The sequence below is a fragment of the Squalius cephalus genome (assembly GCF_949319135.1).
Source record: "Squalius cephalus genome assembly, chromosome: 4".
Classification (NCBI taxonomy): domain Eukaryota; kingdom Metazoa; phylum Chordata; class Actinopteri; order Cypriniformes; family Leuciscidae; genus Squalius; species Squalius cephalus.
Genome location: NC_137125.1, coordinates 24830758 through 24902846, shown reverse-complemented (window position 1 = coordinate 24902846; position 72089 = coordinate 24830758). Strand labels below are relative to the sequence as shown.

General features: G+C 37.7%; 3 protein-coding genes across 4 annotated transcripts; all 3 read left to right on the top strand.

The window, feature by feature from the left end:
* Window positions 1-8583: 8583 nt before the first annotated feature.
* LOC307156845 (uncharacterized protein) lies at window positions 8584-11165 on the top strand. Its single transcript, XM_079868526.1, has 2 exons — window positions 8584-8705; window positions 9521-11165. Exons 1-2 carry the CDS (start codon window positions 8685-8687, stop codon window positions 11129-11131), a joined length of 1632 nt encoding a protein of 543 aa, XP_079724652.1. The 5' UTR covers window positions 8584-8684; the 3' UTR covers window positions 11132-11165.
* A 12948-nt stretch (window positions 11166-24113) lies between these two features.
* LOC307157662 (uncharacterized protein) lies at window positions 24114-25571 on the top strand (the record flags this gene model as incomplete). Its single annotated transcript, XM_079869590.1, has 6 exons — window positions 24114-24165; window positions 24488-24650; window positions 24725-24906; window positions 25012-25171; window positions 25274-25383; window positions 25524-25571. Exons 2-6 carry the CDS (start codon window positions 24491-24493, stop codon window positions 25569-25571), a joined length of 660 nt encoding a protein of 219 aa, XP_079725716.1. The 5' UTR covers window positions 24114-24165; window positions 24488-24490.
* Window positions 25572-28177: 2606 nt separating this feature from the next.
* Window positions 28178-66744, top strand: LOC307157368 (uncharacterized protein). 2 transcript variants are annotated; one of them, XM_079869263.1, is made up of 3 exons: window positions 28178-28245; window positions 28879-29031; window positions 64389-66744. In XM_079869263.1, exons 2-3 carry the CDS (start codon window positions 28947-28949, stop codon window positions 65543-65545), a joined length of 1242 nt encoding a protein of 413 aa, XP_079725389.1. In that variant the 5' UTR covers window positions 28178-28245; window positions 28879-28946; the 3' UTR covers window positions 65546-66744. The 2 variants fall into 2 exon arrangements, with proteins under 2 accessions (XP_079725389.1, XP_079725390.1); XM_079869264.1 differs by lacking the exons at window positions 28178-28245; window positions 28879-29031 and adding an exon at window positions 58467-58782.
* The last annotated feature ends 5345 nt before the right edge of the window (window positions 66745-72089 follow it).

Below are 72089 nucleotides of genomic sequence, written 5' to 3'. Positions count from 1 at the left end.
TATGGATGTGGAAGCATTATATACAAATATCGACCATCAACAGGGCCTTGCAGCACTGAGACATTTCTTGAGTGGCCGTCCTGAACATGAAATGCCACCCACTGATTTTTTGCTGTCACTAACAGAATGGACTTTGACTAATAACATTTTTGTCTTCCAGGATAAGATCTTTAAACAGACAAAAGGTTGTGCTATGGGGGCATACTACAGCCCTTCCTATGCAGGTTTGTACCTGGGCAAATGGGAGGAGGACTTTGTTTTGAACCAAGAAAATAATGTGTTTCACAAGTTTATTATCTGGTGGGGGCGCTATATTGATGATATATGTCTTTTTTGGTCTGGCTCGGAAACAGAGTTGATTGAATTTCATGGTTATCTGAATAGCATTAATCCAAACATCAAGTTGTCTTTAGAATATAGAAAAGTGTGTATTAATTTTCTTGATTTGACAATTTCAAAAGATAACCAAGGAACCTTGCATACATCAGTGTATAGAAAACCGACAGACAGAAACACAATTTTACATGCCAAGAGTTTCCATCCAAATTGGCTTAAAGAGAATGTCCCATATGTGCAGTTTCAGAGAGTGAAGAGGATCTGTGACCAAGATCATGTTTTTGAAAGTAAATCACTAGAGATGATGTCACGATTTAAGGAAAGGGGATATAGAAGCTCTACTCTCCAAAAAGCTTACACCAGAGCCAAACATGTAGATAGGGCATCATTACTACAAAGGAATACACCAAAACTAACAAAAGAGAGGTCTGTTTTTGTCACTACATACAGTACAGAGGCTGAACAGATAAGGCAAATCATACAAAAAAATTGGGGAATTATTGAAAGTGATGAGGTATTAAGTCAGGTCTTTCCTGAACCACCTCTCATTAGTTTTAGAAGATGTCCCACCCTACAAGATAGACTGGTTCACAGTTATCTTAAACCAGAAGTTAAACAAACATGGTTAGGCCCTAGGCCCATAGGTTCTTACAAATGCCATCACTGCAACCATTGTGCTAATGTAAGACAAACCAAAATTTTTCATGATGTTGGTTCTCAAAAGGAATTCACTATTAACCATTTTATAAACTGCCAAACTACTTTTGTCATTTATAGATTGGAATGTCCTATGTGTGAAGTCTTTTATGTAGGAAGAACTAAGCGGCATTTATTGGACAGACTGACTGAACACAAATACGCAATTCGCACAGGTAACACCAACTATCCCATGGCAAGACACTATATGGAACATCACAATAGTGACCAATCCACCTTACAGGTCTGTGGGATTGACCACATCCCTTTGTCCTTAAGAAAAGGCAATAGGCAAAGGCAGCTGAATCAACGGGAAGCTTTCTGGATATATCGTCTGCAGGCTACTAAATATCCAGGCTTGAATGAGGAACTTGACCTTAGTGTATATCTTTGATGTTCTGTTGTCCTATGGTGGTTTGAAATTTGTATACTATGCTTGTATTTTAACTTGTATGGGTCACCGTATTGGGTACTGGTATGTTCCTTTCATGAAGTCAGTTTTTGTGTGTACTTAATTGATTTGGTAAGAAGTGGAAATGATGACATCTGGGGCCTGTACCATGAAGCCGGTTTAGGTGGCTAGCCAGCTATGTTTCAGTTTAGTTTGCGCCAACCCTGGGTTTTAGGTACTATGAAAGTAGCTCGGCTTTAATCGGTGTTCGTTGCCATGGTATCTTACGCTGCACGGCTAACCTGCTCCGGGGCAGGTTATGTTCTGGATTCAAGATCTCAGACTGAAGTTTGACCAATCAGCTGTGAGCAAAGAAACATATAGGTGACGTAACTAATTCCCAGTGTCTGTTGCAATGTCTTCACCTTTTAAATGTTTTCTTTATTTGTTATTTGATTGTTCATAAGCAAAAAAAAAAAAAAAAAAAAAAAAAAATGTCTTCACCTTTTAAATGTTTTCTTTATTTGTTATTTGATTGTTCATAAGCAACAAAAAAAAAAAAAAAAAAAAATCACCTTTTCTACCAAACCCTGTGGACATCTCAGCGCAAATTGTTAGACTAGCACTTTGTAGAGAAAGAGTTTCAAGAGTTTTGTTTGAAAGATACAGATTTTCCGCGGAAGGAATATCTTGTTTTTGCAAACTTCTTGGGCCGCACATAAATAATTTGACACGTCGAACTGCACGAACGACACGTCATGCACTTACTGTACCGCAAATGGTATTGCGTTGCGTTTTTTCACAAGGTGGTCCTCGCGCTGCAGGAGTGCATTAATAGTTTCATGTTCCCCGGACATTTATCGATCATGTCCATAAAAGAGGGCTTTTATAAAATTGCCGGTAAGATATATTGATAGGGCAACATCACATGAACACATTTTTTTTTCTTTCAAAAAGCAAATTTCAAAAATGTAGGCTATACTATACAATACAGTACATGTTAAGAATTATTTAAATCTTTTTTATTATTATTCTGTTAATCTTATGATAGGATTCCCTAGAGTTATTGGAGCAATAGACTGCACACATGTTGCAATCTCCACTGCTCTAGGAGAACATAAGGCACATTATGTTAATAGTAGGCCTAAGTCCTTTCACAGCCTTAATGTTCAAGTAGTCCTACATGTGAGATGATTCTTTTCTGTGAGATGAATCTTTAAATTAATAGTAACATTAACATATATAACAATGATCTACTAAACATTTCATCTGCATGACTTGTGGTCATGAACGTATGATCACAAGTTTGGATGCCAAATGGCCTGGCTCCAGTGCATGACCAGGAATTTTCTGTGAGTGTTGTGTCAGCGCTTTGAGGAAAGAAAGTTAAATTTGGTACAGTACAAAACATGACCCTCTATCATGACCCTCAGACAGGGCCACAGCACCGCTTCAATGTGGCCCTCAGTAAAACCAGAGTGAAGATCGAGATGACCTTTGGTATCCTAAAGGCACATTTCAACTGTGTTCGGCGCTTAAGAATCACTAGAGCGGGCATCACAGATAGTGGCTGCATGTGCCATTCTGCACAATATAGCCACCATTAGAAAGGAGCAAGAAGAACCACCACAAAACCAGCTTCTCCCCGATGAAACTGACCCGATCACACTTGACCACCCAGCTGATGCAGATGTAGATGCAATCACCACAATATTACACTTAATAAAAGCACATTGAAACTGCAGATAGGCCTCAAATTGTTTTATTGGTTTTGTGGGATGGGAGGAAGAAAGAGAGAAAGAGAAAGTTGCATTAATAAATATTCATACTAAAGTGTTACTTGGTTAAATAAGTTCACATACTGAGGTCAGATTTATCCAGCTGTTTGATCTCCATTTTTTTATTTTTTTATTTGGAGCCTCCTCAGCTCACAGTCCAGCTCCTTTAGTGAACAGTCTAGTTCAAGACTCCTTTAGTGTGCAGTCTAGTTTGAGACTACTTTAGTGTGCAGTCTAGTTTAAAACTCATTTAGTGTGCAGTCTAGTTCAAGACTCCTATTGTACAGGGCCCTCCTGAAACATAATTCCACCACAAACATGATCTTTACAAGTTTTCTGGAGGCTAATCAAATCACAAAAAGTTCCTTGACTTCCTACGTACAAACACAGGACTGACTGTAATTTATGTCAAGGTTTTTAAATCCTTGTTCACATTTCTTCTGAAGCCCATTGAGGTAGAGGCTTCAGTTTCTGTAGCAGGTTGTGAAAAATCCTACAATAAAAGAGATGTGTAAGGGCCAGTCCCTTTTTTAGCCACACATTCAAATGTTTGCCATAGTAAAAAGCCTATGCATTCACCTCAGCAACTCTCTGAGAACACACAGACAGTGTCTTCATCATTTCCTCCACCCCAATAAATAAAAGTAGGCCAATATAAAGCATAACTGTTGTAAAGCAGGTTATGTTTCTGGTGTTCTGTCTGTTGCATACTGACCTCTGTGTGGGAGACTGTGTGCATGTGTGTTGGCTTCAACAGGGACACTGTAACTCTACTGCAGAACATACAGTCAGCCATATTTAAAACTTAAAAAAGTAGTAATATTGCACACGTAGGCTACCCAGTGTTACTTGCTAAGAGGAGCCAGCACCAGGGTCAGATTGTACCTGTATCGGTCGTCCCTTATAGCCAACTCCTCCACCAGTGTATTCTTGAGGAGTGGCCCTCCACCGGTTTTCTGAATTTAACTCTTTATTTCTGTTTGCTGCAAACAAGTGTTTGTGATAAAATGTTCACAGAAATAATAAAAGGTTGTGGTAAATACCTTTTTGAATTATATTTTTATATGTTGTCTTTATCTGCTGTCAAGAACGTTTGGAGTTGGGGTTGCATCTAAAAATCAATGAATATTAATCTTTCTTAGTATATACATGCACATTTTTTATATATTATAAAAATAGGCTAAAATATAACATCATTTTACATGAATAGCCTATACAACGTATTTGTTTAACTTACACATTAACGCAATCAGCAATCTTTCTCCAACAGTCTTATCTTCTCTTTGGCAGCAGACCGTATTGTTTCGAGCTTGAAATACATATTTAAATTCATGGTAATTCTGAATGATTATCTCTTGCCCCTCCGCGGAAAAATATATCGCTCTCGCGCTATACGTATCGAACGCGATTGGTTGTTCGGTGCCAACGTGACTTTGGTATGTGCACGCGCGCGTGGAGTAATCATAGCTTAAAGCTCAAAGCCTGAGTTGACAGAGAAAGTTGATGAGCTGCATCATGGTACCAATAAAGCCTGATCGCATCGGTTTGGTTTTGTCGACTCAAAACTAATCCTGTAACCCCGAGTTTGTTCAACTACCATCATGGTACAGGCCCCTGCTGTCTCTTGTGTGTACTAACAATTGTAACCTTAGCACCACAGTTGACAGATGGAGACTTCTGATTGGTGGACTGTTAGTTCATAAGAAACTTTGTTTGTTTGCGATCTGTTTAACTCCCAGAAGAAGGCATGTAGCCGAAACGCGAGTTTTTTAGTGGGTTAATGTGACCAAGCCATAATAATAAAGGCTTTTTAACTTTTGCAATTGAGAGTGCCTTGGAGTTCCTTTTTCCTTTTTGATTTTTGGCATTTAGTTTCCCATCCAAAGAGCACCTCGATTTTAACCAAACTTTGGAGTCCAGGAAGCGCTCCTCTACCATTCCTTTTTTCATTCTTTTAAGTATATCTGGATCAAAAGATTGAGTTCAAGTACAGGCCAAATATACCTGGGCCCGTATTCATAAATAATCTTAATGCAAAGAGTAGCTCCTAGTGACAAAATTCTAAGAAAATTCTTAGAAATGTGGGCGTTTACTCTTAAAATTAAAGAAAAAAGTAATTCAGAAAGCATCTTAACCCTTAAAAGAGGTCTTAAGGTCAAAATTGTAAGGAGTACGGACGAGGACTTTTCAGAGGCTGAAGAGTTTCTTTAGCAGAGGAGAACATGGCAGAAAGACGAAGAGGGAGAAGAAATGTGTTGCAGACAATGGATGACAGTGAGTTAATAAGATGCTATAGATTAGATCGTGCAGGGATCATGTTTGTGACTGATCTTATTAGAGACGCGCTAACATCTCCGACACAGCGCAGAAATGCCATAGCGCCAGAAATTAAAGTAATCACTACATTACGATATTTGGCAACTGGGAAAATGCAACAATGCACACAGTCACATGTAATTTCAAAGTGAAGGCTTAGAATAGACCCTATACTTAAAATCACTCTTTTTTTCCTTCTTGGACAACCAGCCAATCACAGTCTTCAAAAGATTGTGTCATACAAAGCAACGGGGTCAGCCACGCCTCCTCACTAAGATGAAAGTTTTTGTCTTTTCCTTGCTCAGAGTTGCTCTCAGATCGGCCCCGAATCGCTCTTAAGCTAAGACTTTAAAAGTGTACAAGTTTTTAAGCTAAATTAAGAGTTTTCTGAGAGGATTCTTAGAATCTTTATGAATACAGGCCCTGGACTTTTCTCTCAGTATAAATCAAGTACACTGAAGTGTAATTTTAAGTATATTTCTGAGAAGTACATAAAATGTAGACTGAAAGTATTTTTTTTATTTTAAGTTTAAAAGAAGTATACTAAGTGTGAAAAACACCAAGCTTACATTAGCTACTGCTACTATTCCCCACCAATTCACAAGCACAAGAGAAAAAGTATTTTGTACTTACATTTAATACCCCTGGAACTCAATGGAAGTTGATTGAAGATGTCATAGTTGGTAGTGTTGTTATAACCAGTCAACTGAACCAACAACCTTTTCACAAAACTGACAAAACCTTGTCAAACTGTCAAAATCCATCAACAAAATCCATCGTGCTACTTTCTGACATTCTAACTGAAAGTGGGTGAATATCAAAATACATGATAGAAACATTTTGTTAAACCAATTACAAGTGTTATGTGGACAACACCATTGAAACAATTACTTTTTATTACAACTGTACATGAATAAATAGGCCATTTGGCCCTGGACTAGGATATTCTATTTGTCCATTCTATTGGCTCTATTCTATTTTGAAGACTTGTGCTGGCTGCACAAGTCTAATTTAAGGCTCTCACAAATAAATAGTATGGGTATATTATACATTTTCTGAGTCATCAGAGTGCCTTGAGTATTGAAGTTGTTGAGTTTTGTGTCCGTGGTGTTCTTTCATGCCACAGGGATAAAAGAAAGCATACAGTTTAGGCGGAAATTGTGAAAAAATGTGTGTTATTTCTGGTTTAAAGAAGTCATGTGACCTCTGTGTTTGACAGACAGATTCAGTACTGGGCTTAAATGAAAGCATAAAAGGTCCCCTTTCCAACGATACCAAGCACCATATTATAGAATATTGACATTATCCCTAGCATGAGCCTAAACCAGATATACACCAGGGCCCGTATCCCTAAAGATTTTTTGTGCAAAAAGTGGCTCCTAGCGGCCAAATTCTAAGAAAATTCTCAGAGTCATGACGTTTTCTTAGAATTTCCCCTAAAAGTGACACGAAAATCCCAGTTAATATAAAAGCTATTCCTCAAGATTCCTAGCGCTTAAAAGGGCTCCTAAGGCGAGATCTGCTAAGAGCAGGGAAGAGGACTTTTAGTGGCTTAGGAGTTCCCCTAAGCAGCTGCACAAAATGGCCAACAGAGGAGGCAGGAGAGATGTCCTGCAAACAATGGATGACAGGGAATTATTGAGACGCTACAGATTGGATCGTGCAGGAATCATGTTTGTTATTTTATTTTTTAACAAGCCTTCATAAATAGACCAGCCAGCAATCACAGACATTGATAAAAGCTGAGCCGTGTTACCCTCGTCAAGACCACACTGAGTTGTAACGTTGCAATTTCTACTTCATTAAGGACAGCCCCTTGAGATAGGCCATCTTGTTTTCAATGGGGTCCATATGGGAGTGAAAGTACAAAATATGCCAGCTAGGATATTAATATGAGCAAATAAGACACGAATCATTATTTGAAAAGGGTGTAATTAGCTTAAGTTTTCACATATTTTAGATTCTAATGTTAGGCTATAACCCCTACAGCTTACTATTCATTTTCCAGATATTTTCTTGAATGTGAAATATTATTTACAATTACAGTCTGCATAAGATTAGAGTGTATAATTATGTTTATTGATTTGAGGGTACATCCTTTGCTCATTATCACCAAAAGTTCATTTTCATCAAACTTGTAGGATCAACCAATCACGGCTTTTGAAATGATGACTCATACCTAGCAACGGGGTCAACCACACCTCCTCACTAAGATAGGATTTTCCATCCATTCCTTGCTCAGAGTTCACTGAAAATGTTCTGGAATCACTTCTAAGCTAAAACTCCTGGCAAGGAATTTTTAGGTTAAGTTAGGAGCTCTCTGAGAGGATTCTCAGAATCTTTAGGGATACGGGCCCAGATTTCAAAAACGGAATTTATGTTAGGAGGTTAGTAACTTCATGAGCTGAAAAAAGTGATTTCGCTACCACCCCTGCACTGCTATCGTGATTTTTCTAATAATCAAGCGTAGCGTTAGTTCTGGCAGGTCACGTTAGTCAAGCTCGCATCAGCTGACCCTCAGCTGATCCACATCTACCTATAGGAATACAACACCTATCACCGTATACATATATAAGCTCCTTCAGTATTATCAGCAGCTATCGCGTTTCTCAGGAGCAAATTACCCTCCTCCATCCCCAGCTCCTCCTCTCGCCCAGTCAGGATTTGACATTCTGATTCCCCTTGAATCAGAATAATTATCGAATAATGTTGTACTTTAAAATCTTGAATTAAATATATTTGCACATTTTCATGTTGGTTCTGTTCTGTTTACCCCAAGGGGGATTATTGCTGCTCTCCCTGCTCTTATCCATGCTAGGCTGCATGGATGCACAGGGAGTTCTCGCCCAGAACGGAACCATTCCGCCAATCCAAACTGTATGCTAATTGTCAATCATATTTGACGGTAGTGGTCCTGACAGAACTAGGGATGTATACCTTGCCAAAAAACAATGATAGCATTTTTCCCCCCGATGATACCGATCAACCCCCCTGGCTCATGGACTATACAGTGTAGGGGAGAGTGGGGACAGTTGCAACATGTGGCAGTTGCAACATTGCTGATTTATCCAATCAGGAATGAGCTGGAGTCATGACACTCCTACTGCACATGCTCAGTATGCCCCTCCTTCTTTCTGGAAGTTAACAGCCACATGTGAAACTACCTTATGGGAGAACTGAAATTCAAGGTAAAAAAGTAACTTTTTTTTTGTCATACTGTCTAAACTGTTTTAGTATTGATCTTTATAGTTTTATAGTTTGAATGTGCAGTTTCTTAGCTCTTAACAGACCTAGGTACAATGTGTTCAAGCTAATGTGTTAGGCTAGCATCACTAGTTTTAAGATGGCTGCCAGGGGGTGAACTGTCCCCACATGGTGTTGCAACTGTTCCTCATGACAATAATAATGACAATTAGATAATAAAAAAAAAAAAAGGCAAATCAGTGGTTTGATAAAGAACATATTTCAATAGCCAGGTGTCTCCTCTTTGTATTTCAGCAAATTGCTTTTTTAAAAGTCAAACTAGGCTGCAGTGTATCCTACATTTTCTGTTCTGTTTTTTCAGTATGCCACGAGACAGGAAAAGGACAACAGATAGGGGTGTCCCTCTACCTATTCTGTCCTTAGCTGCTGCTGTAGTGAGCAATGACGGCAGGACAGTGAGGTCTGTGGCAAAAGAGTATTCAATTTGCCACACAACCCTCTACCGCTTTATTAAAAAGAGAGAGAGGTTAAGTCCAGGAGAGGAGATGAGGACAGGTTATTGGACCCCGAGGAGGGTCTTCTCAGTCCAACAGGAAGATAGCCTGGCAGAATACCTGCAGCTGATCTTTTCTATGGTCTCAGCACTAAAGAGGTAAGGATGAGGAAGGTATTAAAGCAGAGTGTAGGCTTAAAGGGAGGGCTGGTAGGGAGAATTATATAAGAATATTGAGACTGTGAAATAATAAGATAAGAGAAATTACCATTCCACCTCCATTTTCATTTACCATCCAATTCGCAGGTTCGTAGATTAGCCTTCCAACTGGCTGTCTATTACAAGTGCTCCTACCCTGAAACCTGGAATGAGTGCTCCCTGGCTGGCCGGGATTGGTTTATGGGGTTCATGAAAAGACAGCCCAGTCTGTCTATACGGTGCCCTCAAGCTACCAGTCTCACACGGAACACAAGCTTCAACCGTCACAATGTATCCTTGTTTTACGACAATCTTGCAAATATGCTTGCCAAAAACAAATTCGAAGGGAAGGACATCTGGAATATGGACGAGACCGGGGTCACAACTGTCCAAGAACCAGAAAATGTTGTTGCCGGGCGCGGCGTCAGACAGGTGGGGGCAGTAACCTCCGGAGAGAGAGGAACGCTGGTAACAGTTGCATGTGCAGGCAATGCATTAGGGAACATGATTCCACCCATGTTCATATTCCCGCGGGTTAACTTCAAGGACCATTTCATCCGCGATGGCCCGCCTGGATGCATTGGAGCCGCCAATAAATCAGGGTGGATGATGGAGGACCATTTCCTTCAGTTCCTTAAACATTTCCACCACCACACGAGGGCCTCATTGGATGCCAAAGTCCTCTTGATCCTTGATAATCATTCCTCCCATCTTTCTGTAAGAGGAATAGATTTCTGCAGAGAAAATGGCATTGTCATGCTATTGTTTCCACCCCATTGCTCCCACAAATTACAGCCACTCGATCGTACCGTTTATGGCCCCCTAAAACGTCATGTCAACACATTTTGCGATACCTGGATGAGAAGTCACCCAGGCCTGACGATGTCCATCTACGACATTCCTGGAATCGTTAGGTTGGCCCTCCCATTGGCTGGAACACCAAGCAATGTGCAGAATGGCTTTAGCAGCACTGGAATTTGGCCTTATAACCGAGATAAATTCAAAGACAGTGACTTTGCACCATCTTTGGTGACAGACCGGCCGCCACCACCAGTTCTTCCAGAGCAAGCTGGGACATCTGCTCCTTTGGAAGTTTCTCCAGTGCACGCTGGGACTTCTGCCTCTTCTGCAGTTCCTCCAGTGAAAGCTGGGAGTTCTGCTTCTTCTGCAGTTCCTCCAGTGCAAGCTGGGAGTTCTGCTTCTTCTGCAGTTCCTCCAGTGCAAGCTGGGAGTTCTCCTTCTTCTGCAGTTCCTCCAGTGCATGCTGGGACTTCTGCTTCTACTACAGTTCCTCCAGTGCAAGCTGAGTTCTCACCTGAGACTGTTAGACCTCACCCCAGAGCAGGACCACGGAAGATAACGAAAGCAAACAGTAGGAAAAAATGCAAATCGGCCATCTTGACAGACACTCCCGAAAAGGAGGCTTTGGAGAGGGAGAAAGCAAAAGTTAAGAGAAAGCCAACAAATGTTAAGAGAAAACTGACAAAAAACACACTGGAAACAAGCCAACAAACCAAAACCGCAAAGAAAAAGCATACAGAGAAGGACAGTGACTCTGAGAAAGAAGAAGATTTTTGCATTGTCTGTTTGGAGAGCTACTCCAGACCGAGCGAGGTGTGGCTTCAATGTTGGCAGTGCAAGGCATGGGCTCATGAAGCCTGCACTGATGGTGGTTCCATTTACGTTTGCCACAATTGTGAGTCAGATGGGGAATTGTGAATACTTGATGCTATGAAATAATTAGTTTGTGTTCTTTTGGTGGTTATGAAATGTTAGGGCCTACATAAATCAGTTTGTGGGATTGACAAAGGTGTTACATGGTTGTGTACTTGTTTTTGTACTTTAATAAGTTAACTCAGTGAACTCTGTTCTCAAATAAACTAAAAAAGAATGTGAAAAATGATGCCGAAGTATGAGTTTTATTACATCTAAATGACTGTTGCAACTACCCCTCGGTACTGTTGCAACTGTCCCCATATATGGGGACAGTTGCAACATTTTTCAGGGTCCATTTAAGTACAAATTACTTTCATATTATCACATGTACACATGTTGCAACAGTATGGGCAGGTAGGTGACACATATGGGTTTAATATATATATTTTTTGTCTTTCTAATACAAACAGTCGCTGAGAAATGTGAGAAAATGTAAAAAGTGTTGCAACCGCCCCCACTCTCCCCTATGTCTTTCGGAATTTTGAGAGTAGCCTACAATTCTATTGCGGTTCTGAGCCTGCTGATCAACTATTAGTGAAATCATCACAGATCCATTGATTTTGGTTGGATTTTTATGATTTTTTCTGTGGAATGAGTATACTGTTTGGTGAAAAGAATGACATATTGACTGATGTCATAACTTGGGGGAATAGTTGATTGCCAATGAAGTAAAGATGAAAATATTGGAAAAAAGTGAGAAAACGCCTAATTTTTTTGCATTAAATTGATACAAAATCATGTAGAAATGTGTTTTAAGAGTTTAACTAAATTGATACAAAATCATGTAGAAATGTGTTTTAAGAGTTATTTTTTCAGTGGATGTTGTCAGCACATGTGTTCTGTGTATCTGGAATGCATTTATTGACAGCCTACCAAACCCACTGAGGATTTGAGGAAAAAAAAACATTTTTCACATTTTTCTGATAAAAAAATAAAGGGTGCATACACTAAAATGGCCACATTTTTTTTCCGCGATATTTCCGGCAGAGCAGACCCTCCAATTATTGGTTCTTAGGGTCAAAGTTAACAGAAAAAACACAAATAAAAAGTATGGCAGACCATGTCAGGTTCAACCCATTTTTTAGACTTTGGCTCCCCGACTATAGGTCCGCATTTGGTCCGCTTTGTAACGTCCGCTGACGGACATTCTGATGACGTCCGCAATTGGTCCACTTTGTAACGTTCGCTGACGGACGTTCTGAGGACATTTGTCCGGGCCAGTTTGCGAACGTCCCTATTTCGTCCCTCACCTGCCATTTCCATGACAACACTTGCAAAATCCAGTCGCACATGCCTTTTCTTTTATCATCAGACCTGACACCTTGCAACTCAGACAAAATAATAATTAAACAAAAATATAAATGCAAATAAACTATAGTAAAAAATATTTGAATTAATTGTAAAATTAAGTTTGTTAAAAATGTTATTGTTTTAATGTTATGTTAAGATAATAAACTTAGTAACTTCTGTCACTAATTAAAGATGTAATCAAATCACGAGACTGTTTTCAGCGTTATAATTTAAACATCAAAATATGATAATTGATTCAAATATCATATTTTAATATGTGACCCTGGACCACAAAACCAAAAAACAGTCTTATGAAAGATCAAAAGGATAAACAATGCAGATTTATTTTTTACAGCCATTTTTTATCATATTTATCAGGGGTGCCATCAATTTTGACCAATTATTTAAGGTGGGAAATGTACAAAATATCTTCATGGAACATGATCTTTACTTTATATCCTAATGATTTTTGGCATAAAAATTTATAATTTTGACCCATACAATGTTTTGTTGGCTATTGCCACAAATATACCCGTGCAACATAAGACTGGTTTTGTGATCCAGGGTCACATATAAGCTACAATTTATAGGCTATTCATGCATGAAGAAAATAAGGTTGAATGCAGGAGCTCTAAAAGAATGCATCGACTTCAAATGATGAATGCAGCCAAGGAAGACGTGAAGAATGGAAAATTGCTAGGAAGAAAGTCGAGAATAACACAGGTAAGACAAATAAAATTATCCTAACTGCCCTTACAAAAATAACCTACAGGAATCCTGCAGGATTTTCATTTTTTCTGCAGGTATCCTGCAGGAATTATAAAATCCTGCAGGATTTTTCACTTGTACTGCACATCAGTCCTGCAGGAATTATAAAATCCTGCAGGATTTTTTTAAAAATCTGCAGGAATTATAAAGTCCTGCAGGATTTTTCACTTGTACTGCACATCAGTCCTGCAGGAATTATAAAATCCTGCAGGATTTTTTTTAAAAATCTGCAGGAAGTATAAAGTCCTGCAGGATTTTTCACTTGTACTGCACATCAGTCCTGCAGGAATTAAAAAATCCAGCAGGATTTTTTTAAAAATCTGCAGGAATTATAAAATCCTGCAGGATTTTTCACTTGTACTGCACATCAGTCCTGCAGGAATTATAAAATCCTGCAGGATTTTTCACTTGTACTGCACAGCAGTCCTGTAGGAATTATACAGTCCTGCAGGATTTTTCACTTGTGTTGGATGTTCCTGCATGTTTCTGTTGTACTGAAGGGTTCATTCTAGAACATGTTGGAATGTCCTGCACATACTGCGTTGTACAGCACAAGTGAAAAATCATACAGGAATTAAAAAAAAAATTCCTGCAGGACTGCCGTGCACCTCACGCAGAAACAAAATGTTTGCTTACAGGAGTTTTCCCTGTAAATGAAAAATAAATAAGTCAAAAAATAAATATAAAAAAAACCTACAGGTTTTGGATTCAGGATAGGCTATGTCTAGCCCTTAATCACTCCTAAAAAAGGACAACACTTAAGGTCTTTGGGGTCATTTTGACCCCAAACTTTTAAAGAGCGATTGCATAAGGAAATATACATTTTTTATATGGAAACTATATATCATTTTTTTTATTCACTTCTCAACTATACATTTATGCTGTGTTTTTGTGGAAATTTTGATTTTTTTTACCTATTTACTGCACAATTACATAACTAGGCCATAAATTGTCTCATGAAAAATGATTTTTTAAAGAAAAAATCACTTAAATGATGATCTTAATTAAATCTAAATAGTTGTTGGACATTGCTCTATGTGTTAGGGATAGAATACTGACATCTGCTGGTTTGTGGAAAAACTTTAGAAATTATAATTAAAGAAAGAAAGTGCAATGACCACATATATCCAATAGAGGGCCATAGAGACTCATTCATTTTCACTTCATTGTTCTTGATGCTTCAACTTCTCCTCACAACTTTATGATATATATTTTGTGAATATTTATTTAAACATTTTGAAATACATAAAAAATCTGTATTTTTGTCAGAGTTAGAATTTGTTGTTGTTTTCTGATATATTTTGAATTATCTGCTTTTGCAAATTATTATACATACATTTGCAGAACCATTACAAGTCACCACTATGACATGACTGTGGTGTGTGTGTGTGTGTGTGTGTGTGTGTGTGTGTGTGTGTGTGTGTGTGTGTGTGTGTACAAGCTTGTTCCATGTTGCATATGTGACATTTTTCAGATTTATGCCAGTTTAGTTGATTTTATTTGCCAATTTCTATAAAAATGCTCTCTGTTGCAGTGACATACATGTGTGTGTTTGTGTGTGTGTGTGTATGAGATAGAAAGTTCGTTCCACTTTGGGTTTATGCTCTAGGACCAGACCTTGATTTAAATGTAATTTTTTTTAGATTTATGCCAGTTTTGTTTATTTTATTTGCCAATTTCTATAAAAATGCTCTCTGTTGCAGGGACATACACGTGTGTGTTTGTGTGTGTGTGTGTATGAGATAGAAAGTTTGTTCCACTTTGGGTTTATGCTCTAGGACCAGACCTTGATTTAAATGTAATTTTTTTTTAGATTTATGCCAGTTTTATTTATTTTATTTGCCAATTTCTATAAAAATGCTCTCTGTTGCAGTGACATACATGTGTGTGTTTGTGTGTGTTTGTGTGTGTGTGTGTATGAGATAGAAAGTTCGTTCCACTTTGGGTTTATGCTCTAGGACCAGACCTTGATTTAAATGTACATTTTTTTAGATTTATGCTAGTTTTGTTTATTTTATTTGCCATTTTCTGTAAAAATGCTCTGTTGCAAACACATACATTTGTGTGTTTGTTTATGTGTTTGTGTGTGTGTGTGTGTGTGTGTGAGATAGAAAGTTCGTTCTACTTTTTATTTATGCTCTAGGACCAGACCTTGGTTTATATGTAGAAATTTTCAGATTTATAATGGATTTAATTTTATTTTTTTGACAAACAAAATAAAAAAAAGTCATTTTTTTCATTTTCCCATTCATTTTCAATGTGGGGTCATTTTGACCCCAAAGACCTTAAAAGGTAAAAAAAAATGTACACACCTTTAGAACAACCAAATCAAGCCCAGTTTTTTTGTGCATGTTTAGATAGATTATTTAGGAAAAGTCACAGAGTTTCATGCCCCTGAGATGAAGGTAACATTTTTAAAAAATGAAGGAAATGTCCATTGGGGTCATATTGACCCCAAAGAGTGATTAAGGGCTAGACTAGAGAATAAAACTCGATAGTTGCTGTAGTTTTATTCATACAATTTTTATTTAATTAGATTCAAGTACATTTCATGGAACTATTTTTGATATATTATGCTCTGGCTGTTGGCAGCAATGAGACAAAACAATGAGTCCCCTAAAACGATTAAAAATAAAAAGTAAATTAAAAAAATTAAGAGTGAGAATAAATAGGCAATTATAAAAAAAAAAAAAAAAATTTCTCTAAATCATTTCAAAATTATACATTTATGCAAACATCCACGACATGTCAACATTCAAGAGATATGAGTCTGTATACTGTACATTTGTACCTTTTATAACATGAAGATGCAGCTATTTTGTTTTTAATCCAACTCCCATCTATTTGGTTGGATGCAAAAAAAAATATTTGCAAGACCTGGGCCCGGTTTCCCGATAACGCTCACTCTTAGCGCGCTAAGAAAGCTCGAAAGATATATCTTACCAAAGTTGTTTATGTTCCTAAGTGTGTTCCCCGAACCATACCTTAGAAAGCTGCTTAAGATATACCTTCTTACGTGCGACGTTACCTGGCGCTGTCCGTGGCGATGGTGCTGAATTGTTTGATATCGATGGCTCGAGAATCAATTATTCTCTCGTGCAGGGGCTTGTTTATGTGAGAAAGCGGTGATCTTTATAAATGAAGCACTTCAGAAATAGTTGAAATTGCAATTTATTATGATTATTGGATATTATAAAAAATAATCCAAACTATAATAGCCTATAATAGCCTAGCCTACATATTTTAAAATTGTAACATATATTGCTGCCACAATAACCTTTTCAAAAATTTACGTGCCTTCTTCTCTTTCCCATTTTTGTTCGCTGAGGTGGAGCTGCGATGAAATATTGTTCTTGTAAATACTTCCCAGCATTTCAGTAATAAAAGTTTACATCTTGCGTACGGTGCGTAGACAAACACTGATATTATGGATTCGGACGGCACTAAAATCACCGACTTACCCCTGTAAATGTTTAAAATACCGGACGAGCCCATGAGAAACAATATTAGCATCCGAATAGGACTTAACTGACAGTAGCCTATGCTTTCACTGGCCTTTAAAAGAGCGTTTTAATTAAATTAATAATATTGTATAATAATATAATTAAAAATCTAACAACAATCAGTGTAATGACAATTTTATTCTTTGCATGAAAACACGTGAATTAGCCTAATTGAACACTGTCTGGGTGTATTAAAACTTCAGAATTATATTCATATAGACCTGCAACAGTGATAAGGTAAAGCTAAGAGTGGTCCAGACCAACCTTACGAAAGTGTGACTTACAGAAGATATACTTAGCGAACAAACGTTTCGGGAATCGTGCCATAAGGTTAAGAGAGAGGTTAAGGAATAGGTTAAGAACTACTTAGAGATAAGAACGCTTTGGGAAACCGGGCCCTGGTAGGTCCTTGAGGTAGACACAGGTTGAATGTATGTCTGTGCATTTGATTTGATAAGTTCAACTGAGTCAATCCCTCTTTCTTTTAAAATGCTTGTTGCTGTTATCCCTGATTCTCTGTCTTTGCTGATGTCATTACTTGTTGTTTTCATAACATCAATGAAGGCATGACCCTCTCCTTGCGCATTGCCTATGTCTATAAATGATCGTACTAATGCTATAGACCCATGTTTGGTTTGAACTGCATGGTTGATTCTTTTAGATAAAGATTTTGCTCCTTTTAAATGAATTCGCTTGCCATTAACCACAGCCCTAGAATAAAAACTGAAAGCTCTATTTGCACTAAAACCTGACTCTTGAAGGATATGAGACTCTCTTGGGGTTGGCTGTCGTACATGTGGGCATCCAAGAAACATCACGCTAGAACTACCAATACACTTTGTCACAATATTGGTGCCTCCCAACATTTTTTCAACAAAGCTTTTGCTTTGCTGCGTTTGTTCATCATTGAATACAGCAGCAATGAGTCGTGGAACATGTTGGTAAAGGTTAAACATGTTAACAATTTGTTCTGCTACAGCTTGTGTGCCATGAAAGAGTTTCTGAAGGTGTCCATTCTGGGACTCATATAAGAATGCACTGTGACTCCATAAAGGACCCCAATTTTTCACAGATGCTGCTGCATGTACAAGTATGTGGACATTATAAGACACATGACACTTTCCATACTGAGACTCAAAACGGCCCACAAATGCTTTTAAAAGGCCATCAGCTTTGTCAATGTCGTGGGGGGAAATTGAATCTTGAAGGAGAATGTACAGGTGCTGGTCATAAAATTAGAATATCATCAAAAAGTTGATTTATTTCAGTAATTCTGTTAAAAAAGTGAAACTTGTATATTATATAGACTCATTACATGCAAAGTGAGATATTTCAAGCCTTTATTTGTTATAATTTTGATGATTATTGCTTACAGCTTGTGAAAACCACAAAATCAAAATCTCAGAAAATTAGAATATTACATGAAATCACACAGTAATTACACAGTAGCCCCGTTTACATGCACACTTTTTTGCTATTCTGATTGAGATCGTTCTGATTGACGGATTCCGGTTGACTGTTTACATGGAATGTTATCTAAACCGATCTGGTGTTTACATGTGCTGACGCTTTCAATCGAAGTCATTTTCTGACATGCGCACACAGCTTGTCTGACGGATCTGGAAGCTCATTATTTCCACGTTTTCAATCCTGTCAAGATGGTGCATCACTTAATTGTCGCGTTTAGTTGTAGGCATCAGACGCGTTTCCACTGTCGGGCCAGTGCGAGCCATAAACGGGCCGTTTTATTGTTATTGTGTAGGCTATTGTTCTTTGTTAATTATTGTCTTGTTTTGTAGCCTATTTGCATCAGTTTTTCATTCTCATACTCCTATCACACTCATGATAGCATATAATTAAATATAGGCCATCATTATTGTAAAAAAAAAAAGAAGAAAAAAAAAGGAAGTTTTATCAGAAAACTGATCGGAAAGAAATCACTGGAAACAGCCTGATCGATCGCAAAACAAGAGCGACTGTTTGCTGGCATTTTTGTTGTTTAATTGAATTTTAAAACCCACGAATAGATGTTTTACCACATGTTTACAATAAAAATCGATACATTTATCATAATGAATTAATTTGTGTCAAAATTGCACACTAGTCACAGAAATAAAGTGGTTTACCGTTTATGACGTTTGTGAACGTTTACAAAAGAAAGAGGACACAAAACTTATTCGCGTCTGTTTCTGTTTATTTGGTAGCCTAGTAACAGGACGTATTTACATCACATTTAGAAAGAATGTTCATTTCTACAAATATGCCACCAAAAATATGACCTGAGGAGCTTTAGCACTCTCTCCCAGAAGGATACAGTTATATTTTCAGTCAGAGAAAAAGAGGATAGTCCGAGACATAGGCTACTGAAAGATAAAATAAAAACAGGATTATGATTTGTCTGATTTCTTCAAGCGTACATATTTTCCATGTTCACTATGGTAATGGTTAGCGTGCATAGTTTTTTTGCATCGGGTATAAATATTCCTACCTTATACGGTGATCAGAATCCACATCGGATCACAAACAGAAGGCATTATGTTAGCTGACAGAATTATCTGGCGCAAAACCAGGCATGCGCAGAAAGACGTACGCTCAAAGTAATCGGAACAGCTCGTTTACATGGTGTAATCTTTCGTTTGATCGGTTCATGAAAAGGTTTATTCCACCCCCTTCAATCCGACTGAAATTTCAATCGGTTTGAGCATTTTTATTCCGATTGAGGTGTTGACATGGAGCATTTTCATTCTGATTGGACTTGCACCTGGTTATAATCGGAATACAATGCTACATGTAAACGGGGCTACTGATACCATGGTCATTGAAGCAGGTTTTGGTTCTTTTGGCAGTGTGGGCAGGTGCAAATCCTGCTGGAAAATGAAGTCAGCATCTCCATAAAGCTTGTCTGCTGAAGGAAGCATGAAGTGCTCTGCAAATGTCTTGGTAGACGGCTGCGTTGAGTGGACAGCACAGTGGACCAACACCAGCCGATGACATGGCTCCCCAAACCAACACAGACTGTGGAAACTTCACACTGGACTTAAAGCATCTTGGATTGTGTGCCTCTCCATTCTTCCTCCAGACTCTGGGACCTTGGTTTCCAAATGAGATGCAAAATTTGCTCTCATCAGAAAAGAGGACTTTGGTCCACTGTGCTTTATTAAATCCAGAGTCAACGCAGCCGTCTACCAGGACATTTCCAGAGCACTTCATGCTTCCTTCATTTTCCAGCAGGATTTGCACCAGCCCACACTGCCAAAAGAACCAAAACCTGCTTCAATGACCATGGTATCACTGTGTAATTACTGTGTGATTTCATGTAATATTCAAATTTTCTGAGATTTTGATTTTGTGGTTTTCATAAACTGTAAGCCATAATCATCAATATTATAACAAATAAAGGCTTGAGATATCTCACTTTGCATGTAATGAGTCTATATAATATACAAGTTTCACTTTTTTAACGGAATTACTGAAATAAATCAACTTTTTGATGATATTCTAATTTTATGACCAGCACCTGTATGTAGCCTGTACTAGAAGTAGTAAATGGTCAAGATATTGTCTGGGTAAAATGCCGAACAAACAGGGAAGGCTGTAAAATAAGAGAAAGTGTCTGTATTCCGAAGCTTTCCAATATTTACGCAAAGAAATTGAATGGGGTGGTCTTGTTATACTTGTAGGTGGTTTAATGGCAAGTAACCTTCTTTCAATTTGCTCAATTTCTCTTCCAATGTACCAAGGCTCTGTATGGTATTTGGAGTCAAACCATAGGGTAGTCAGCTGGCGACAAACACCAAGTAATATGCCATGCATGTAATCATATGCAAATCCAGAAACCATATTAAAAAACATCAGCAGCATTAGAGGAGATGGACCTTTTACACCATTTATGCATGTTCCAGAATCAACAGCTTGCTGAGCATCTTTAGTGTGTTTTTTGTGTGATCTCAGCTCTGGCTCTGTTGACTGCAAAGGGTACACCCTTGTAAACCCATTACCCTTTTCTACAACTTCACCCTTTTGATAACACCAGTTACAACCATGCTCTCCATTAAATTGCTTGACATTCTGTACAGCACAACAAGCCACTGAATCACAAATGCAAAGCAAACTGTATACATGGACTACTGATTTTTCACCTTTCCACTGACAAGGTAACCCTTGGTTTTCAAGACTTCGCAATTCATTAACAAATGATTGCAGAAACGAGTTCATTTCTGGCTTTTTTGGCCCAAACCACAAACCGCCAAGAATGACATGCTTTGCCCTCAGATTAGGGGGGAGCTCGTTGATTGTGACTTGAAGAGGCCAGATATGAAAAGGAGAAGATTTGAAAATTGGAACACCATCAACATTCCAGGACACTGAAATATTCGCCAATTTTGGGTCATTTAGTGCATCAATCGAGTTAATAGTGCCATCAAATATGTCTTCAACATTTTGTGAGTTGCGCTTTGTCCTTGACCATTTGTAATTCAAAGACTGACAAAAATCTGTATCCTGAAATTTACCTCTTAATTGATCTGAAATAGATAACTTGATAAAGACAGAGCCAGATTTGATTAGGTTTTCCATGTCCCCTGGGGTACCATTGCATGAAGCACAGTGGGTGGGGATTTCATTACCAAAGAAATATTGGCAGGATGGGCAAATATACTGGACTTCAAAAGTGTCACAGTGAAAGGATTTCATGAACTTGTATAAGCTATCTGGAACACCATTGGTTGAATCAGGACAGTGGAGATTGATAAGATCTAACAAGTCACTCAAAGCCACTTTGGATGTTGTATGCCTGAGGCTGTAGGCAAGTATACACAGCAGAGATTCTTCATTAGTGATTTTGGCATTTGGATATATTTTTTCCTCACTGGCACACTCCTCTCTTTCTTCTGTGCTTCCCTCACAAACTGCACTGTGGTTTCTGACAATCTAGAAAGTAAATATTGCACTAATTACAAGCTGACACATAAAGAAGTGTGTGCTTTTAAAAAAAGCATGAGGCTATAGACTAGATACATATTCTAAACTTTATTCTCACATGAGTCTGTGGAAAGTTCTCATCAGCTGTGCTAAAAACATCACCCTCGTCATCAGCAGAAAAGCCTTCCTGTTAGAAATTGTGCATTTATTGCACATTAAAACAAAATCCATATAAACACTGATATTTACAAATGTATGCAAAAAGCATTGGATTAAAAAAAATATCAGAAATTCATTCTCACATCAGCATCTGAAAAGTTTCCATCAGCATCGCTGACGACCTCATTCTCTTCATCAGTAGAAAAGTTTCCCTGTGAGACATGTACAGGTACTTGGACCACTAGTTTTATGCATGTACTTAAATTTTGTAAATGTTCTGGCTGATAAAGGATCAAAGAATTGCCAACCTTATGACAACAAGGAAGCACAATTCTAAAGAAGATTAACTTTGAAAAATAAAAAAAATAAAAAAGACTATTCTCACATGAGCATCAGGGCAGTTCCTGTCAGATTTGTTGATATTGTCACCACTGTCATCATTGGAAATGTTTTCCTATAAGTATGAAATTATAAACATACAGGAGCATGTTAGACATGGTTTCTTGACTACAACAAATGGCCATGAATTTATCACTGAAAATGTTTTTTAGGCCAACATTAAAACCTGAATTACTTCAACTATATCGGGAATAAGCCATGTCTTGTATGATCTTCTCTTTTTTGCTCCTGAAGAAGAAAAAAGAGCAGATTTCTTGCTTATTTGATTAATGTAAGTCAATATGTAATTGTACAATAAGAAACAAATTGCCTAAAATACAGTTATTTGCATTCAGCAACCTAATATATTCTGTGTCCATCGCCTTTTTGTAGCTGCGGGAACAGGTGCCTCTTCATTTAAGTACACTTTATACTCCATATCCTTCAAAAAGAAACATGATAGTGTTATTTCTTTGTAAATATAATAAAGAATATATTTTTTGCATTACCCGAATAGCTTAATCCAAATGAGAACATTTCCTAAAAATGCCTACAATAATGAATCTGGGTATTTGACAAAATTGACTTAGTTAATTGGAAGACATATTTTATTTTAGAGGGCTATTTTTTTAAAGAAAAGAAAAGTTTGGTCGTAAAAGTCTTAGTGTTGTCTTTCACCCTGAAAAAGACGCTCGTGTAATTTACATAAAGAACCGGTAATTAATCTTTTATTTTAAAAAGAAAAGTTTGGTCGTGAAAGACTCCGTGTTTTAATAAGAGATCTTTCACCCTGAAAAATAAGCTTGTGTAATTTACATAAAGAACCGGTAAATTAATATTTTCACTGAGGTGACGTGTTTCATTGACGCCCACTTGCTTCGCGTAGCCGATTCACGTGACACCATTGCACGTCATTCATCAACTGTCACTTTAGGTGTGTTCGACATCGGCTGCGGCTGGATGCAACCGATCGGCGAGAGTAGCCGCGTGCAGGCGGGGAGGAGCTGCAAACGGAGACGTGAAGTCGGACACTTTCTGGTTCCCGTAGTGACCACTCACGTGGTGTTCGCATACTTTACCACAGCTTAAGTGAAATAAATCAATGCAATATTTGCCAAATAATACACAGATGTTTCAGAGACATTTTCATTCAATACTTTATGTATTGCTTCATACGGAGTCTGTTTGAACAAGAATAAAGTTCAACATAAGATACTATCAATGAAGTGGAGTCTACGTTTTTTAATCAGTTTTAATTTGATAAACATGACACAATATAACATTGCAACGACATGAAAAGAGTGTTCACTGTTATAATAAACTGATTTGAGAGCTTTAGAGGAACTAAAGGTGTTCGAAATAAACACGAAACACACGTGATCGTTGTCATGCGGTGAATCCGGCCAATCGTGGAACAGCTGTGTCGTCATCAGCCCTCCTGCAGCCCAGTGCAGCCGCTCTTGAGAAGCTGCGCTGGCTGAGTTCTCCGGCTACTCTCGAATCGCTCTCGCGGTACTTTGATGGCATATGTCACAGTCACGTGGCGTCGGCGCTGTATCAAGTCGGACAAAATTTCTAACCGGCATGCACTGCTTTAAGTCAGCCGCCGATCGGTCTGCGCAGAGCTGCATGAAGTCGAACAAGCCTTTTGTATCGTGAAGGTAAGTCCGCCTTTTATTATATAATTATATCGTTATAATGCTTTAAATTACTGTTTTGTTATAAATTTCTAAATTAATGTGTATTTGTAACACTAAAACATATGAAGATGTTTTTCTTTTCTTTCTTTTTTTTGCTGTCGATGATAGGCCAATGTATTACATAGCCTATAATTACCATATACCGCCTATATCAAACCTTTTTTTAATAAATGACTATAAAAAGTAAGCTTTATCTATTGCTAACAAAAACCATTACTTTTTTTTGCTAATAATTGATATCATTGTACCTTTTTGTTACCTTAGAAATAAATTATCTGCACCGGACGAGACCGTGAGTCGCTGGCTGGTTGCGTTAAAGGTAACACTGTTGTCATGGATACAATCAGCTGAAGGCAACAGATAAATGTGAATGATGAGACTTTAGAGTTTTGTACACCTTTGGATTAATATATATATATATATATATATATATATATATATATATATATATACACACACACATTCATATATATATATATATATATATATATATATATATATATATATATACATACATACATATATACACACACATTCATATATATATAATTATTATTATTATTATTAATGAATAAATGTATTCATGTTCGTTCAATTGTATGTATGTAAATATGTATGCATGTATTTATTTATTTATTTAGAAAATGAGCAAAACATGGGTTCTGGTGGAATGGAGGGAGGAGCCTCCCACCTATGATATTGTCCCTAAAAAGGACATACTAAAAAAAAAGTTTGAACCTGGAGATGTTGTGGATGTGGCTTATGAAGAGGAAAGTTCCCCAGCCACAGTTATAGATTTTGATGGTAAAAGTTCAGCAAACAAGACTTAATCATGATATAGAAGATATGTATTTCCTACTTTATTTTTGTCCCTTTAGAGAGCAAAGATACCCTCAGGAGGAAGATGTTTAGGCTAGAGGGGAAAAGAAAAAATCAGCCATGTTTGCAAAATGATGCAAAAAGAGTAGCAAAGAAAAAAAAAAAGTACACTCCAACTCAGTCCCCGTCTCACTCCAAAACGTCCTCATCATCTGATCAAGAGCCTCCAGTCAAACATCAAGTAATACCTACATCTTTTAAATGGCTACTCTTATTTTTCATTATGCTTATTTAAATCACAAATATTAATGACACCGAGATACTAATATTGTGTGTCCATCTTTAGGTCATCCACCGAAAGGACAGTATGTTAATGCAAGAGATTAACAGCATGGAGAGTCAAGCTGGAGAGCATTCAAGCCGAGAAACTCAACTTGAGAGAGAAATTCTTAAATTAAAAAAAGAAAATGAGAATCTAAGAGCACTTAATATAGCTCTGCAACAAGGTATTCTTTTTTTTCTTCATGTATTTCTGTCTATCCATCTATATATTAATTTATCAGTCAGTGTGGTTGTCTGTTAGTAAGCATTTATTTGGTATTTTTAAGAAATTCTTCCAATGCTCAAGTGCAGCATGAACCAGGACACTCTTGTTGCTCAACAACCACAAGTTGCTCAACAACCACAAGATTCAAGCCAGAAGAATACCCCTGAAAAGGTGTATACAAATATATTAGTTTGTTTATATAGCCTATATTCACGTAAAGTGTTGTGCAGAAGTCGTAGAAGGCATGTTAACTTCTTCATGTTTCATTTTACTTTTGTAACAACATGAACGTGTTCATTTTGTTGTTTTAGGTAGATGCCAAGGGGAAGAATTACCGGACTAACCCCACAGCTGGCTGACGGACAAACACACACACACAGCTGCCAGCGCGTTTGAAGAAACACACACACTGAAAGAGCACAACACCTTTGTTCAAATAAAAAACATTTACTTTGTTCCTTACAACGTGTGTGTTTTCTTTGGTTAGCCAGAAGTAAAATAAAATAAAATGATATTCAGGGGACTAAACGCGAAAGTCCCCTAAACGTTCCGCTGGTGGTCCTGTGAATGTCCTCTTGAACGTACAGAGGACGTCTTCGCAAACGTCCACGGGACATCAAGCGGACTCCACATGGGGACGTTCGCACAGGCCATTTAGGGGACGTTCTGCGGACCTTTTTTTGTTAGCTGGGAGTAGCCTGTGACCATGAGCAGATGCAGCAACTCATATGCGAGAAGATCATGGCGTGCATGAAAGTGTGAGCAGCATGAAACGGTAGGTAATCCCTGATCAATCTGAATGTATAAAGATTTGCTTTGGCTACTCGACAGATTTTTTTAATATGACTGTCAAATTGAAGTTGAGAGTCAAGTACAAGGCCCAGGTTTTTGACCTCTGATACCTGCTGGATCTTATGCCCCATTATTATGACCGCCGCTAGCATAGCTAGCGAAAGCGGTCATATAGGGGTTGTCAAAGTTTTTTTTTTTTTCTTTTCGTCATCTACTGAATTTTTCGTCAATGATACCAGGGACACCGAAACACCGGGGAACATGAAATTTGGTGGGCATGTAGCCCCACTAGACTTTTACGGAAAAATTTAGTTTGGTCCCCGGGGGCCACTCCCCCCCAGCGCTGGGCCCCCCCAAACCCAAAAAATGCAGTTTTTCCTAAATAACTACCTGAACCGTGGCACCGAGGATGAAGAAATTTTTATGGTATGTTGCTCTTAAGGGCCCACATCAACCTAGCCCATAATCACTCATTTGTGATTTGCGCCCCTCCCATAAAAAATGAAAATGCAATATTATTCTGCTTTAATCGCCCCTATCTTCAGTTGAGATGTTCAGAACTGCACCATATTTCATGTGTATGATTAACTTGACATCCTCTGGGGGTATGCTAAGTTTCGTAGAATTTCATCCATGGGGGGGTATAAAATAAATTCATTTATGTGCACATTTAGTGACTGTACACTCATCGGCCTGTAGATGGTGGTGTTGAGCGAACGGTTGCTGGTTTAGGATGATACTGTCACTAAGGTTGCCAACTGTCCCGAATTAGGCGGGACGTCTCGTATTTTGGGCCTAATTTATTTGTCCCGTGCGTGACCTCCCGTGTCCCGTTTTTTGACAAGCTGATAAACCACTGACTGATACAACAGCAACAGCAGCAGTGCTGACCACGACACTTGAGAATGATCACCGACACCTGTCATCATCCAATCACAGCTTTTTTTAATCACTGTTTGAGACAAATCATTGCAATCATTTGCGAATGCAAACAACGTGATTATTGTTCATGAGTCTAACATCCAGCCACGCAAGAAAACATGTAATCTACCTGAGGGAATAATATGCTCAAAAAACATTTCTGATTATTATTAATGTTTTAAAGCTTTTAGAAAGTACATAGAAAGCTTTTGTAACATTATCTTAACTGTCACTTTTGATTAATGTAATGCATCCTTGCTGAATAAAAGTAGGCAATTACTTTCTTTATTTTTTTTCCCAAAAAATAATCTTACTAACCCCAAACTTTTGAACTGTAAGCCTAGTGTATAATGTTAAAAAAGCTTTCTATTTTAGATAAATGCTGTTATTTTGAACTATGGTTTGTTTGTAATGTGACTTTTTTCATGTATGACATTACAATTATTTTTTAGAATTAAATACATAAATAGGTTAAGCAATACAAATGTGTTTATGTCTGATAACCTTTTAAACACAAACTTAACTGCAGACACTGAAATGACGTACACTGTGTGATACAGTACAAATATTTTGAGTGTCCCTCATTTTCCTATAAATAACCACGATTGTCCCGCATTTTCCTTTTCTGAAGTTGGCAACCCTAACTGTCACACACACACATGCAGGAATACAAACAAACGCAAGCATGCACACACACTGACATCCACACGCACAGACACACACACATACAAATCCACATGCACAGACACACACACACAAACACACACGCGCACACACATGTACGCACGCATACATACATACATACACGCACAGACACACACCCACACACACACACACACAGACACACACATACACAAACACACACACACACACACACACACATACACACACACACACACACACACACACACACACACACAGACAGACAGACATGCACATACTACTACTTTTTTTAGGTATATACATAAACACGCAATACAGCCAAATTGCTCCACGTCATTTATTTTTGTGGAAAGCCAGTGCAGGCCTGAGCGGCGGTCATATTTTGTACCGCCATGCGGTACATCTAGTTCGTAAATTTAGTTCTTCTGATATGGACTTGAATACAGCGTTATTAGTCGTTTTATAACATTGTCATCTGTACAAAGATACCCCCGTCCCCCATCCCCCATCCCCCATCCCCCATCCCCCATCCCTCCATCCCTTAATTATTTTAAGCACATTGTTCACGTCTGGACAGGACTTTTATTTTGATGTTGTGATATGACGCCATAAGGTTGCGTCGTGCTTCTGCATCAATTGTGACTCTGCTGAAGAAAGGTTTGTGTTTTTAGCCATTTAAGTGTTTTAATCGATTCAAACTGTTCAATCAGCTTTATAGCTTTTACAAACCATTTGAAATGAATACTTTATTATCGAATGTAACATTGTAATGCCGTATCTAACATTAATGGACGTTATTTACTGTCAGTAAAGCGCATCCACACATGAGTAACAAAAAAGATGCGTCTCATTTCACTCCTTATATCGTGAATCGATTTATCGTAAACGCGAATTCAGTTACTACCAAGTAGTGATGGAAAAACGGCTTTTTGAAACTCGAGTTAATTTAAACAAATATTTTCCATAACGATTCAGTGATTCAATTCACTTTATTCACCACCACACATGACGTCTCATGCTGGTCAAAACAGTGTACTGTAAATGCAACAACAACACAAACATTTGTAATGACAACTTTTACAAACCAACAGCAAACATTTATTTGTTTAATCTACAAATCAATTAATGTAAAGCATGAATGTGTAATTATGAACCTACTATATAATTGGTGAAATTTATTTACTTGTAATACCAGTTTTGTGATTAAGTTTCACTCTGACTGACTCTCGTAGACACAGAGAATTAATTGTTAATATTACTTTTAACTATTCTAATCTTAATTTATGACAGAGTGTCCAAAAAAAACAGAAAAACTCTTGGAGAAGCGACTGAGATCCACAAGACACACTATTATAAAGATGGCGTTTATTAAAGAGGAGAGTGAAGACATGAAGATTGAAGAAACATTCAGTGTGAAACAAGAAGAAACTGAGGAACAAATAGGTTGGTGTCATTCTCAAAGCTGAACTCAGTCTTTTGATCTTTAATAAAATGTCCAGCTCTACAGAAATGAATGATAATTGAAGAATGTCATATGAGTGTCCTTATTAAAGAGGGTTCTTATTTTTTTTTATTTTTTTTTTACGTAAAGCAGGTTGTGTCATGTGGACAGTAGGGATGCTCCTAATTAACTGGTTAACCGTTAACTGACAGTAAGACTTTTGACTGATTAATACTATCGGTTAAACGGTTTAAAAAGTAATTTAAGTAATTTTTCAAGGAATTTTTATAATGTTTGCTACATGGCTTAAAAAATATGCTACACATAAAATTGAGCTTTTGAGACAAAAAAAGTATTACGTTAATGTAAAATACTGGTGAATACAGTAAAATGTTTACAAACTATAAACACCATGGACATAGCTAAAGGCTACTTTAGTCTTTAAATGTTACGGTATTCAGAACAAGAATGAAAAATAAAAGTAGCTATGTAAACTTCAAGCCAAAACAAATTAATTTAAAGCTAAAATGAAACCGAAACTGGTGTTGGGCTTCATGTGGCTTACTTCTCTCATTTAATACAAATCCAGATGTTATTTGGGTGTTTTGTACTTAATATGAGTTTCAGTCCACGTAAAACATCATCCTTCACATGCGCAAAAATGTGCTTGGCATAACAGCACAGTGAGGAGGGGCTCATGCTGAATGGCACAGGTTGCACTACAGATTATTTAACTTGAGCAGTGTATAGTGGACAAATAAAGCTAAACGAATTGGCTATATTTTAACTGAGAGCAAAACTTTGTATATTATTTCCAATGGTATAGTAAATTGTACACAGTTTGTGCTTGTTACATTTATACCCCAGGGGATTACATACTTCAACAAATATGTTGTAGCATTAGGGCTTGTAGGTTACTTGCAAAGAATTTGTGTTTTGAAGTGAAGTCCATTTTGGTAATAATTTAAAACATGTTAATCTTTTTCTATGTTCAGCTCAGTTTGTATTTGGTCCCAAATGTCCTCTTGAGAACAGTATTTCCCTTCCTCACAAATAGGAACGTAAGAGTAACTTTCAGTCTTGTTAACACTTAAAGGTGGTATCAGCGATTTCAGGCCCAAACATAAATGTTCACATTCATCTAATCTTACCTAACGATCCGCTAGCTGCCCGTCCCATAAGCATGCCGTCAAAAAAACCGCGTCTCTGTAGGCAGCCTAGGCTCTGAGATCTGCACACAAAAACAGTTGTTTTCACCCGGTTTAGCCAAACACTCAAAACCAAAATAAATAGTGTTCCAACCAATCACCGACAGGGGCGGGTGTTGTGAGGTTTTGCGCTCGTGCACGGCTGCCTATGACGGCTGCACGCGAAAACCTTGCAACACCCACCCCTGTCGGTGATTGGTTGGAACACTATTTATTTTGGTTTTGAGTGTTTGGCTAAACCGGGTGAAAACAACTGTTTTTGTGTGCAGATCTCAGAGCCTAGGCTGCCTACAGAGACGCGTTTTTTTGACGGCATGATTATGGGACGGGCAGCTAGCGGATCGTTAGGTAAGATTAGATGAATGTGAACATTTATGTTTGGGCATGAAATCGCTGATACCACCTTTAAGTCTCTTTGTGTATCTAGGTTCAGTCATCTCAAATTTTGATTTACATTCTTTGAACGTGTGGAGGCCTAATAAGTCTTGAGGCCTCTGAAAAAAGTCAGGGGACTGCTGCACTACTTGAAGTTCTGCACATGCAACAAGATCAAATATATTTTCTTTTATTTAGATGGTGTGCAAGAAATGCATCATAGTTGTCCTTGAAAAAAAACGAAACAAGAAACTTGCATCATTATAAACTTCTTTGTTATATCATTATCTCAGTAAACAATGGTTAATCCTGAACAAATGATAAACAAACCTTTAGCAAACAATCAGTATACTATTTATTGATGTATCATGAAGTTGTAAGCTGCTCTCTGTTCAAAAGCAAAACATGCAATAATGCAGTGTTTTTAAGAAGAATTTTTTTTTTTTTTTTTAAGTGAATAAACATTTATAAATGACTTGCAGTCAGGTGATTCCAGTGGGTTATGTTAAATCCTTTCACATGATTGTTCGAGCTTCCGTGTTTAACCATATTTGATGCGAACGTTTGTAACAAATCACTCAAAAGTCGTTAATTTACTGTTTACTTTTACCTTTCGTCAGACTATCTTAGACGTTGTTGCGTCTTGCTTTTGGCTTGACTGACAGACTGGAATTCTGACACTGCAAGCTTCATGCTTTCTAACCTTTTTTTTTTTTTTTTTTTTGTTGCAAATATTCTGCTAATTGTATATAAAATACAAGTTTATATCAGTAGTCTCATATTCATAATTGTGACCACACAGTCTGTTTGCATATAATATCTTATTTGAATAACTTTAATGTAATTGAAGTGTGCACCTAGCACTACGAAAATACAAGCATCGGATCAAGATCCTGTGACAGATACTCGATATTAAACAGATCGAGGGCACAAAAAATTTGCTCGAAACAACATCCCTACGAATTATTACACGAATTAACAAACAATACACTAACTAAAACACTAACTTTTAACGTCTTTTGGCGTAAGCCGACTTGCGTACGGCCGTCTACCAAAAGCTAGTAATTTTGCTCGATAAAGTTATAAATATGGATATTTTTCTTACACGAATGCATCGCTTAACTTCAGAAGGCCTTTATTAACCTTACAATTATTAACCACCTTAGCATTCCTGTAAAATTTGCCTAAAAAAGGCATACCCAAAGTAAATTGCATGCTGTTCTTAAACCAAAACATGCATGTACTCCAAATGATTTATACAATACAATACAATTTTATTTGTATAGCACATTTAAATACAACTGCCGTTGACCAAAGTGCTTAACAAGGCCAAAAGATATACGATAACAAATACAATATAAACATAAGACACAGAAAACAGAAGACACCACACATCAAGATATATTAAAAGCTATTGAAAAGAAATGCGTTTTCAAAGTAGATTTGAAAATTGACAACGTTTGGGCAGATCTGATGTGAGCCGGTAAACTATTCCATAGCTTGGGTCCAAAGGCTGCAAAAGCACGATCACCCCTATTTTTTAGTCTGGTTCGAGGGACAGATAGTAAGTTAGAGTCCCTCGATCTGAGTGATCTTGACTGTGTGATTGGATGAAGCAATTCAGATAAGTACTGTGGAGACTGGTTCTGCAATGACTTAAAAACAAATAACAAAACTTTAAAATCAATTCTAAATTTAACCGCTAGCCAGTGAAACGAGATCAGAACTGGTGTAATGTGTTCAAATTTACGCTTCCCTTTGAGGAGGCGTGCAGCTGCATTTTGGACTAATTGTAAAATGATTTATGTCTAGGCGCTTACCAAAGAAGGCCACTTGGAGACTCTAAATGACCCTTTGTAATAGGGATGTTAACGATTAATCGGCGACCGTTTAATTGTAGATAATACATTTAATCGATCATCGATTAAGCAGGTTCATGTGCATGCGTGCTGCTTAACCACGAAACACGTAAAGCAGACACAAGGAAAAATGAAGCGAGCGCGCTGGAGTTGTTTGGGACCATTTTACAGCCAGAGTTACACCTTCATCATTACTATAATTTTGTGTGTGCATTCGCAGCCTTTTGTTTTGTGCAAATGTAAGTTGTAATATTGTTTATTTTGTGTATGCCTATGTATATCTGATTTATCTCATATAGTATGCATTTGGTTAAGAATCAATGCTGTAGTAAAATGTGCCCGGGGATCAGCTTCAGCACATGCAGCTCTAACCGCAATAATGACTATGATTGGGACTGTCATATTAAATAACATTATAAAGAGAATAATATTGTAATAAAACATTGTGTATTATTTGGGTTTAGTTGCCGTGTTTGATTGCGTTGCTCCAGGAAGACCACATGAGTCACACATTATGCCTAGCAAGTAACTTAGTTGAAGTATTAGTCTTTATATTTGATTATTAAATATGTAATTTAATAAATTATCAATCACATTGATTAATTTTATAATCTTACCAGCCCTTTATTTAGATTAAAAAACTTCTCATTTATTTGGTGAGGAACATGGCGTTTTAACCAGCATTTTCACACCTTGTCATGCTGTTGTTTGTGTAAATTGACATCCCTACTTTGCAACCATTGACAAGTAAAATTATGATATTCTTTGAATGCTTTAATGTACAGTCATAATTTTGGGCTCTAATGAAAGGTTACACTTGGAGCTATTCTATCCCAGATCCAGATTCACTGTCAATAATTGCTGACGCATAGTAACCGAAGCATAAACACATTATAGTGTTTTTTAATTTTTTTAAATCAAAGAGACAAAACAAGTGCTATGGTATTAAAACACTTTTTAATATTAGAACTCACACTATATACTCTGTGTGTATGTATGTATGTATGTATGTGTGTGTGTGTATATATATATATATATATATATATATATATATATATATATATATATAATATATATATATATATATATATATATGTTATTTAATATGACAGTCCCAATCATAGTCATTATTGCGGTTAGAGCTGCATGTGCTGAAGCTGATCCCTGGGCACAATTAAAGTAAAATACAGCACACAAGCTATACAAATATTTACTTGTTACAAACACACTTGGTGACAGAAAGATAACAGTTTGGTATATATGTGTGTATATGTAATGTAAGAGCCACATAGGGACTAGATCATCTGAAATAATAATTATTAATAAAATATATATATATATATATATATATATATATATATATAGTGGCACCTAGTTGCTTCTATTCTAATTCTTCTGTACCACCTTTTGAAGTCAGTCTACACTGAAAAAATAAAAACCTTGGATCAACTTAAAAAAATTGAAGTAATCAATCACACTAAATATTTGATATTGACTCAAAATAAATCATTTAATTTAGTTTAACCTGAAAAGTTTAAATCCATGCAATGCAACGACTTTTTAAAGGTTGATCAAACTAATTATTTTAAGTTAGAACAAACTAACAAAATTAATATGTATAGGTTAAAGTAAATGAATTATGTTAGGTTGGAACAAACTAATTATTTTAAGTTAAAACAAACTAATATTTATAGGTCTGAGTAAATTAATTATTTTAGGTCATCTCAAATTTGTATAATAAATCAAATTTAAATAAATGCTTTTAATACATTTTGATCAATGACTACTCAGAACACTTTCCTTTAGAACACATTTATATTTATTGTTCAATAAACTGACAACATTGAACATCTGTTTCAAATGTATGAAGATTAACCCTCTGGAGTCTGAGCTGTTTTCTGGGCCCTGGAGGTGTTCTGACATGCTCTGACATTTGTGCTTTTTTCAGTTATTTATAAACATGTTAATGGCAAAGGTGTAAATTCACTCTATATAGCACAAACAGGGCTACCAAAATATGTGATCAACATGCATGTATATGTTTGAATTTTTAAGAGAATAATGTTTATGCGTGGTTATTGGAAAAAATAAAAACGAAAGTTGCTGAAATAAGGCCACAAAACACATACTAAATATGTGGCAATAAGACTTTTGACTAATGGATGTCATCGCCTATAGTTTTTTCTTCAAAATTATGTGAAAATAGTCTTGCTTTATCGTTCACATAAAACCATACATTGATTTAAATTGATGTAAAACAGGTTTTGCTTGGAAAGCCAATATGCGAGGGGGGCGTGAACGAGGAGTGGTTTATACCTGAGAAATACAATGTCCCATCCCACTCTGCATAATGATGAGCCATTCACTCAGGTGTGAAACTGACTGAGCCACAATGAAAGGACAAAACATATATTTAGAAGAAGACTTAGGCCTATATTGACCATTTAAGATTTTGCTTACATCTTGTAAATATGTTTTGCTATTTTATTAAAAAGGTTACAACAACAATAATTACAAAAAAATTATTTCAAGTGTACTCTTTCTTTGTAAAAAAAAAAAGATTATAGGACTACATTTTATCTATGTATTCATTACTTTGAATATAGCCAACATTGGAACAGCTAACATCTTAGTTGATGACTTTATTTTTGACAAAAATAGTAGGCTATTTTATATAGAAATTGCTAAACAAAAGCTTATTTGACGTGGCAGTATATTCTACAGTAAAAACTGTACCCAAATCTACTAAACAAAATGTTGTCTTTCATATTTCGCCTGACTGTAACGTTGTTTTTATGAAATATTAGGGCATATTGTTAATTTGCCGTTTAATACGTTGCTTATACCAATAGCCTACATTTTATTTCAACATATTTCAGTCGATTTTTACTCATCTCAGTATAGCAATACAGTTTGCTAAAACATCATCATTCATTCACACACGCGATTTAAATTTAACTTCTGGCAAAGATGAAGTTGACGATATAGGCTATTGACTCGCGATCTTCGCAGTAGGCTAGTGAACGCACCGGAGAAATGCACATTTATTAGGCTACATAGTTTTTTTGTTTTGGATGGTTTTGTTTAGAACCAGCTTTCTGTAAATATATTTAAATTTTTTTTAGACATGTGAGGCGAGTAGGCTACGGTCTGGTTCATGATGATCTCCAGTTCAGACCTTATGTTGTGTTGCTAGCCTATATTTACTTTAAATCCAGGAAATTTGTTAATGAAAAAATTATTAAAATTAAGATACAATTGATACAAAACGAAATTCGTTTTAAAGAAAGGATTTGTACTTTCTGTTTTGAGGTCTCTGTGAATGTTTGAAAGTCTTTTAGTGCTTAGAGCGCTCGCGTCCATAATGGAGAACTGTCACGTAAAATATTGTTTTTTTCCTCATAAATGCAAACACGAAAAATAAAAGACAAAAGACTTTTAAGTAAAACTTACTCCGAAAGTGTGTCCTCGACGGAATTCGCTCTTCAATATGCTGCCGTTCGTCGTCTGTTACAATCTTCCTCTGAGGAAACAACCCGGTATCGTGCTTCGTGCATTCTTCCTCGCTGTCCAGAATCACATTAGTATTAGTCACATTCTTCCACTTGAGTAAACTTAGAATGAACTATCGCTACTTAAAAATATAGGCTATAGCCCATATATATATATATATATTAGGGCTGTCAAAGTTAGCGCATTAATAACGAGTTAATGCAAAATCATATTAACGGCACTAATTTTTTTAACGCTCGATTAACGCAGCGCATATTTTCTGTTTGACCCGTGGCCCAAAACCTAGTTGGAGAAATGGAGATACACAGTGTTGCCAACTTAGCGACATTGCAGACCCATTTAGCGATTTTTTCCCTTCAACAAAGCGACCAAACCTTAAGTTATTTCGTTTCTGAGAATCTACCGGTAGTCCGGTACCGCCGGTACTGCTCTCCCAGCACGCGCGCGCGACTCTCTCTCTCTCTCTCGCTCTCTCTCTGCCTCTCGCGCTGGAGAGAGGAGCAGCGCTTTAATTCAGTTAAACACATATATTATGTTGCTTCTCTAATTTTACATGCAAGTATAGCCAAAATCAGAGCACAGATATTGTCTTTATTTTATGTGTATTTGATTTCACCAGACGACGGCTCGATTATCAGGATTTTTGTGCAGATTAACATCTTGGAAGGGAGAGCTGGTTATGTCTTAATGGGTCGCGTTTCATTCACTATTTCATATTCATTCCGTTGTTTGACAACAGAAACAGTAAAATATACCAATGAAAACAGTTTTATTGAGAATTTAGCTTCATCAAAATAGGCACAGAGAGAGACAAACTATAATGTAATAATAAATAATAAATGTACTTGTAGCATTTTCAGAAGAGCTGCCCTGTCATGCAAAAATCTAAACATGTTTGTGTTAATTGCTCAGTGCAAAGAAAGAGAAGTAATGGGAACCTGGCATTTCTTTGTTCTTTCTACATGTGTCTAATAGACATGAACAAGTTCTTTGAAAAACATATGACCTTTGAAACATGTCTCGTCTTCATGCTCTATGTTGACTATGGTTTCAATAATAAACATACATTTGTATAAAGCATCCATATTTATCCATGCCTAGTTGATTAGAGTATTCCAAACTTGAAAAGTATTAATTTAAGGTACATTTAGAACAAATAAAAAATGTGCGATTAATCGCGAGTTAACTCATGACAATCATGCGATTAATCGCGATTAAAAATTTTAATCGATTGACAGCCCTAATATATATATATATATATATATATATATATATATATATATATATATATATATATATATTAGGGCTGTCAATCGATTAAAATTTTTATATATATATATATATATATTATACAGGGTGCGATTTGAGAAAAAAAACAGAGGGGGGGATGTTTTGAAACATTTTTATTCATAAAAATAAATCATGAGAACATGAACTTCATCACTGCATTTGCAGGAATTGTAAAATCTTTTTTCTTATTAACTCATGAAGTAGCCTAACGCAATATTTTTACTCTAATAGCTTATCTTTCCCAACCAGGGTTGCCAGATTGGGCGGTTTACCGCCCAATAGGGCGGTTTTGCAATCTATTTTGCGGGCAAAAATGGGTTTGGGCGGGTGGATAAAAGTTGGGCTGGTTTCGGATCAGTTCGGCGGGTTTTTGTTCCCGAAACACCAGCACTTCAGATCCTTATTCCTGCGACCCAATGTTCAGCAGGCAGCAGTCTCACTCACTCACACACGCACACACGCACACACACACACACACACAACAACTCTGGCTGATGTGCCCCCTAACCTCACAACACTCCCTCCCACTACCTTAAAGTGACGCACGCACGCCAACACAGATTTGAATGTTGTGATATGATTTTGTCAAAGGTTTAATAGACAGACGAAATGGAAGAAGAACGCGTGAGTGTTTGAATCGAGATCACAGACTTTTAAAGTATGGTGCAGCTCTGTAACGACACATTTCATCCTCTGTTGAAACGAAAGTGGCTATAACTTCGGTCAACCTCATCTATAAGCAAGGGCAAAAAAAAAAAAAAAAGCAATTTAATTTGAATTAATATCTGTAATAAAAAAAATCGATTTTAAAATCACTAAAAAAAATCTATTTTTTTCTCTCCAAGCCCTAATATGCATGTTTTATGTTGCCATTTGAAATAACTGAAATGTTAAAGTGGGTTATTTTTTATGTCCATATATCCACTGTTTTTATGTTACTGAATGCTTTTTTTCCAAGTGACTTTTATAGACAATAAAGAGACTCATCGATAAGTTGATCGCATTATTTTCCGTAACATAAGCTTATAGTTTAGTAGAATAGTCTGATTGAGGTCAGTAGCCTACTTTTGCGTTCATTTGATTGAATATTGTTTCTAAAATTGGACAGGCTAAGTCGAAAAATGGGTCATTTTAAAGGTTAATGATTTTAATGTGTTTAACACTAGAACTACCGGAATTCCATAACTACTAGAACGACCATAGCGGTCATTCTGACCGTTCATACTTTGACGTTCATATGGCCGTACTGAACGTCATTTTCGTCATGTAATATCTATTGTACATGTTAACCTTCTCTTTTCCAATGAAGCTTTTAATTCCTGTCGTCATAGCCCTTAAAACAAGCACAAAAGAAAGATTGCCCCGACAGGTGCTGCCTCTATTTGAGGAACATTTTGCATCAAAATAATTTTTTTTTTCACCGCAGTCACCACGTAAATAGACACGCACAAAAGTTAGGAAACGTCAAAGCTTCATACAGTTACAGCCCTGTTTGTAAATAAGTTCAATAATCAATACAAAATCTAAAAATAAATGGATCTACAATGATAGGTAGCCTAATGATAAACAGGACACACAATTTTAATTCAAATGAATGTGAAAATGTACACACACAAACAGGCTAAGAAAAAAACATGAACATTAGCTAAACAAGAAAACGAACTGCTTCAGAACGATTAGTTTCAGTGAACAAAAAATATTAACGAACAAAATCAGGTTAACTGCCCATTTGAACGGCGCAAACATACCGCATCATTGACGCATACGCACATTTCACACAGGTAAACACCGCCTTTCGCGTGCAGCTCCCATACACGTTGTGGCATTTGATACATCTCCTTGGTTTTATTTTGTTTGCAGTTCCTCCAGTTGTATGGCTTTTGATTCCATGTGGTCGGAGTGAAGTTCGCTCGCCAGTCGTATGATGAAGTCCCTCTGCGAAACTTGCAATATAGCGGACTTATGATATCTATAACGCGTGCGGTCAAAATGACCGTTATGGTAGTTCTAGGTAGAAATAGTCAGAACTGTTGTGTGTTTTATGATTTTAATAAAATAACAGTGTCAGAATAAAATATACACACATTTAGGAAAAGTCAGAGTCCTACAGCCACATTTATTTTATTTTAACAAAGTTATTACATTGTAAAATTTAAAAACGGTCAAAATGACCGCCTTGGGAGTTCTAGTGTTAAACGAGAAACAAGCCACACAAAGAATTGGGCGGTTTTTTGGGCGGTTTTTGACGAGGTTTTGGGCTGGAAAACCTTGCTGGCACCTGGCAACCCTGTTCCCAACTGTGGTCCTTGTTCATTTGAGTCAACCTGGGACTGTGAGTTCTGCTGAAGCTGGGAATTGCCGTCCATCGTACCAGTAGTAACATTCTCATTTGCAGTTTTAGGTTGTTGTTTTTTGTTTTTTTGTGACGGTCCTGTAAAATATGATGATATGCTGCTCTGGACCCTTTTCATTTTTCCCAGCTAGCTATCTAGAGTTTTCGCGCTGAAATATTACATAAATATTTGTACTTGGTGACATTCTGAAAAGCCGTACATGGATCAAAGCTAATGGACCGGATCAGATAAATTAGCCGCAATGTCATCTATTGTCATATATCAGCCTCTGCTGAACCACGGATTGATTGCAAAGTTAAACCATCACAGTAGAAACAGTTTTACTGCTGCTGTTAAAGTAATAACATTAACTTTACATCGCGATGCTGAGATACAGTGAAATGATAGAAAAGACAGATGCATTATAAATCTGTGTTAGTCAATTCGCCTCATTCGCGTCTACCGCTCCGCGCTAAACGCCTCATTCAGGACCTCTAGACGCGTGTAAACGCGTCTTTACATTGACATTGAAATCACTCGCGCCAGACGCTCAAGAGTGAGTGAGCAATCAAAAAACCTTTGCTTTAGCCCAGGCACGGCGCCAGGATTTCAGTTTTGGATGGGCCAGACCAATTGTGGGTGGGCCTTAAATTAAAAACGTTAAATTAAAAACGTTATCCAATCACTGTTTAACCTAATAAAAAAATATTGACTAATATAGCCTACTGTTATATTATCTGTGCGTATACATAATCTAGATTTTAATAGCTTGATGCTCTTTAAATATTTTGTTGCATAGTTAAAAGTTTCGGTGCATAGGACGGACCTATCCGCGATCGCTCTCCATGGTTCTGACCAAAGAAGAGCGCTTTGGAATCTCCATTACGCATCATACGCATCATACCTGGGCTGCATTTTCCATTGACGTTGTCTCTTAGGTATAACTTAACTAAAGGTATACCATTGCTAGGCGTCTTCAGGGCTATCATCCACTCGCGAGGCAGAGGCGCTGAAAGGCAGAGGCGCTGGCGCCCTCCTAACGGCGCTGTTTTTGGTAAAACATGATTTTGACCACTTCATTAAGTTTTGTAGAAAACTCTTTTTAAAAGATTTTCGTTTTGTATAAATTGTATCTTAATTTTGATCAATGTTTTATCAACCAATTGCCCGTATTTAATAAATAAGAAGCAAATATATAGCAGACAATGTAATAAGGCGCCAGCATGATCACTTGCATTGCACGTGAACTGGAGGGCGCCGAAACTCAGCTTGTGCCTCACAGATTTGAGAAATATGGGCTATCTATTACAGAAAGCTTGAAATGTCTACTTTTAAACGAAAATATTCAAAACCAAAAGAAATAGGCTACTCTCTGATTATGTAATCCATATGAAATGTGCATTTCTCTCTGGCTTTCATGGCGAGTCGATTTCAAAAGAACTTCATCTTTGCAGCGACACAGAAACCTGTTTATTAATAAACAATTAAATGTCTCCTTGCTAATTTAGACACATTCATAATCATTACTTTAACCGGTTCTTTGTGGCAAGCTTTATGCGTGCGGTCATAACGCTCATTATCCTGTGTCGGCTATATAGCATATTTAAGTAGGCTAATTAAATTAATATAAAGAGGCGAACGAATGGCTTAAATGAACAACTACTAGTCGACTAGAAAAAAACAATTTAGTCGGAGGCAGCCCTTATTCCACATATTTTTGAACCAGTCTCAGGCCATTCTGGTTTATGCGAGCGACCCTGCGGAATGAGCGAGCAGAGCGGAATATATTCAGAAATGCGCTCTCCACTCACGAGCTCTGATCGGAACAAACCCGAACCTCACTGTCTGCTGAACTTGCGCAGAAACATCAAAATAGACATAGCCAGCTTTTTAAAATTGTTTTTAAAACTGAACATTTAGACTATTTTAGTACACATTATGAGCTTATTGACGAATTTTTATAATTCTTGACAAAATTAGAATATATTAAAAGTTTTTTTTTTTTTTTTAGTTTTGGGTGGGCCTGTTGAAAAGTGGGTGGCGTCTCGCAAGTGTTGATAGGCTATTACTCGTGAGGTGTAACCAATCAGATAGTCCCGGGGGCGGGACATTGAGCAAGTCTGCAGAGTGGTGATTACAGAGAGTGCGGCAGCTATATCAGAGCCAGCCAAAGTAGCGCATTTTAAAATAAAATTGACTTTAATCAAACCACGGATCCGTGATAAGTTTTGTGATCCGTCTCGCCACTAGTGTAGTAGCACTGATCACTTTGAGGGGGGGATAAATTTATCCCCACCGGGGATAAAAATAATTAAGCAGAGGCAGGGATACATTGACCAGAAAGGGGGAAATCCCACGCTAAGTTTACTCAAGTGGAAGAATGTGACTAATAATCTTAGGCCTACTAACACTATGCATTATATTTTGAAAAAGTAGATTATCTTAATATCAAAACCTTAAATTTTCTCTGGACTCAATGATAAATAGCCTACATGTCTGACCGTGTCGGACATAAATAGGTTAGCCTACATGTCCGACATCTAGTGTATATATCTATGACTTCGCACGACGGTGTAATTTACTTCCGGGTAAAGATAGGATCAGTCAAATGAAATACAATAAACGTACATATAAATATTACAAATTAAAAAACGATCGGAAATGTCGTCCAATTTTCTAATACTATTATTTGATGACAACAATACATTTGGAAAACAAAATACAGCCATTTCTGCTTTTTTTCTTTTAAACAAAAAACAAAGCTGCACCCTTTTTTAAATTTCATCTTTCATTCCGAAATAGAATAATGAATGAACGAAAAAGTACACGGACCCTGAAGCTACCGACAGCTCGTGTTTTCAATAAACAATCCTGCTGAAGCAACAACCAAGTCTCCTGGTCTTCGATTCTGAGTTTACAACAATTTGCTGCCGCGACCCGGATGGAGAAAAAGGAAACTCAAAGAACTTCAAGCTCAAAGATCTGAATCTTGAAACTTCAAGCTCAACAAAAGATCTGACAAAGATTGCCCGACTGAATCTTTCCAGCTTCTTCACCTGAATCCAGATTGAAACAGCAAGCTCAACAAAAGATCTGCTTTCCAGACTGCATCTTTTGGAATCCAGAACGAAACTTCCAGCTAAACAAAGCCTCCAGATTGAAAACTTCAAGCTCCAAAAAGATCTCAAAGCCTGACTGAGTTCCAGACTGAATCTTGAAACTTCAAGCTCAAAGATCTCAACAAAGCTGACTGAGTTCCAGACTAAATTTTTCTGTACAACCAACGATTCGGTGAGTTTCACTCCATTCAAAGAACCGCTACAGACCAGTATATGTGTTTATCCTCTGCGCCGTTCAGAGAAGAGTTAACAGACCGCTGCAGGGTTTTGTTAACTAAGTGATCCTCTAAAAAGTTTTTTAGAGATGAAAGATATCCTCTGCCAGTCAGGGAAGATTAACATTACAAGTTAATATTGTTTTATCCTCTGCATTATCAGAGACGGTTAGCATAATGTGCTAATATTTTGTATCCTTTGCTTTAGGCAGAGAAGAATTGGCTTTACGTGCTAGTTATTTGGTTGATCCTCTGTTCTTGTCGGCAGGGAAGTTAAGTGTGAAGTGTTGGTAATTTGGAAAGTTAACAATAGTTAAGCTGTGTTAACAAGTGTACCCTCTATTGTAGACAGTAGAGATAAGTTTTAATGTTTTTGATTGTGTGGTAACAAAGAAATTCACAAAATGGTTAGAAGGAATGCTAGACTAATTCCAACAACTGAGAAAACTGGATTAGCTACCCCTTTATGGACAGACAATGAGTTTAAGTCTTTGTTAGGAGAACGCATGGACTCAATCGTGACTGAGAAAGTCAGATTGAATTTAACAAATAAATTTGGCATTGATGCAGACAAAGTATGGTCAATTGAAGATTGCAAGAAAGTGTTGGGTGCATGTATCAGGAAGAAAAATGTGAAAGGCATTATCTGTTGTCACAGAGAATTTAGCTTATCCATTGCACAAGAACAGGCTCAGTGTATTGCTAAGTTGAAAGATCAGAACAAACAATTGCAGACTCGCGTGTCCTGTCTCAAGACAAAGGTGGGCCATAACAAAGCCTCAACCAAATGTGATTTAGAAGACCAACAGTCAGATGAAAGCTATCCTGATTTACAGTCTTTTGATAGAATAGAGGACAATGTCAATGCAGATGTAAATACAGTTAAAGTGTGTGGAGCAAGACAAAAGGCTCAGGGAAAAGGTGTTGATACAGTTCCATTTGCAACCCCCATACTGCAGGTACAAGCAGTCAAAACATCTTTAGGTCCTAAAGATATTGAGAGAATTGCTGAAAGTTTACCCTCAGCACGCACAGAATTTTCTGAATTTAGAAGAGCATTGATCAGTAAAATGCGTCTTTACGACATGTTGTTGCCAGAAGTTACACAGCTGATGTCACAAATTCTAACTGAGTCAGAATTCAATGATTTTGAAATGCTGTAAGCAATTCTGAACTGCAACAGGCCAGTAAAGGTGATTTGAGAGAAGGTGTTTTGAAAATTTTAAAAAACATTGTTGGACCGAACGTGGACTGGTCAAAGATCACTAATTGTGTACAGAAGAAGGGTGAAACTGTTTGTGAGTACACAGAACGATTCTGTCAGTCAGCTTCAGCGTACAGTGGAATTGCAGACACTCCAGAGAAGGTGTTAGGTGATAATGGCCCTTTGGTTCGCACATGGTTTCATTGTCTTTTGCCAGAACACAGAAAGGCGTTGCCTTACTTAAACATCACATGGTGTACGAGAACCCTGCAAGACAACTTGAACAGTTTAGTTACTTGGGAAAGAGACTCTGATGTCAAAGAGAGAGTAAGAATTGCAGCAGTTTCTGTTAAGGTCAACTCAGAGAAGCAAAAGAAATGCAAAAGTCCTAGAGAAGCCAGTTGTTCTTACTGTGGCAAGCATGGACATTTTGGAAAAGAATGTAGAAAAAACAAAAATAACTTAAGACAAGCTAACAATGTTATGCAGCTTTTACTACATTTGTTTGCTACTTCTCCCCTCGTCATTGGACTCGTGGGTAAGCTTTTTGAGGTGTTAACCATTTGGGCTGTGATTGCTTAATCTCCCCAGTAACTTACAAAAAAGATGAAAGACTTATTGACTGTCACAGCCTTTGTTTGGGGGACATTCAGTATACTCACAGCCTTAAATGTTATACCACAGAATATTCCAGTCAGACACCTCAGTTATGATGTTCTATTAGGACTGATGCTTCACTGGAGAATAGAAAATGTGGCAATTCATAATTATTATGCATAAGGATAATTGCATTCTGCATAAGGTTATTGAAAGGCAACAATCAGGCAGGATATGCTGTTGCTTAGTACAATATGTTTCTGTCATCTGCTAACTTATTCACAGCACCTACAGGGACAGGATAGGAGACACGGACAAGTGAGGTGCCCTGGGAAGAACTGAATGCAACAGGCTTCGGGGGTGAACCCAGGGTGAAGACATTACCTCATAGGCCTTTCCCCATTTAGTCCATCCTTACCTCACTGTTCTTTAGGTGTCACTGGAATTAAGAAAATAGGGAAAGACGGAACAACAATAGCAAACTCTGAAAACGCTACAACCCTAGTGTTTAAACAAATAATGCTACAACCCTAGTGTTTGGACAAATACTGCTCTGTCATCTTTTGTTTTCTTTCTTCCTCTGTGCAGATACCATTTGATGGCCATCCCGAGATCCATATGCAAAGACCTCCTCACCTGCATATGAAGCCACAAGCTCAAGAAAACAACTAGACCCACTGCCGAGCCAACCAACACAGAAGAAAAATACACAACGCAGAGAGACATACGAAACCTTCAGTCATCCATCGACATGATCAAGACTACAAGCCTGCACCATAACATGAATGCTGCACCGGGTTAATGTCAGGTTAACCAACAAGCAATCTTGATCTTTCAACAAAATTACACCAGATGACTGAAGACAATACTTCATGGTTCGGAAACTTGATTGGTAAACCCTGGCTGTGGATTAAAAAAATAGCAATTCTGCTGTTGTTTCTCCTACTGGCGTTCTACGTATGCTTCCACAGTATCAAGTGTTTCATTCAACAAATGACTCACACCTCGCACGAGAAAATGACTGGTCCAACCATAAAAGAATATTACCCGTAAGAACCACACGGACCCTAATTGCATGTTTGTTTCTGTGTCAACATGCAATTACAGATGAACAACACAGATCATGCTATGTGCCTGTAACTATCACACGTTACAAGAATGAACTTGCTTTGTGCCTGTAACTTACACAAGTTACAAGATTGAACTTGCTATGTGCCTGTAACTTAGGCTACACAAGTTACAATAATTAACTTTTAAGTGTCTAAATTTGTATTTTGTGAGTTTTTAAGAACTCTCAAAGGGGCAAATGTGGGATTCCAAATTTATTAAAATGTTTAATTTAGGTTTACATTGAATTTAGCATGTTTAGCACTCTGTCTAGAACCGGTTCCTAAACCTGTCTTTTTGGTTCCTGCCCCTAAATGTATATAAACTGTAAGAGAACATTCACTTATTCAGACTTGGTGACTGCAGCTACCGACAGCTCGTGTTTTCAATAAACAATCCTGCTGAAGAAACAACCAAGTCTCCTGGTCTTCGATTCTGAGTTTCCAACACTACCTAGCTCTGTTTGAGACTGTGAGCTGCAGTTTATCAGAGGTGTTGAAGTTAAAATGCGTTTGAATTTGTGGTGATATTTCTGCCTGATCAGAAGTGTTTTCTCTAGGGCTGCACGATATTGGAAAAAAACTGGCATTGCAATATTTTTCTATTCTGCGATTATATATTGCGATATGAAAAAATACAGGAACAGGAATTCAACTGCTCTATTTGAAAATAATTTAGCATCCTAAAATGATTGGGGTGATTTTGTAGGGGAAAATGCATGGAAAATAAAAATAAATAAAGCTGGAGAATTATTTTTAGTCTGAAATATTTTTGAGTGCAAACCAGCCATTCTTGAGCCTGATTGTCTCATTAGCAACAAACTGTGTGTATCCAAGAACTCTTAAATCGGAGTAAAAGTAAATCGGTGGTGAAAGTAATAGTAACTAAATACTACTACTACAACAACAACAACAACGTAACGTAAAGAGTAACATAACTTGTAATAAGTAATGTAATATTACTTTAAGGAGTAATAAGTAACTAATAACTTATTACAATTTCTGAGTAACATGCCCAACACTGATGACGTTATTCTCGTTATATTCTGACTTTTTCCTGGACATGTCAGAGAACACAGATATGTGGGAGAGATTCTGAATGTGCAGAAATTTTTGAACATGAGCAGAAAACCTGCTGAAATAGAGGAGCTATTTAAGTCCAGGAGTTTAAAACTGAATTAAAATGTATTAAATGTATCATTGAGGTGAAAATGTGCGCCAATCACATTTAAAAAGGTTACTTCCCCAAAGACACAAAGAGGAGGCAAGCCTAAATCATGCCTGCATGTGTGCTGACCCGGCAGGAGTTGATTTACAAAAGTTGATCTATAGGAGAAACATACCTGAAAGCAACACAGAATGCCTGAGAGCCTTACTGCATTATATTCTGTTATAGTGTTAGGTTTTGAATCCACAGGTCATCTTGCCACATGCATTGTGTTTCCCCCTTAAATAAATAAAGACATTTCCACCATAAATTGGTGCAGAAAAATTTACCAGAATGCAGGAGATTAAGGGGCCATCCAGACGGAAACGCTTTTTGATGCAAACGCACATTTTGCATCGTTTGGGCCGATCGTTCAAACTAATCTTGTAAACGTAGTGCATGAAGATGCACTTTTTTGAAACCTGGTCCCAGGGTAAAAAAATTCTAAAACGGCTACCTTTTGGTTTCGTTTGGACGGCGAAGCTGCATATGTGTGTATTGCTGATGTCATCGCCACACCCCTCATCCTCTTACCCCCATGCTTACCCCGCACTAGCGTTAACGTTAGCTGTTTATAAAGTGGAAGTAGACAACTTAACTAACTAAGTAATCTGTCTGCTTATCAACTCCTTGAACGGATTATAGTAAATTTTAGCAAGGCTTATTGTAGAAACACTACCGCAAGAAAAACGTATAGTTAGCTAGATTATCAAAAAGACATTGGATCATTGATGTTAGTTTGACTGCTGATGTTAGCTAGCAGAGCTAACGTTAGCGCGCTGCAATCATGTCCGATGGCAAACAGAATTGCAAAATAAAAAGCAATCTAACAGCACATTATACAATATAAACAAAGACACGTTTTCTTGCGGCAGCCTTTAGAAAATGAGCAGTGGTGAAAGTCTAGTCATGTTATGAACGGAAGTGGAAGTGACTGAAGACTGTGCTCTTCCTCTCTGTTTTTGGTTAATTTCTGTAGCAGAAAGAGCGCCACATAAGGCCTGGAATATGAAGTAGCGTGTGCATATAGGTGTTAAGTCATTTGCAAATGGAATTTTTTGGACGCACTTTTTTTTTTTTTACACTGTTCCAGGGAAGACAGGGAAAAAAAAAGATTGTTTTAGTACGTCTGGACGTGGTCTAAGTGTTTACTGCTCAAAATTCAGTCATAATTCAGCATCAAAGATTTCTTATAAATAGTGTTAAAATCTCGTCTTGTGAGCGGAGTGTCTCGTCACACCCCTATTTATTAAATATGGCTAGGAAAACCTAAACTATGACCATGTTAGTCTGTAGGTGTTAACTGTGTGAGCAAGTGAGAGAGATGCCCTTACCTGGTATTCTTTGATAAGATGCTCAACAGGTTCGCCAAGGTAGCTCATCAGAGATTTGAGGATGCATTCTCTCCTGATAGTGATGTCCACAGTCTGAGTAAGAACAGTTACTATGAATTCAAATTAAACATTTACAAAAAAAAAAAAAACTATTCAGCCTTGGATCCCACTGATACACAACTTATTTATAGATACCTCATCTAAAACCTGCAAGGTCCTGGTGGTCTTCTCTCCTCCCTTGCTCCTGATGACCTCCAACAGTTTGGTGGAGTGCTTGTCCAACTGCGCCAAGAACTTTGTCTCCAAGGGAACTGTTGTGATTTGCATGAACTCGGCATTGATCTAAAAAGTAGAGCATACAGAAATAAGTTTAGAAGTTTTTAAGATGGTGGACACAAAACGGAATCACAAGCACAACCTTACTAAATTATCGCCTACAACAAAGACATTTGCTCGCATGAATTTAACTGGTCTTAGACAAAGTGCCATGCCTGTGAAACTCCATTACAGGCCAACAATTAAGTGAGTAAATGAATGGGTGACTAATGCGTTTGAAGTGCTTTGCATCTAAAAACCTACCTCTTCCATCTGAAAAAGTGCAGGCCATCTCTCGAAGATGTCTTCAATACTTGGCTTCTTATGCACAATTTCTTGTCTCCGGTATCTAAACGTCTTTCCCATCTTTTCTTTTATTGCTTGTCTGTTGTTTCTTTGCTGTAGTTCTGCCAGAAGGGAAATCCTGTCTTGTTCAAGGCTTTCTGGAGTCTCACCACTTGGCAAGGGTGGAAAATGGTTGACCTCAGCTCGTCTAGGTCTCTTCAAACTCTTTGCTGGGTAGGCCCCCTCTGGAGACTTGGATTTCAAAGGATTCACAGTGAGCTCTGCAGGTGTTCCATGTGCCCTAAGTAGAGTCCGGTAGTTGGCCATTTTTACCTTGAGCCTTTGTTTCCATCCATAGCTCTCATTGAAAGACCCTGGTTCTCTCAGGCAGGGGTGTTTCCTTGTCAGTGCCTCAGCAACATCGCTGAAGTCAGCATCTGTAGGGTATGCTTTGTATGTGTAGACTTTTTCAGCCACTTTCTCCAGTATGTCAGACAGCATTTTTGAGCAGGGTGTCAACCTAGATTTGCTTCTTGTGTACTCCTCATTTCCCCTCTGTAGTTGACATTCTGTGTCATAGGAGAAGAGTGGGATTGAGAACACTTTTGGCCACTGCTGTGTTCTGATTCTGGGGAAGAGCTGCTAAGAATTATGGTGTCATCTGTATGTGCAGATCCTGAGGAGGAATCTTCACTGTCCTGTCCACCTGAAGGGATGCTACTTATTGTGGGATCAATTGGGTACAAGACAATAGTTGTGGTATCAGGGTCTAATTGGACAACTTTGATAACTGAGAGATCCTTAATTACAGTTGTAGAGGTCAGATTCACAAATATGTTCCCAAAATCAGTGTCCTTGTACTGCAGCCTTATGTGTCCTCTTAATCCACATGCATTATTGACCTCTTTGATGAGTTCTTCCAGTGATTTGGGAATCCCATTGCGTAGCTCCATTCTTACACTGTTGTCTTCATTCAAGATGATCAGCAATCATCAGCAATCAGCCGGAAAAAAAAAAAAACCTGTGTGAACTAAATGATCTGTTTTTTTCTTTACAACTAAAATTTTAAAGACAGAGCTCTAGATTGAAAGCCTGATATAATAGAATTTATGATATTAGCCGCTTTCCGACCGGAGGAACCTTTTCACAGTTCCTAGAACTATTGGCTAAAGTACCGGATGTCGGCGTGTTCGCACCGCAGGAACTAGGGACGATTTTAGTTCTAGGAACTCCATTTGGAGGAACTAATTTAGGTCCTACTTCAGAGTAGGGTCTAAACCAGCACTATAGGAACTACCCGTGACGTTAGTGTACGCTGATTGACCGAACGCACGCGGAACACCAGCACCCGCCATTTTTAAAACAGCGAGAATGTAAACACACAGATTATAGCCAATACAGATATTATTTACTCCATAAACTAACTATACAAACATGGAAAACAGTGATAGATGGGTCTCTAAACCTTTATGCTGAAGAGAAAATCCAACGCAACTTTGAGGGGACCAAGCCAAACATGATTAACGTTATGTTTATCTGCCCAGCTAGCAACACTGGACATCAACCACACGACATAGGCTAATAACCTTTTTTTCATATACTGTCTACTTTCTATAACAGTTATATCTAATAACATATTAAACAGTACTGTTAGACAGATCGCTAACTAATAAACACAGAGAATGCTAGCATTATTTGCTCTGGCGTTCTCTGCGCTGCCAAAATAAAGGTCCGTCGCGCCGTCAAAATAAAAGTCACCGTGCTTGTGTCACTCCCTTACCCCTCCTACCAGTTCCTATGGCCACTTGGCCAGTGCGAACGCAAACAGCAAAACAGAGTTTGGGGGAGAGTAGTTCTTAGAACTGTTTAGAAGTGGACAGTTCCTAGAACTAAGTTCCTGTAACTACTTGGTCGGAAAGCGGCTATTATGTTACAATGACTGTGAGATCACAAAATTTGGTTTAAATGTGTTACTACGGGGACATCGAAATTTAAAGGAAAAAAAAAATCCCTGGTGAGGCACAAGGGTTAGGACTGTTACATGCAAAAGTCATACAACCACTCACTAAATTCTGACCTTAAACATGTATGTATCTTTTGAGAGTAATCATCCGCATCCCCCCAACTGTGTAGTCAGCCAATGGATATGGATCTGTCAGTTCGTTTGGGCCAAGAAGTTCCACCTCCTTCGTATGACACATTTTCAGTTCATAGGCTCTGTAATGTTCCCTGTACCACGCACTCAGCTTTCTGACAATAAAAAGCATCTTATCCTTGACAACAATCATCTGGATTATTTCAGTAAATTCTGGCAGCCCTGCCAATGAGCCATGTGCAAGTATCATTCCATTCCTGTAGTTAAGGCCACTATACGTTGCATTTTTAGCCAAGCACACATAATCCAAGTCTGGGTGCCTCTGTTTAATAGCAAATGCAATGTCGTCTTTCAAAACGTCTATGGGAAGAGTTGAAACATTTGCTACCTCCAGGGGGGATTTAGGAAAGTTGCACATGTAAAGGTGATGTGCCATGAGAAACTGATGTCTTTCTGCTAAGGACAGGAGCACATTTTAGAAGCACGTTGTATGGCGCTCAACTCTTTTGAAGAAGCTGTGCTTCGCTTCGAAACGCATGGTTGTAGCGCAAAGTAGATGATCGGTTTGCATGTAATTAAAATCACTCAACCTCATCTCGTGATCAAACCCCCTTTCCGCTGTAGGACTTGATTAAATTACTGCAATCCACAAACACCCTCTATTGTCTGACGACTCCGACGTTTGGGACGTGCAAGACCGTGTGGCGCCTACCATTCGGAGTAAATCATTAAGGGCCAATCTAAAGGACACTGATCTCCTGTTTTTGAATCAACAAAACCTTCTGTTAGTACTCCCCAGAGAAATCCGCTGACCAGCAAGGCGCCATCGCAGAATATATTGAAGAATCATGTAACTCTGTGTTATTAACTGCCAAAACCACGATTCGTGGTATCATTGTGTTAAGAAAAAACCCAAGGTGCTGAATTCTTAATTCAATGTATAAAATTATGCATTGTTCCATGTATACCAGGTTATAAATTTTTTATACCCAAAGTTAGAAATCCCGTACCAGCTCTAGAGGGCGTGTACTTAGTAGAACAAAGAAAGTCTGGCGCCACACCCATTCGCCACGCGATTGGAGTAGGTACGTGAGAAGGCGTGGTTTTAGCTCCTTCAAAACAAGGCGCCATATCTCTCGAACTTTGCAGTTTTCCGCCACGAGAGAGAGACACGCCTTCTTCCTGCCTTATTCCAAGAAACCTCCGGTTACTTCTTTTACTTTCGTCTCAAGTTTTTCTTTTTATAGTCTACCTCAGTTTGATAATTTTCTTGCAACCAACGATACCAACTTAAGCTTAAAAATCATCTTTGGCTAAGTTTAACGAACGCTCCGAGTTACCACCACAACAAAGACGAAGCTGCTGACCACGTGTTCCTGGCGCCTTTGTTGCACGACGCATACACAAGAGGGCATCACTGAGCAAGTACTGTTTTCTTGAATTTGTAATCCAACGAAATGCTGTTTTAAGTGGTCAAATAATTACTAGAAATTCTAGTCTAGTCTAGAAAGTCTTGTTGAGCACTAAGGTTTTAAACTGTTTTGCCTTTCTTACTTGTCTGACTCTCACACACACACTTACACTCACACATCCACACGTGTTCCTGAACACACACACACACACACGCACGTTTTCTCAAACTCACACACACATACACACGCGCGCTCCTAAGCCCGCACGCACCCTCACTCCTTTTTACCCACACACACACCCAACCAATCCTCTAACACTCTCTCTCCCCTTTTCTCCTTCTCTCCTCTCTATATCTCTCTCATAAGTTTAATGTTTTGTTTTATTTGATTTTATTTGCGATCGCTATATTGTTTGTTTGTTATGCATATTTACTCCTGCGTTGATTTGAAATAATACATGTAATCTTAGTTGTTCGATTAAAACCTATAATCTGTGTGAATTGAATCTGTCTCATATTGTGCCATTCTTGAAATCCCTGAAGGTGTATTGCCTACCAAGCTCTACCAACATTTTACTATTAAAACATCTAAGTTGTCTAAACACGCAAATAATCAATTCTTTGTGGCCACAGGAAAGGGTTATTTGTCAGTGTTAAAGACAACCGGGTTTTGTTCAAACATTGTGCATCCGATCTGCCGGACGGATTGTGCGTACAATAAATGAACTTAAACTCCTATCGAAATTCCCCTAATTAAACTATAATTCTCCCTACCTATATCAGTGATTACTACGAGAAATCGTGTAATTGATGATATAAGTTGAGGTTTTGACCTATTCCCTATTTGGTACAATTTAATTTGTGTAAACGACATATGCATATTCATCTCATGAATAAGACCTCTCATTTGAGCTAATAAATTCCCTAACTAGAGGCATTGTTGTTACATGGTCCATAGTGCAACTAACGGTCCAAATTCACAGATTAACATAGGATAATGCTCCAGGAAATGGTGTTTAGGCAGAAGATTTGTCTCCGGGAAAGGCTCTTTAAATCTAACTCTGTGCTCAGAGATCTTAAAGTTCAAATATCCAATTGATTCTTTAGTTTGAACTGGAGAAACAACAAGCTCCACAATGTCCTTCAAGTCAGCAAGGAGATGCCAGGCTGGTTCATCACTGGGAACTTTCTGTCCAAGTAGTAGTGGAAGAAATCTTATTAAACTCCAGTTTTCATGTGCGTTTCCACCAATTGTTCTCCTGGATGAATAGGTCAGTGGAACAGGATGGGGGCGATTTGTTTTATCAGTCCATTTAAAGGGAAAATCTTCTATTGCCTTGTTCAAAGTGTCCAAAGTAAAATACTTTTTGGAAATTAATGCAGTCAGACAGAGAGATATTTCAACAGGAACTATTCCCTCAAATAAATCATGGGCAATGTCTGGAGGAAAACCAGTAGTAACATTGAAATGGCAAAGTTTTTCTGACAAAACACATTTCCTCGTAACACCATAACAGTTGGCCAAAGAATTTTCCTCAAGGATTTTAAGATGACTTGTGTGAATCTCTTCAGTTCTCTGTGAGAAATCTCCAGCTCCAACGTCCTTGGTCTGAAAATCTAACCTATCTGCCGTGCAAAATCTGCAAACATATCTGCCAGAAAAACTTTCTACAAAACCAGCAATACTGTGTGCTCCAAGGTTATCGGCAACAACACACTGCACTGTGCCCTTCAAAGTTTTCCCCAACTTACTCACAAAAACCCCATTTTGTTCTAAAGTTATGAGATCACTAGTCAAAGGCTCTAAAACTTTGTCATAACCATAAACCTTGGCATCATTGCTATTGATCAATGCAGCCAAATGGATGGAGGACAACAATGACTGAAAACCAGGTGGCTGATTGCCTAAAATCCAATACAAGGCACATATTTTGTGTTTTTTACGTGATGTACCAAGGGGATTACATATTTCAAAATCGTCAACGTACAAAATCAAAGAAATTGCACACTCTTTTGAGAGAATAGCATTTCTTTTAAAGAGAAGTCCATCCCAAAATGATCTGTATACCTGCCTATCACTATCCCCTGGTTGATGTTTTTCTTTCAAATTTGTAGCCTTATTTAGTATAGGTTCACAATTTAGAAGTTGCTGCAAAGATTTTAGTAAAGGCAAATACTGAATAGACTTTCCATTCTTTCGGTCTAATACATATTCAACTGGTTTCACAACACTGAAGTTTTTTCTATAGTATGTCTTCCGTTTCCAAGTGTTTGACAGTGGACCATGGTTTCCTATTGCAGCTTGAATGGGATTTGAAGTGCAAAGTACAGTGGCCAACTCTTTCACAACTGATTCATCAATCTGGCAATTATGATCCTTTAAGAAGTGGATTATAGTATTTTGGGTGGCCGGCACAGAGACAGTACCAATTAAATCTTGCAACTCTTCAAGTTGTTCATTCACAGCTGCACTTGAAACCACCAGAAACGCATTTTCTAACTTAAGTAAGACTGAGGCTAATTTAAGTTCAGTAACATTTGTCAAATCCGTTGATTCTTCATCAGGAAGTTCTTCAGATAGTAAATCATCTGACAGCTCAGTATTGCCTCTTACAAATGATTCTACAACAGCAGGACGATCAACGGGTCCATCAACAATTCCAGGCTTTAAATCATTAATAGTATTGGGGGTATGTTTTTTCCATTTGTGAGTATTGAAAGCTCCATATAGATTGGTTTTGTATGATCAATCAGCAAACATACAACTGACAGATTCATGATTTTTCAAATGTTTCCCAATGTGTCGAAAATAGTCCGTCTCAGTAGAAAGTAGATTGTTGTCGCAAATGTGGCACTTGAAGAATTGTGAAAAGCTATCTTTCTGTGAGGATTGTTGAGCAGGATGGTATTTGCTTAGATGGGTCAGTAGAGCTTTCCATGTCTTGCATGTGCATGTGCAATTATTATAAGTACAGGGGTAAGCACGGCCCTGTCCATAATGCCGATGATCAAGTTTATAGTGTTTCAAAAGTTCAGATCTTCTAGAATATGAATTGTCAGTCTTTACATTTCCACATGTACGGATAACTGAAGAACATGGGTTCTCCCATGGCGCCTAATTATGCCAACCTGTTTATGGGTAAATTTGAACATGATTTTATTTATAACCACAATCCTTTTAAACAATATCTGAAAGTGTGGTACAGATACATAGATGACATATTTCTTGTGTGGTTGGGCTCAAAAGAAGAACTGATTGCTTTTAATAGTTATGTAAATACCAGATTGTCCTCTATCAAATTCACATTGACTTATGATGTTAAGGTTCTCCCGTTTTTGGATGTTTTAGTGAGGAAGGTAGATAACACGTTACACACTGAAATTTATCGAAAAGAAACGGATCGCAACTCCTTTCTGCACTACCAGAGTTTCCATCCACCCTCTCTCAAACGTAGTCTTCCTTATAGCCAACTGTTGAGAGTGCGCCGTATTTGTAATGAGGATGAGGTTTTTGAGCGACAAGCGGGGGAACTGTGTCAAAGATTCCTTGACAGGGGTTATACAGGTAACTTGGTGCATGATTGTCTAGAGCGCGCGCGCGTAGTATCCAGCGTGCTGATTTGATGACCAAACGTATCGATCAGAATAGCTCTAACAACGCAGTTACATTTGTATCCACTTATGGTCAGATTTCAAATAGAGTAAAGAACATTGTGCATCGTCACTGGCACATTTTAAGCAGCGACCCGGACATCGGTCACACTTTTCAGGATCTGCCGCGTAGTTGCTATAAACGAGCACCCAGCCTGAGAGACCGGTTAGTGCGATCGCACCTCTCGGCACCTACCCAGTCGTTTTTCCTTTTTAAAATTCCACACGGCAATTTCAAGTGTTTGAACTGTGTGGCATGTAATTTTATGCTCACAGAAAATTCATTTACACATCCAAAAACGGGTAGGACATACAAAGTAAAGGGCAGAATCACATGTTTATCCACTTTTATTGTATATTTACTGACGTGCCCTTGTGGGCTGCTTTATGTGGGGAAAACCAAGCGACAGTTAAAAACTCGAATTTTTGAGCACAAATGCGCGATTAGGAAGAACGATGACAAATCTTCAGTCGCAAGGCATTTTAACACCGCGGGACATGATGTAAATATGCTCAAATTCATGGGTTTAGAGGTGGTTAATCGGTCTCCAAGAGGGGGAGACCGTGAGAACCGCCTCTTGCAACGAGAGGCTTGGTATATTTTTTATTTAAACACATGTATCCCGAATGGGATGAATGAAGATTTGTCACTAGGCTGTTTTTTATGAATGGAACACACAAATGTGTATTGCATGTTCAAATTTTTTTTATTGTTTGCATGACAACCATTGTCTTTCATTAATGGATTGTTTGAAATAAGTGATATTATTGACTTGATACCACTGTAACATTATTGGCTTGTGGTAATATGGGTGTGGTAATGGGTGTGGGCATATAAGATTGATTGATTACAATTTATTGGTTATTGATTTATTGGTTACTTTGTTGCACACTGAGGAAGGCATGCGCCGAAACGCGTCTGTGCAAATAAAGATAAAAACTTATTTAAGCATAGTGCGGCCTCTCTTCCACTTTACGGATAACTGAAGAAACATGAGATAGAAAAGATACCTTTAGGCAACTGAGCAGACCACATCTAGTTTTACTTAGTAGATCTGGTAGACAACTTCCCAGATGAGAGAAAATACTACACTTTAGGATGTAGGATGACTAATTATCACAAATACCCTCATGACATTGTAAATAGAACTTACCACAAGCAATGATCACTGCCAGGAGGTTCCAAATAAGTTGCACAGCAGGAACACAACTGATTGGTGGCTGCTTCCCTGAAGTTGAAACAGAAAACATGATTAAGTTTTAGCTGTTAGCCATCAAAGTGTGTTAACTACTAACATCATGCACAAATTAAGAATACCCAACATTTAACATAAATAGATATATGCTTTATTTTATGATTTTAGGAAAGCTGGCTAACATTTTGGTACATTTTCTACCACATGTAAATGCTGTTAACAGTGTAGCAAACTAACATTACCAGTAAATACAGATAAATACTGAACACAAGATAATTTGGAGTGTAAATAAAAGATCACATTTGACCTTATGCTATTGACAGCAGAAGTAACCATCAGTCAAGTTTGAACCTGGGGATTAACTACCACATTCCAAGTGTCAAAAATGAAAAAAAAAACGAAAAAAACTATCTAGCATGTATGTCATGGTTGGTACTAATTGATGCCTAATGTCGTTTAGTTTCATATAATACTGATATCTTCACTAGCTAGCTTTAAAACAGAGCCCACAGAGCTCTTAAAAGACAGTAATCTCGGCAAATAAACATTTTATAGGCTCTTCGCGCCACTGTTAACTGTTAAAAACACTCAGCCGAACAAATGCATTTGAATTCACGAACATAACATTAGCTGTAACGTTAACTAACTTAAGTTACACGTGACGTGGTAACTTTAGCTAACGTCAATGCCACCACAAAATGCATTTAGAAATGATAGTTTGCATTTATTAGCCAGTTAGCTAGCGACCTGTGATAGCATTACTCACCCACGAGTCACGACCAGAGAGCGGTTAACGTAATGTAACCTAACGTTAACGTTATAGTTTGAATGAAAAAATGCTAACGTTACTAGTGCTATCTTATAATTTACATGCTATCAAGCATGAGTGATGAAATTACGGCCAGCGTCAAGGCCAGTCGGGTATACTTGGAAAAAAAACGTTAACGGTAGACAAAGTTTATTGTTTTTACCTTACCAGTATCACTCGCAGTTCTTCTGTGTTGCAGACTGGCTCTGGAGGGGTCTGTTGAAGTGTACCGTCACGGCCGCCGCTCACTTATGTGTGTGTTCTTCAGGTCACAGACAGTTCAACTGTGACAGACTTTTTTTTTTTTTATCCTCAGGTCAGGTCAAAGAGCGGGATCTCCAACTCAACAATGCGCATGTGCAAATCATGCTTAATCTAATAAAAATGCTCTGATCAAATGAATAAATTCAGTTTAATGTCCCGCTGCCAATTTATATTGTATCGTTTCGCTGGATAAGACCCTTATTTCTCGACTGGGATTGTGTCGAGCATTTGAAGCTGCATTGAGACGGACATTTGAACCTTCTATGAACATTTGAATAGCTGGTTGCCATTGAAGTCCATTAAATGGAGAAAAATCCTGGAATCTTTTCCTCAAAAACCTGACTGAAGATATCTTGGATGACATGGGGGTGAGTAAATTATCAGGACATTTTTTTTTTAAAGTGAAATAATCCTTTAAACCGATTTGGCTTATCACGATTTTGAAATCGCAAATCGATTTTTTTTTTTTTTTTGCACAGCTTGTCGTTGATGTACGGCTTTGTAAACGCTGCTCCATCTGAAAGCACTGTGAGTTTTAATCGTGCATTTGAAAAAGCAACACGCGTCCAACATCTTTCCAAACATGATAAGCATTTATTAACCTCTTGTCCAACAAAAGACAACATTTAATCACATGCTTTTACTCCAAACTCACTTGATAACTTCAGTTGAGCATCCTTCTGTGAGATGATGTGGCTTCTTATTCAGAATACAAGCAGTTGAGTGTTCATTAGTCATGTTTGATCAATCAAAGTGTTTCAATCTTCTGTTTATTTAGCTACACCAATAGGGATTTCCTGGAATGATGTGCGTTATCGTACTAATGCGACTGGGCATATTTGGCGTGTCTGCAAGGCATTGTGGACCTTTAAAGGTACAGTTCAGAGGTCTTCATGGAGGACCCAGGAACCGACCTGGGACCCGTACGGGTTGAGGGTCTATATTTTAAATGGTCAGCCGGGTCCGAGTCGGGTATTACCCTATGTATTACTTCAGGTCCTGGGTTTGTTTAACATTGTGTGTAATATCCGAGTCGATCGGAGAACACACTGCTGTGATCAGAGTCAGTCAGCGTTGTGCGTGTGTTTTAACACAATGATTTTACCAATTGACAATTGGCTCTTTTATTTAGAAGGCGGGACTTAATCCGCCATACCGCACATTGCACTTTCTTTCACCCATTTTTATAATAATATTATAAATTAACTCTATCGTTATATCAAAAATTTTTGGGCAGACTCTGGTCTGAGAGCACAGAGATGATAGCAAATGCTAACGTCACTGTCCATGACACTGAACGAGCAATCATTAATGTAACGTATTTCTGACAGTGTAGACTCCCTTTAGGGAGAAATAATAATAAAAAGAAAACCAACAGATGCAGTTGGGGGTAAACAGTCGAATCTTATTTTGTGAGTTTGACTCGAGATACCAAAAAATGCAAAACTGAAAAGTCGCATTTGTCGTTCATCAACGTGACCGCAAGTGGACTTTTGAAGCTGGAATATTGACTGGATTAAGCAAGCTCTTTCAATTGGCAAGGGAGGGATAACATAAATAGAACTTTCTTGGCTAGGAGGCTTGTATGATCACAGTCAGGTACAAGGGAGAAGGCTACTAACATTAGGTAAGCCAAAAAGTTTTATTTTCGCAACTTGTTAATAGCAATTTGATGTGGAAGATGTTCCGATTGGGTCCAGTCGGGTCTGTGACTTCCCGACCAGGTTCTGGTCCAACTTTCAAATAATAAAAGAGTCTGGGTCGGTTCCGGTGTAACACATTTACAGGTCTCTTTGGGTTCAATACAAATTTTTGGATAGAATACATCAATTGTAGTATCAATACAGTTAGTTACAAGGCAGTGCCAGCCAACACAGTATCTTTTTGTAATTTATTCAGATATATAGTTCTATATTTATTACTCTGCCAGTAGTTTGGGTACCTGATCCAATCAGTTTTTTATATATATATATATATATATATATATATATATATATATATATATATATATATATATATATATATATATATAACTGTATACAAAAGAAAAACTTGAGGATGCTACATTTTACTCCAGAAGTACTCTCATTCCCAATGTGTTTTTTTTTATTTATTTATGTGATTTATTTTATTTTTATTCCAAACATTACTTTTTTCATTCTTTATACGAAAGGTATCTCTATTTATTCAATAAATCTTAAGATTTCCCTACTTTTCTTAAAATATCGTAATCTCTAAACTAGGTCTGGTCTTAGTGGGAGAATGTAGTCTATCCATTTTCCCCATAGCTTAATAAATTTCTCGGATTGAAGCCGAAGATTCATTGTTAATCTCCATCGTGTAAATTTCGTTCACAATTCCCAGCCAATCGTTAATTTCTGGTGTTTCAGGTTGCAACCATTTTCTGGTTATAGCTTTTTTGCAAGCTATCAACAGAATTCTTATTAAATATTTATCAGATTTGTCTTCTGATTTAAGACCAAAGTATAGAGTTGAAAAACTAAATTGGATGGGTTCCATAAATATATTCTCTAAACTCTTATGAATTTCTTGCCAAAATTTCTGAACTTTAGAGCACTCCCAGAATATATGGCTATGATTGGCTTCATTTGAGCCGCACATTCTCCAACAGGTTGCATTTCTGCTTCGATATATTTTCTGCTTAGGGGTGAGGAAAAATCTAGTGATATTTTTCCAACCAAATTCTCTCCAGGATGAGTGTGTTGTCTTCCACTGTGATTTAAGGATACTTTCCCAATCTTCCTCTAGGATTTCCAGATTTCCTTTCATTTCCCATTTATTTTTAATATATTGGGTATTTTCTAATTTTCTGTCTTGTAGACTTTTATACAATTTTGTAATTATTTTTGTCATGTCACCCGTTTTATATATTGAAATAAACATTGTAAAAATACTGTTTTCCTTGTCATTATATTCCCTTGCAATATTATACATTTTGTCTTATTTGTAAGTACCTATGAAAATCCTTATTACATAACAAGTGTTCACATTTGAGTGTCTCAAAATCCAACACTTGCCCTTTACGTAATAACGTACAGTATGCTGTGAGGCCTCGTTTAGTCCAAGCTTTAAAGCTGTCGTCTATTAGCCTGACGTCGTCATACTCAGATTCTAGTCAGAATGTGAGTCTGATACTGGTCCATTGAGCTTTGATTATAGGGCGTGTTTCAACCGAACCAGGAAAGAAAATGCCTCTGCACTCAATTGGATAGACCTACAACCAATCAGAGCAACGGAGTAAGTTTTCATTCATGTTTCCGATCGACAAATGCCTTGATCGCGGTTCTCTTTTCCTCTTTTAAAATTAATGCGCTGTCGATATCTTCTATAATAGACGCGATGGCGGAATTTACACATGATGTTTCATAAACATAGTTCGGCAGGAGCACGTTCACATAATCAATCCAATCAACTTGTCATCAAACACAATGTCTACACTATCAGCATGAGAGGAAGCATATTATTCACTCTGTCAACTCACCTAACATTCCTTGACAGTTTTCAGCATCCCTCCACTCACTCTCAGCTTGTCCTTCCACAGCCAGGAATACGGGGGGGGAGTAGCCTACTTTGGGTTCGGGCCGAATACCGAGCCCGAGCCCGAGCCTGATCCTCAGACAGCACGCCAAATATGGATTTATTCTATCTGACTTATTTGTAAGCGTGAACTCGTGAAATCTCAATTCTCCAGCGGCAGTCATTTGTATTCAACCCAAGCGCTCGTTGATGACGTGGATGATTACGTTACCGTTGCTCATCTGTCCATCATCGTATAAAGCCCGCCCCTGACAATTTGATTGGTCCGAACAATTTTTGTTCGGGCATAATAGCTCCTCAACGGATCGAGTCCAGACCGAACTTCCCGACCTAAAAATTTGGTGGGCGGGGCTAAGTTCGGCTGGCATCCAGGCTAGTCGTCTATAGTATTTGGTGCAAAAGTTGAGTCATAAGCGGGCCATCTCAAGATTGATACAAAGTCTATCAAATTTTTTTTTTTTATTGTATCTTGCCAAATCTTTAATAAGTTAGTTGTCCACGGATTGAGTTCCTGTGTATACATTTTAGTCAAGTGTTCATATGCCATTATAGCTTGAATTGGAGGTCTTTTAAGGTTTTCATTTTCTATTTCGTTCCATCTGGCTTTAAAATATGGATTACATAGACATAATAAAGGTCGTAATTGGGCTGCACGATAAATACTCCTCTAAACATGGCAAGCCAAAGGCACCTTTTTCTTTCTGCAGTTGTAGTGTCTTAAATTTTATTCTTGGTTTTTTCCCTTGCAATATAAATCGTGATATCAATCTATCCCATTCAATAAAGTTTTGTTTACTTATCTCTATCGGAAGTGTTTGGAAAAGATACAAAAATCGTGGGAGTATATTCATCTTAATTGATTCAATTCTACCATATAATCCTAGATATGGTAGAAGATTCCATCTAGCCAAATCTGATTTAATTGTAGAATACAGTGGTTTGTAATTTACATCAAATAGTCGTGTGATATCTTTGGGTATTTGAACCACTAAATATTTCAAATACTCCTCTCCCCATTTAAACTTAAATTTTCCCTTCAAATAACTAGATGGTTGGCAATTAAAAGTTAAGACCTAGGTTTTTTGTACATTTAATTTATAGCCTGATAAATCTCCAAACACAACTAATGTTTCCATCAAGACTTCTAATGATTCGTTTGGTTGTCCTAAATAAACTAATATATCATCTGCGAAAAGTGATAATTTCTGTTCTTCTCCATTTATGTCTATTCCCTTAATATTTGTATTTTGTTTTATATATTGGCTTAATGGTTCTAAAAATAAAGCAAACAAAAGAGGGGAACATGGACATCCTTGCCTACATGATCTTTCTAAGGTAAACGCTTGTGAAAGATTTCCATTTACTTTAATTCTTGCTGTTGGTTTATTGTATAGTGCCTGGAAGGCTTTAATAATAATGGTGTGAAAGCCAAACTTTTCTAATACCTTATAGAGATATGCCATCTAACTGTATCAAACGCCTTTTCTGCATCTAATCCCAGAAACATAGAATTTATCTTGTGATGCTGTATATGCCATAGGATGTGTAATGTACGTCTAATGCTATCTTGTGTCTGTCTTTGACGAATAAACCCTGTTTGGTCTAATTGAATAAGGTTAGGCAATATAGTCTCCAGTCTTTTAGCCAAAATCGATGTGTATATTTTATAATCAATGTTTAAAACCGAAATTGGACGATAATTTTTACACTCTAATTTATCTTTTGCGTCTTTAGGAATACTTGTTATTGTAGCTTCCCTCCAGGAAGGGGGAATCTCCCCCTTTTGGAGAGCCCAGTTGCACGCAGTTTGAAGTCTTGGGACTATCTGTTCTCGAAAACTTTTGTACCATTCCGATGTGTATCCAGATGTGTATCCATCTGTCCCCAGGCTTTTGTTAGCTTTTAGTCTTGTTATCGATTTATTTATTTCCATTTCTGTAATTTCTTTTGTTAAACTAGCATTCTGCTCTTCAGTAACTTCTGGCAGATTTAGAGAATTAAGGAAATTTTCTATATGCTGTTCATTTTGCATTGTTGGTTGTGAGTATAAAGTTCTATAATAAATTTCAAAACTCTGCTGTATTCCTTTCAATTTATAATGTATGACCTTGGTTTGAGGGTTTCGTGTATCACTTGTTTGACAATTCAAGTGTTGCAGTCTCTACTAATGAGCTGATGAGTGAGAAATAAAAAATGTGCAGTGCTGGGGATCCTCCTGGAGAGGCTTGAGCTGCACTGAATTAGATTTTTTTTTTCTTTTTTTTTTTCGGGGAGTTAAGGGGCTTCTCCAAAATGGGAAAATTGGGTGCTGCCCCAAAAAAACATTGAGAACAATTGGTCTGAATGTTTTGATGTCTGCTGCTGTGTGGCATTAACATGTGCTTAAAATTGTATTTATCTTTTTTTTCCACCTTAGACCTGATGCCACTGAAAGAGGAGAGTCAAGAACTGAGTGATGTAAAGGAAGAGAAATGTCATGATTTTATAACTGGAGACAATTTTTTTAGTTGCTCCCAGACTGAAAAGGCGTCCTCACAAAAAAGAGTTCAAAAGACTGGAACTAGAAGTCATTTCACCTGCCCTCAGTGTGGAAAGAGTTTCAGTCATCATGGAAACCTTAAAGTCCACATGAGAATACACAATGGAGAGAAGCCTTTCACCTGCCAACAGTGTGGAAAAGGTTTCACTGAAAAAGGAAACCTTAAAAAACACATGCAAATTCACACTGGAGAGAAGCCTTACACATGCCCTCAGTGTAAAAAGAGTTTCACTGGAAAAGGAAGTCTTAAAATCCACATGAGAGTTCACTCTGGAGAGAGTCCTTACACCTGCCAACAGTGTGGAAAGAGTTTTACACATAAAGCAACAATTAAAGTCCACATGAGAATTCACACTGGAGAGAAGCCTTACGTATGCTCTCAGTGTGGAAAGAGTTTTACACATCAAGGATCCCTTAATGACCACATGAGAATTCACACTGGAGAGAAGCCTTTTGCATGTGATCATTGTGGAAAGAGGTTCAGACGTAAAGTAAACCTTGATTGCCACATGAGGATTCACTCAAGAGAGGATTGTTTTATATGTCATCAATGTGGAAGGAGTTTCACAGAGAGCAATCACCTTAAGATGCATGTAATAACTCACGTTGGAGAGAAGCCTTGTGTCATGTGTCATCACTGTGGAAAGACTTGCTCAAGCAAAGCAATCCTCAAGGTTCACATGAGAGTTCACACTGGAGAAAAGCCTTTCACCTGCCCTCAGTGTGGAATGAGTTTCACAGTTGAAGGAAACCTAAAGACTCACATGAGAGTTCACACAGGAGAGAAGCCTTTCACTTGCCCTCTGTGTGGAAAGAGTTTTACAGTTAAAGCAAACCTAAAGACTCACATGAGGCTTCACACTGGAGAGAAGCCTTTCACATGTCTTCAGTGTGAGAAGAGTTTCACTTATCACACAGAGCTGAAACGTCACTTGCAAAATCATACTTTTGAAAATTGCAGTGTTGCTCAGTGTGATGAGATTGGAAAAAAAAAAAAAGAACAATTTAAAAAATCACCTGCAGATTCAATCTAGAGGGAGTCCACTTGTAATAATATTGTGTAAATATTTTGTCATCACACTCACAAATAACAAGTCAGTCGGGTGAGACCTTATTTGTGTGTGTTTTTTTTTTTTTTGTGAATAGTTTTAGTTTACTTGGCTCTGCAACTTTAAATGCCAGAAAATATGTATCTGATATTTATTTATATTGAATGGTGGCACACACTTCCACCTTGCTGTCAAATGGCACAATGTAATGAAAAGTATAAATAAAATGGCATAAACTGGCATATTATTTGATTCATCTTTAGAGAATGAATGCACAAATGTTTTCAATCTGGATATGAATATGGCTACTATTGGGGCTCATCTGATGATATCTGGAAGCTCTTTCTAGCTGTGGTTTGTCTATTAACTAAACATCTATCTTTCTACATGGGCAAGAATAAGTTTGTGAACACTTTGAAAACATCTAGTTATCTTCATTTATTACTCCAAATGTGACCTGATCTTGATTTAACTCACTATTATAGACAACGACAATCTGCCTACACTAATAACACAATCATTTGTACAAATACAGTAAGTAATCATTCACAGTTCAGGGTGGAGAAAGTAAGTGAACCCTTGCTTGAATTTATTAAAGGTCCTTTTTGTAGATCCTCGTTTAGCACCATTTTTGGAACAATCCATCCCCACAAACTTGTTTATGTTTATCATTATTTATGTTATGCAACAGTACATTGATCATGTACATTGATCAGCCACAACATTAAAACCGCTCACAGGAAAAGTGAATAACATTGATTATACTATAATTACAATGGCTCCTGTCAAGGGGTGGGATATATTAGGCAACAAGTGAACAGTCAGTTCTTGAATTGTATTTCACGTTTTCACACTTGCATATACATACATATGCATATTTTGTATGCTGTCCGAGGAGGCTCTGAGCTTCTCAACATGAGCTTCTCAAACTTGTGAAGAACTATCTGCGATCGACAATGGCTACGTTTATATGCAACCAAATAATCCATAAAGCCTTCATTTAAACACCTTAATCGATCTGATTGAGCTTGATCTGAATGAAATTTCGATCGGATTGAAAGGAGTGGTTTATTCCTTTTTCTAATCTGATCGAGGGGACATGTAAACACTTGATCGGATTGAAAACCGAAACTGAAATGACTGCGCATGCGCAATGACATACAAATAGCGTAATGGCGTATGACACCCGGAACAAGCTTTTCTTCCTGTTGAATAAAGTGTCACATGAGTCAAATGAGTGTCCAGTCATTCTAAAATTCTCCTTTCACTTCTGTCACCAAATCTGTTGCAAATTAGAATACTCCAAGATAATTAATGAGTTTGAATCAGCCAAAGCAATAAAGGTCCTCTTTTAAATGGTGAGTCAATTGTATTAATTCATTACACCTGTCTTAAGTCAACAGTGTGTGATAAATTGCCATTTTTTTCCTCTTAAAAATTTGAACAAAGGGGGCGGCATATTCCTATTTTGCCCAGAGCACTGCATTGTCTTACCCTGGCCCTGTGTTACACCCCTTAGTGGCAAAAGTGTTCCCTGATGGCAGTGGCCTCCTTCAGCAGGATTAATGCATCCTGTTTTTAAAATAGGGAAATTAGTTTGGCTGTAATTTGTACAGCTATTTCAAAACGCAGCAGCTCGAGTTCTTACCAGAACCAGGAAATGCGACCATATTAGCCCGGTTCTGTCAAAACTGCATTGGCTCCCTATTAAACATCGCATCAATTTTAAAATATTGCTGATCACTTACAAAGCACTAAATGGTTTAGCTCCGCAGTACTTGAGCGAGCTCTTAACGCATTATAGTCCTTCACGTTTATTGCGATCTCAAAATTCCGGCCAGTTAATAATACCTAATATCAAAATCGACTGCTGGCGGTAGATCCTTCTCCTATTTAGCACCAAAACTTTGGAACAGTCTTCCTACCATTGTCCGGGAAGCAGACACACTCTGTCAGTTCAAAGCTAGACTAAATACACATCTCTTTGACCTAGCATTCACATAATACATTATAGACTTCTATAATTCAGTGTTAGGCTGCATAGATTAGGTCAGTTGGAACCGGGAACACTTCCCATAAATCCTGATGTACTCGTTACATCATAAGAAGAATGGCATCTACGCTAATTTTAGTGTCTTTGTTTATCCCGAGGTTTTCCCGCAGCCTGCCGGATCCAGGCCGTATCCAGATCTGATGAAGGACCTGCGCCTGGACCCGATGACAACGCAGTGCTGAAGTGCCAACTAGTCTCTCCCTATGGAGGATCCCTTTACCACTCTACAGATAAAGCGTCGTCGGGCTCAATTCGCGTATCTACCCCGAATTGATAAAATAAAATAAAATTCTGTATCAAAAATTATTAGGAAACACCAGTGCTTTGTTTAGGCTTGGTTTGTAGGGAATTCCAAACCTGCGCACATATATTCAAACGCACATAACTATAGAACCCATTCTTAATACGCATGTGACCGCCATCAGCGTTTCTGTGTTTCCACAGGTTCGCGTTTAAAGTCTGTGTAGAGAGAATGGCGTTGTCTTAGCGGCCCCTAATTTAATAACAAATGATTGTTGCGACGGAAGCGAATCAATCAAAACTAACTTTAGCTGGAAAATAACTTTATTAAAGAACCGCTGTAAAGCCAAAACAATCTCTGTTACCTTAAATTATATGTTTATCTCTGTAAAGCTGCTTTGAAACAATCTACATTGTTAAAAGCGCTATATAAATGAAGATGACTTGACTTGACTTGACTTGTAATGATCAGTCACTTGCAAAATATTAAAAACAACATGAAAAGGATCGTGATGAAATCATGAATCATGATTTTCCTGAAAAAATCGTGACATGATATTTTTGCCATATCGCCCACCCCCATGGGCAGACTTCACCATTAGGCAAAGGTCGGCAATTGCCTTGGGCTCCGAGTAACCTAGGGGCCTACAAAATCCTGTATTAACTTATGGTTACGTTTTTTTTGTTTTGTTTTTTTTACTTGTCACAAATTATATATTTCTAATTTGCTAAAATGGCATCACAATGCTTGAGACAGCATGAGAAGTCTGCAGAACGCATCACAAACATGGATACTTGGCGCAGTCTTTCACAGAAACTACAAACACAGCTGTAGATCAGGTAAACCTAGATCTAATTGCTCTTGAAGTTAACCACTGGAAAGAGATTTTAAGAAGTCTTATTGCTATTGTAAACCATCTGGCAGAGCACAATCCTGCATTTTGTGACCACTCTGACAGATTATTTGAGTCTGGTAATGGATATTTCCTTGGACAAGTACAATTAATGGCTCAGTTTGACCCAATGATGCGAGAGCATTTGAGGAGAATTCAGTCAAATGAGCTTTGTTACGAACCCCGTTATTAAAGTGCTCGTTATAAGGGGTAAGCAACATAAAGACACGTGATAACAAGATAGCAATTTGAAATAGTTTATTATGGGATCAAAACTCACGTATCAGCAGGCAACTGATAAAGGACAGAGATAGACAGACGTAGACCAACGCAACATAGAAACAAACAACATTCAAACACAGCTGAACAGCGGCTGGCGGAAACATCATGACGCACACAGGACTCCTCGTCAATCCTCTCAAGCCCTTCTCCCTCAGATAACGTCAAGCTCTTCACAGAGCTAAAACAGTGATCGCAACGATCACGCCGCTGTGGAAAACAAACGTATCCCTCAAGTTCCGCGCTCTTCTCTCTTCACTCTGATGTTATATAGGCCATCCAGCCTAGATACTAAACCAGCTGCAGGTGCGCAGGGGCGAAGCCTATTAGGAAAGAGAGAACCAGATCAATGAAAGAGATATACACAAGTAAACATAACTCTGGCCGTAACAGCTTAGTGACACTTATTTAAGCAAGCATATTCAAAATTAACTGATTTCCCTTGTGACGAAATGTACAACTGATGCAATTGTAGAGAGAGTAAAAACAGCCAAATACTATGCAATAATCATGGACTGCACTCCAGACCTCAGTCACAATGAGCAGCTCTCAGTGGTGCTACGAATTGTTAATTGTGAGTTATCAAAGGGTGTCTCCATCCATGGAGTGGTAAAATGTGTTGTTCCCCAAAGATTCAGTCGAGAGAGTGAGGGAAGAAATCAGTGCGGTGAAAGAATTCCTTCAGGAAAACAGATGCCAGGGAGACAGCAGAGAAGCTTGAGGTGGAGATGAGCTGGCCTGAGGTGCGTCAGAGAAGAAAAACTAAACAGTTTGAGTATGAGGGAACAGAGCAGCCTCAGTCAACTGCAGTAGACCTCTTCAAAAGAGATTTTTTTCTGCCTCTAATAATAATAGATACAGCTTTTGTCACAGTAGAGGACAGATTTTCCAACATGATATTTTTCTTCGAGCTTTATGGATTTTTCTACTCGATCGACATAATGAGAAGCACTGAGAAGGAAGGGAAGCTGGATGAATGCTGCCACAGATTAGAGCAGAGGATGGATGCCATTGATGCAGAAGACCTGAAGATTGAGGTGTAGGGTGCAGTTAGGTCCTTCCCGCCAAATGTCTCATCACCATTTGAGATGCTTGACTATATAAAGAGAATATACTTGACATATCCAAATTTGAGTATAGCTTTCAGACTCCTCCTCACTCTCCCTGCATACATTTACAGTAGCATCAGGTGAGAGAAGTTTCTCATCACTGAAACTAATTAAAACGTACCTCAGATCAACTATGTCACAGGGCAGGAAGTCACTGGATATGGAATCAGTGATAGCAAGATTTGCTGAGGCCAAAGCTCGCAAGGTCAGATTTTAGCATCGACATCTAAACTCTGCCTCCGAGCCATGCAAAATATAGCTTTGTGGCATATGGACCATGATATTATTCCATTTCTGAGAGTCCATGAAAAAGATTTATCACTGTTCTGAGAACTTTAGACACAACTATACAGCAGTAGCCCAAGATTTCCTTCATTTGTTCATCAACTTTTGTTCATCAACTATTAAAGCTGAGTAAATTTATAAGAGAAACCAACAGAAACTCAATGTACAAAAAATACATTCAAGAGAGAGAAAGAAAAAAGACAGAGAAAGGTGAGATGAAGAGATAGACAAAGACAAATAGAAGAGGGAGAAGAATAGAAAGACAAAAACCAAAGGGAGAAGAACAGAAAGACAGACAAAGACCGAAGGAGAAGATGAAAAAGACAGACGAAGAGACAAGGGAGATGAAGAAAAAGTCAGAAATAGAAAAGGGATAGCAAGAGAAAGTCAACGAAAAAGAAAAGGCAAACATTTTAATCAGTATATTATTTTAATTTTGTCTCCATAATTAATCACTTATTGTCTTGTGTTACTAAACTGAGAAGAAACACACAAGACAGAAGACCACAAACAAAAATGTATGCAGCAGCTAAAGTTGGTACTCAACCAGAATAATACATTTACTGCTGCCGTTCCCGTGATGGTAAAATTAGGTATGTGTATTTGCTGTCTTTCACCGCTAAGAGGGGCTACAATAACAGACTTTGAAAAGTGTCAGTTGATTCTCTTTATTGCGTAATCTGACGTGACTCATTGAGAACTGGTAGCAGATAAATTCAAGTGAAACATTGTAGTTAAACAAATTCATCCCAATACTGAAATTACAGTACACATTTAGAACGATCAAATTTATGCAAAGTAGGTGTGGGATTACAATTTTATTAAATGTTTAATTTAGTTTGCAATAGTAAAAGTTGAGTACATTGAAGTTAGCATTTTAAGGTTAAGTTAGGAGAATGGTATCAACAGTTTCTGCCAGACCTGTTTTATGCTGATTGGATTAGCTTTAGGTGAGACTTTCACCATTTGTCTTTAATGGCTCTGGGATGGCTCGTGGAACCGTAGTTCCTGGCCAATATCAGCATTTGAATAGTTACGCATATTCAATTGAAACTGGTAGTGCTCTCTGAGTAGGGTGTGTTCCTACTCATTTACATGCTTTGTTTGAATTTGTCTCCACCTTCAAAAGTCCCTCCTCCTAAAATGCCTATAAGACACCATGAACAATTATATACTTTAGATCATGTTGGATTCCTGCAGCCACGTACAGCGGAGTTCTCAATAAAGAATAACTTCTGTTGAACGCGATCCCAACTGTCTCCTGGTCTCTGCTTTGAAGAAAGAAAAACTTTACAACATAGGCTAAATGTTAACATTGTGTGCCCAGTTTTTCTATAATTTAGAAAGGCTATGCATGTCAAGGTTATGTGTCTTATACTTCGTGTTATTATATTTTGTTAGTAGATTTATTAACTGAAACATAACAGTGAAATGATCGTAAAATTAAAACATTCTCAGGACTTGCTAACCGATGTTAGTTGGCAGCATTTGTGTTTTAGCATTAAGAATGAAATAGGCTTACAGTAGGTTGTTATGTTTAGCAACATTTTCTTTAATAAATAATTAAATAATTAATATTATTAAATAATTAAATCATTTATTTTCACTGACTGCGAGATAGGCGTATGATGCTCTTTTGGTGAATTTTTTGTTGGTTTGTTTATTGCACT

What these genes read in the sequence shown, in the direction of transcription:
- LOC307156845 (XM_079868526.1), top strand. Translation starts at nt 8,685, where the DNA reads ATGGGAGAACTGAAATTCAAG. An exon ending in TGGGAGAACTGAAATTCAAG is followed by an intron (nt 8,706 to 9,520) that starts GTAAAAAAGTAA and finishes TCCAATTCGCAG; the next exon opens with GTTCGTAGATTAGCCTTCCA.
- LOC307157368 (XM_079869263.1), top strand. Translation starts at nt 28,947, where the DNA reads ATGGCGTTTATTAAAGAGGAGAGTGAAGACATGAAGATTGAAGAAACA. An exon ending in AGAAACTGAGGAACAAATAG is followed by an intron (nt 29,032 to 64,388) that starts GTTGGTGTCATT and finishes TTTCCACCTTAG; the next exon opens with ACCTGATGCCACTGAAAGAG.